General features: G+C 41.1%; 4 protein-coding genes and 1 long non-coding RNA gene across 8 annotated transcripts in view; 2 read left to right on the forward strand and 3 right to left on the reverse strand.

Annotated features, from left to right (window-relative positions):
* AFG3L2 (AFG3 like matrix AAA peptidase subunit 2) overlaps positions 1-14,629 on the forward strand; it is a 26,536-nt gene extending 11,907 nt beyond the window's left edge. Inside the window, exons 7-17 of one of the 3 annotated variants that reach the window (XM_033512205.1) lie at positions 1,374-1,498; positions 3,796-4,069; positions 4,621-4,758; positions 6,539-6,692; positions 7,277-7,384; positions 7,534-7,659; positions 8,713-8,823; positions 9,389-9,504; positions 10,473-10,673; positions 12,300-12,494; positions 13,624-13,873. In XM_033512205.1, the coding sequence (XP_033368096.1) occupies positions 1,374-1,498; positions 3,796-4,069; positions 4,621-4,758; positions 6,539-6,692; positions 7,277-7,384; positions 7,534-7,659; positions 8,713-8,823; positions 9,389-9,504; positions 10,473-10,673; positions 12,300-12,494; positions 13,624-13,866 (1,791 nt within the window). In that variant the 3' untranslated portion in view covers positions 13,867-13,873. Of the gene's footprint in view, positions 1-1,373; positions 1,499-3,795; positions 4,070-4,620; positions 4,759-6,538; positions 6,693-7,276; positions 7,385-7,533; positions 7,660-8,712; positions 8,824-9,388; positions 9,505-10,472; positions 10,674-12,299; positions 12,495-13,623 lie in introns of all 3 variants that reach the window. The other 2 variants (XM_015618385.3, XM_015618386.1) reach the window with 2 other exon arrangements.
* Positions 14,630-19,064: 4,435 nt separating this feature from the next.
* Positions 19,065-27,093, reverse strand: TUBB6 (tubulin beta 6 class V). The gene is made up of 4 exons (XM_015618387.3): positions 26,964-27,093; positions 26,276-26,384; positions 25,010-25,120; positions 19,065-20,672 (listed from the first exon to the last, which is right to left on the reverse strand). The coding sequence occupies exons 1-4, from the start codon at positions 27,018-27,020 to the stop codon at positions 19,609-19,611; spliced, it is 1,341 nt and encodes a 446-aa protein (XP_015473873.1). The 5' UTR covers positions 27,021-27,093; the 3' UTR covers positions 19,065-19,608.
* Positions 27,094-39,997: 12,904 nt separating this feature from the next.
* Positions 39,998-54,348, reverse strand: CIDEA (cell death inducing DFFA like effector a). 2 transcript variants are annotated; one of them, XM_015617211.3, is made up of 6 exons: positions 54,242-54,348; positions 50,087-50,243; positions 49,749-49,895; positions 47,423-47,604; positions 44,144-44,301; positions 39,998-43,642 (listed from the first exon to the last, which is right to left on the reverse strand). In XM_015617211.3, exons 1-5 carry the CDS (start codon positions 54,277-54,279, stop codon positions 44,169-44,171), a joined length of 657 nt encoding a protein of 218 aa, XP_015472697.1. In that variant the 5' UTR covers positions 54,280-54,348; the 3' UTR covers positions 39,998-43,642; positions 44,144-44,168. The 2 variants fall into 2 exon arrangements, with proteins under 2 accessions (XP_015472697.1, XP_015472698.1); XM_015617212.2 differs by having other exon boundaries at positions 39,998-43,645.
* Positions 54,349-65,006: 10,658 nt separating this feature from the next.
* On the forward strand, positions 65,007-68,694 carry LOC117243934. Its single transcript, XR_004496054.1, has 3 exons — positions 65,007-65,829; positions 67,069-67,164; positions 67,802-68,694. It is a non-coding gene; the product is annotated as an uncharacterized LOC117243934 (long non-coding RNA).
* A 59-nt stretch (positions 68,695-68,753) lies between these two features.
* Positions 68,754-70,712, reverse strand: part of IMPA2 (inositol monophosphatase 2) — a 21,401-nt gene continuing 19,442 nt past the window's right edge. Inside the window, exon 8 of the mRNA XM_015617210.3 lies at positions 68,754-70,712. This exon is cut by the window's right edge and continues 43 nt beyond it. Coding sequence (XP_015472696.1) covers positions 70,640-70,712 — 73 coding nt within the window. The 3' untranslated portion in view covers positions 68,754-70,639.

Genomic DNA, 70,712 nt, shown 5'->3' on the forward strand with positions numbered 1-70,712 from the left:
GAGATATTAGAAGAAGCAAAACAGTCTTTATATATAAAGTTTGAGGCAGAAACTTTATATATCATTAGTATCATTAGAAATCATTAGTAATTTCTTAATCTAAAACATATTTTCTTGTTACATTATCTTACATTGTGTGTTTTTCATTTTACTGTACTGGTTGTTTTGCCATGGATACTTTTAAACTATGACAAGTAGTTCCTTTCCAGCACTATGCTTTTTCATACATATACTTAAACAGGAAGAGCAAGAAATTGCTGAAGGTTCTGTATTTTTAACTGCTGTTTTCCATCTGCTTAAGAAAATCCCAGACTTAAGTCCTTTTACTTAGGAATCTTTCCGGTTCCAGGCTGCTTTTAGCCAGTTACTTGAGAAAACAAAGAGAAGTGTTTGTTTCCAAAGTATTTATTTAATGGTGTTGCTCTTCTAGTAGCACAGTGATGAATAGACTGATGCAGGTGAAAATTTTCCAAAGAATGATGCCCAGTGGCAGGGACCTATTAAAAAATAAATAAAATATTAATGGAAAATTCAAAGAAGCATTAGAAAAGCTTTATCAGTCTGGTTCTTTTTATGTGGTGGAGCCTTTCTTAACTGTCTTTCTGAAACAAGGTCTGCAAGTCCCTCCTGGGTAAAGGGAAATCTGCAGTAATTACTTAATCAGTGGGTTTCAGTGTGGCTTATTTATACACCTACTCTTTAGCCCACATACAACCAGTTGCCTTCGTTTCCCAATCAGTTAACTGCTCTGTTTTTTCTTTTTCAATGTTATGGTAAGGAGGGACAAGTCAGGCAGGTCATGGTGCAAAAGGGGAGATTTTCTTGAAAGACCACATCTCAAGACATCTTGAAAGTAATGTCTGGATTTTTCTGGTCTGTGATAAATTTTATGCTAGTGGTTTTTTGTTTTGTTTTTTGTGAAGACAGCCGACTTTCAAGCTAGTATAAACCTCTAAAGTTTTTCTTAAGCAAAAACCTTTCTTAATCAGAAGGGCTGAGACCTTCAAATGAAACAGTAAGTTGTGTTACTTCTTTGTTTCTGGGTTCAGTGCTCTGACTATATAGCTCCCCTGTAAAGATCTGTTTATTACTCCCTTCTGCTTTTTTCTGGAGGAAATTCCAGGATTTCCATCTTTTTAAAGTGCCCTAAAACTATTGGGATTTATCATCCCTTCAGAAGCAGTGACTGTGTATTCAGGCTGGGAGGCTCCAGATTAGTTGTGTGCCTCTTGCACCAGTTACACACTTGACAAGGCAACTTGAACTTGGTGCAAATCTAGCACTTGCACAAGGAATTACCAGACTAGAAGAAGCTGGCTTGTAGTGAATGTGAAGTAAGACAGGGCACTTTGTGATCTCTGCTTTTTTCCCAGCAGTACGTCTGGTTTAATATCGGTAGTGTGGACACTTTTGAACGGAATCTTGAGACTGTGCAGCAAGATCTGGGAATAGAAGTGGAGAACAGATTGCCTGTAGTCTACTCAACAGAGAGTGATGGGTAAGAAGTTGCTTTAAAAAGCCTCTGGTAAAAAAAATGGTTGTGTTTACAGTAGAGAAGTAGGTTTGTAATACACATACCTTATGCTTCACTAGGTGGCAGTATTATCAGAATAAAAATCAGCTTGGGTATATTTTTGAGTGTTAAGTGTAAGAGAAGCTGTTCAGTACTTTGTCTATGAAGAAATCCATATCCTCTTACTCTAAACATAGCTGCTTATTATATAAATGTTTTACTATAACTCCTTTCTTCATATAAGCCCTTCCTCCCAGTGACTTTTACTAGAGCAAGAGTTAGCCAGGCACAGCAGCAGAGCTCCAGGGATAACACTCACGTAGATTTTTGAACAGACAGATTATATCATAGAACCTCAGTATATTGGCTGAGATATTCTGGGCATCAATTTTTGGCCAAAAACTAAGCATAAAAATTCTGAGGCCTACAAAAAAGCAAGAAATGGGTGATGAAGTAGATTAAGAAATGGGTGATCGCACTAACCTGCCTGTTAGCAGAAACTGGAAGATGCATCATGCTCTTAGTTGTTAAGAAAAATAGTACTGATGTTAGATTTACAGCATTGTTGCTTCCAATTAGGGAATAGTGGCTCTGATAGTAAGTTTGTTTTCTTTGTGTTAGCCTTATGTAGCTGAATTTTATTGACCTTATTTAGAAGACAATAAATGTGCTTCTCTGATGTATTTTTCCAAATGGCTTAGAATACAAATGTAATCTTGTTTCTTTTTGGTTCTAAGTGAGCAGTTTAAAAATTACTCCTGCTGATGTCTAAATAGGTTTTGTATCATCAGGAATTTTAACTTTGGGTGTAGTAGTTCATATGACTTACAAAAATGGCTCATTTACCAGCTCTCTTGTGTTTACATTCTTGGTACTTGGGGATATTTGTTTTGATTTGGGGGAATGGAGGGGAATGTCTTGGTTTTTCTTCAGTGTGTTTTACCAAGCTGCTGCTGCGTGTTGGTCTTGGTGGCAGCAGGAAAAATGGTGGCCTTAACTCTGGGCAATTGTGCAGCTTCAGACAGAGGTTTTTGTTTCCCTGTTCTACATACTGCTGCCCTCATTTCTCTGTTTCTTTATAATGGAGCATGCTCTTAAGGATGATCCATAAATAAACCTGTTGAGCCTTTGTTTAAACAGACCTGGGGAAAAGTTATAGTCAGAGCAATGCAGCACTTGTGCAAAAAGACTGCATGTCAGCCTGAGGCTTCTCACAACAGACTGGGAAAAGTGGGTCAGTTCCTATGCCTTCTTCAGCCTTGTGCAGACCTTGACATACTGAATCCTTCTTTCGGACCACAGCTCTGGTCCTTTCTTCCTCAGTGTCTGTTCTTCCTATAGATATTTATGTATATTGCTCTGCCCCAGGAATGCCACAGTAAACAGGAGAGAGCAGCAGCTATATATAATCAAAGTACTGCTGTTCTGTTGGAACAGAATCTGCTGAGTACCACAGCAGAGGGAAAAATCCTTCTTTTCCTCTTTATCCGAGGAGTGTGGGTTATCTGTAAAGTTTGGAAATCCTGTGATCATTTATGATTGTGCTTCTTTACTGCATTTTTGTTTTTGCCAAGTGTGGATAGAATGTCATGTGAGTTGTTTGTTGAAGCCGTTCCTTTTCACAGGAAAATCTGTACAGTGCTCAGATACTATGATGAAGAGGACTGTGTTAGGGTTTTTGGCTTTTACAGAGCTGTGCTAGAAAGCTGGAGGACAATGGACAATGAATAATAAATTAAAAAAAACCCCCACAAAACAGAAACAAAAGACCCCACTGCAAGAAACCACCCCCTCTCCCCTGTAAGTCTGTAGCCTTGAAAATGTAAATGGAAACATTGAAAGAAGAAAAAAAAATGTAAGAAGCTGAAAGACCTGAGGGAAGAAGAGAGTGTATTTTGGAGAGAAATTTCTGCTTGAAGTAGTAGGATACACTGTCTGTATGCTATGTAATACAATTTACTTTGAGAATATAATCATTTGCATAACATAGATACTTTGGAAAAAACAAGCTATTTGTGTTTATTAGGTAATGCAATTTTTCCTCTGTAAAACTCAGCAATGTTGCTTGATTTAAAAACAAGCAAGTATCAATATAACAATTTGTTATTGAATTTATTTTGATGGTTCCTCAGTGTGAACAACCTACAGAAATACAAACATTACAAATTATAGAGTATTAGTCCTGAATTAGCTGATGATGGAACTAATATCTTATATGTGTTATTTGCGGTAATGCATTTTTGTGATATGTTTCTCTTTTTTTTATTTGTTTTTCTCCATAGATCATTTCTCCTCAGTTTGCTGCCAACAATTCTGATTATTGGGTCATTGCTGTACACATTAAGAAGAGGTCCTGCAGGCTTGGGTCGGGCAGGGCGTGGAATGGGTGGACTTTTCAGTGTTGGCGAAACTACAGCCAAAGTCCTTAAGGATGAAATAGATGTTAAATTCAAAGATGTAGCTGGCTGTGAGGAGGCCAAATTAGAGATAATGGAGTTTGTTAACTTCCTGAAAAATCCCAAACAATATGAGGATCTGGGAGCAAAAATTCCGAAGGTAAGGGAATGATGACTTAGACTTTATTCTTCTAATAGTCCTCAGTATTCTAAACTGTTGTAGGGTTGTTTACATATGCAAGGATTTCCAGCGTCTCTCTTCCTCCAATCAGAAAAAAAATAAGTAAGCATTAAGTGACAGCAGTGTAATTGTGGTGCCAGAAGACTTGCCTTGTGGAATAGGTTATCTGTTCATGTGGACCAGAAATGATACACATACAGCATCAATCTTGCTGATAGTTATTACAGAATTGCCTTTTGGCTGTGCTGGCAGGGGAGTCCACTGATGACATATCTTTCTTTTTCTTTGTTAGTATGTCAGTCAAAGAAAATACTATTCCTTCCTGTAACTCTAGGACAGCATGGTAGTATTGTATCTAATTTCGTTTTCCTTTTTGCTCATTTAAAGGAGGGATTGATCCTCAATTATTTCCTTGCATGATTCTGACTGTGGTGAAAGAAAAAACAGCAGACTCAATATCATAACATATTATTTTATAGGCTTAATATTATGTTTTCATCATGAGGAAAATATACCTGTTTCTCTTGCAGGGGGCAATTCTGACAGGTCCTCCAGGTACTGGGAAAACACTTTTGGCTAAAGCTACAGCTGGAGAAGCCAATGTGCCATTTATCACCGTCAATGGCTCAGAGTTCTTAGAGATGTTTGTTGGTGTGGGTCCAGCACGAGTAAGTGTTTGGCCTTGCTCTTTTCTTTCATTATTGGCTGTTGAAAGGACATTGTCAGGTTTGGGAGACAAACAGTTTGATTAAAGCTGAAGTTCTTTCTTCTATGCAGATTTCTCACAAGTGTTGCCAGATGCACGTCTTAACAAAAAAATCATCAGTGTATCTTTAATAATAAAAATAACTATATATAATTATACTAATAATAAAAGTAATAAAAGGCAGTTCACTATCTGATTTCAGGCCATTAGGGATGTGCCTCTTTTCAGGTGCTTGAGGACACAGAACAGCACTCTTTAAGCTCTGATCTGAAGTAAATATACTAGCTGGATCAAAAATCTGTAGCTCATTTGACTACTGCTATGGGAATGCCTCCTCCTTCTCTAAATCCTGTTTCTTCGAAGAACTTTCTTCTCTTTGTAGTTTTAAACTCTTAGCTGTAAAGAGTTCTCTAGAACACACAGATAAGCTTCTGATTGAAATATTACTCAAATGACATGTTTCTGGAGATCAGGTGTCTTAAATAACCAGATATATGTCTAATTTTTTTTTTTTTGTGCTTTTCTGCCTTAACTGTATCAAGAAATTTTATTAAAAACATGTAAAGTGGTATAAACAAGTTACTGATGGTAATTAATTGTTATGGTAATTACAATTTGGGAAAATATTAGGTATCCTAAAATAATAGTGATAGTCAGACTTGTGTTGTCCATAGATACCTGAAATGCCCCAAAGCAAAGTGACTTAACTTTTCTGTACTGGACTATGAAAGTGCTTTTACTATCCAGTGAAATCTGTCGACACAACTTTGGCTGGGAATCAAGGTTTCAACACAGTTGATAATCTCTGATGCCTATAGAAAACAACATGAAAGAGTACTTTACTTTCAGTTCCTGTTAATTTATTTAATAAGGCAGTTGTTAGTGATTCTAAATTTATCATTTGTAAATTGGAATGTGCTAGAACAAAACTGCTTCCACAGCCTTGGTTTCCTTGGTGATTTTTTAGTGTATATGCATATGGAAACTTTCAGTTTCCTTAATGTATATACACTAAAAATAGTTGTATGATTCTGGGTTTCTGCTTATTCCAATGAAAAGACAGTTCATTTTAAGCATCTGACACTTTATCTTGTTCCTTCATTGTACCTTTTTCAAAAAATCTGTGTGACTTTCTGTAGTGCAGCCTACTGTCCAAAATCTGCATCTATTCATGTCTGCTGTACAATTTTTGTCATCAGAGAAGCCTTCTGTAATTACATCACTAATGTATAGAATAGTAAAGCTCTGAGCTGCATCTAATTCTCACTCAGGTCAAAATTCTTCCATTAATTTTTCATTTCCTGTTTGCTCCAGTTTGATTCCTCAGTTGTAGATATGTTAACTGACTGAACTGGTTTTAATGAGGTCCTTCTGATATGTTTGGAAGCAGGGCAACATTGCAGTGCTGCATCTAAAATTCAAGTCAGATTGTGCTGCAACTACTGTAATAGTTAGTATCTTGCTTAAAATATGGAAGTCTAAAAAAAAATTAATCTATCTACTCATGTCCTGGATGTTTTTTCCAGACTTCTTGAAGTTAATTTAACTTCCAAATGAATATTTGGAGGGGAGTTGAGTAACTTATCATTGCCTTGAGGGCTGCCTGAATGCTTTGGAATGCTTTTTCAGAGCCATACCCAGTTATAGTGATCCTGTTTCTGATGTGCGTCTTCCTCCCTCCCCACCCCCCAACTCAAAAGAGTTACAAACCAGTCTGATACATTGTCTTTTCTTTTGTTAAGGTTAGAGACTTATTTGCTCTGGCTCGTAAAAATGCCCCATGCATTCTCTTCATTGATGAAATAGATGCAGTAGGGAGGAAGAGAGGAAGGGGCAACTTTGGAGGACAAAGTGAGCAAGAGAACACACTCAATCAGCTCTTAGTAGAAATGGATGGTGAGTATTTAATGTCTAATATTATGTTACAATAACAAGGATATTGGAAAGAACTAATATGCTTGTGCAGACCTGCTAACCAAGATTTGGATTTTAGCTTAAATTCAAATTGTCTCAGTTTCCTAAAATAAAGCATGGTGACTCACTTTGCTGCAGCCTGATATTTTACTTAAATTCATTCAGAAGAAAAGAACCCTTATTCTGTATCTCCTAACTCTTTGTCATAGTTGAATAGGCAGAAAAATTCTTCACAATGAGACCTGTCTGTCTGTAAAAAAATACAGCTAGCCATGCTGGTTCTGCAATTTTCTGAGCAGTTAATCTGTTATTGTATTTTGAAGATAAAGCAGGATTTGATATAGTACTTCACAAAGCAGAGCCCAAGGCCATTTTCCTGCTTGTTGTGAAAAGCTGGACAATGCAGCAATAAATAGAAATATTTTCAGTTTTAAGATCATTTGTTTAAACTGTCAGTTCTTACATGATCCTGTAAAGTGGACAGTCTTTTTATTTCTGTTTTTGGGGTTTTTTTCACGGAAAACTATATTTACATAGCTTTTCTCTTTATCATTCTTCTTTAACAGGATTTAATACAACCACAAATGTAGTCATTTTGGCAGGTACTAACAGGCCAGATATATTAGACCCTGCTCTGATGAGACCAGGACGCTTTGACAGGCAGATTTACATTGGTAAGTTTTATCTGGTGCCTGTATCATTCTGTGTTTGTAGAACACTGCTGAAAGTCCCTGCAACTATTTATAGTCTGGCTTCCTTGCTCACACTCAATTTGAATGTACATGTGTGAGAAAACTAAAACCATGTGTCTTCTGTTTTAAAGGACCCCCAGATATAAAAGGAAGAGCATCCATTTTCAAAGTTCACCTTAGACCTCTGAAATTAGACACTGTCTTAAATAAAGATAACCTAGCAAGAAAGCTTGCATCGCTAACACCTGGGTTTTCTGGTAAGTGACTCCTAATGCCACTATTATTCTCCATTTACTATTTAAGCTGTAGATATTTGATTTCCCTACTAATTCTGGTTTTCTTGCACCTGATCTTCTGGATGGCATTTGATTTAATTGCATTTACTGGCACAGCCTGAAATTCTCTATGCCTGTTTGAACAAGTAGATTTCTAAGGGTTTCAAGTTTTGTCTGCTTCAGTCAGGTGACATGAAAAGGGAATTTCTTCTGTCTTCAGTACAAGCAATTCAAAGGGTTTTGATTGTTATCATTCGTGTATGTGTGTGTGTGTTCTTCCTTCGTTTGTCCTTTCCTTTGTTTGTTGCATTCTTGAACATTTTTGGAGAAGACCTGGATTTTGTGGAGTTTGTGTACATATTCTGTAGGGGAATTTGTTTCTGGATATAAAAGCCAAAAACCAGTGCAGAATTCAACTACCGGTCAATACAGATTTAAAATTAATTTGATTATAAGCCAGTGGTGAGACTTCTCACATCTATTCCTAATTCAACACTTGTGAATTCTTCACTGGTTTTTGGTCTATATAGAACTGGTTTTCTGAGATTTCACTGTCAATATTTCTGGCAGCTACAGTGATGATGTTTAAACTAAGTTATCTCAGTAGCACTACTGCAAATATTTTTAACAAAACATGGATGACTTGAAATCAGTAACGTGAAATGATACCTTTTAAAGCTATTTGAGCTATACAGAATTCACATGTAGGAAATGTATGCAGCTAAATATATACTAGTTTAAGTATAATCTGTCAAAGACAGAAAAGGAAGGCAAGATGTATCAAACAAGTACTTCAGTGGTAATAAACTTTATTTTGTGGCTGTCTACCTATAATAAGAAAAATCCTAAAGCCTATAACTGTAGTACATTTATTTACATATATCTTAAATAATTAAGCTATTTTGGAGCACATTACCTTTAATTTTCAAGCTCAGTGAGAATTTATAGCAAACTAGTTATAGATAAGGTTATCTTTATGCTAAACTCAGAAAAATGTTGAAAAGGATCAGTAATTCTTGGCTTCTCTGCTTTTAGGTGCTGATATTGCTAATGTTTGTAATGAAGCTGCTTTAATTGCTGCGAGGCATCTCTCAGATGCTATAAACCAAAAGCATTTTGAGCAAGCAATTGAAAGAGTTATTGGAGGTAGGTGAATTACATCAATTGTTTCTCAAAAATTGTAATAGGCAACTTCCTTTTTTATTTGTATAGGAAGCCACGCTTTTGAATCTTTGTCCTGCTCTTCAAGGTTGTTTTTTTTTTCTCTCCTAAACACACCTGAGATTTAGAAAGGAAGTATCTTTTCTATGTTGCTAACTTCTGTAATAGAGGAAGGGGTACAGAGAGAAGTTTCATCAGGACACTTCTCTAATTTCTTCAAAATGGCAAAAGGAAAAACTTTGGATTTAGGGATGCTTTTAACTGCTGCTAGCCTGAAATAGTCTAGAAAATGTTTTAAAGTGCAAATGTTTTATTTAAACAATTAAATATTCTCAAGAACTTTGAAACTAGAAAGTCTAAATAAGAGCAAGGTTACAGTGAAACCTAGAAGATGCAAATTTCTAAAACTTGCAAGTTTATGGGGGTGTTTAAACTTTTTCAATAGATCTTATGCATGGCCTCTAAGTATTTCTCACCATCTTTCCAATGAGATAAAGGATTTCAGAGGAGAAAGATGTCTGAAACTATTAATTAATTTTATTTTACAAAGGTTTGGAGAAGAAAACTCAAGTACTCCAGCCAGAGGAGAAAAAGACAGTAGCATATCATGAGGCAGGGCATGCAGTTGCAGGGTGGTTTTTGGAACATGCTGACCCACTGTTAAAGGTAAGAAGGCTAATTTGAACTTGTAACAGTAGTATGGACAACATCTTTTTCTTTGTGGTGCTTTTCCCCTTAATGTTAAGAAGATATATATATAAAAATATATCTAATATATAAAAATATATATATATATATAATGTCGGTAGTGTAATTTAAAAAGCAGTGTGTGTCAATTTTAGAGTACATTTTGGTTTATTTCTTGTAACTTTCTTACTGTTTCCTGACTTAGCTATTACATTGTTTGTAGTATAAATGTCCTTTGAAAGTGAGAGACCTTTTCTTCCCATGAGTCTGCCTTCCTTGATGGCTGCTTTTTCTCTGAGGCTTTCAGTATTCATCAGTGGTTTAAGTTACTCTTACCAGGTTACACAGGTATACTTCAGGGATATGTAAAGCTACATTTTAGTTTGTTTGCTTTCTGTTTGGTTCACAGTGTGACAAGTTGAACGCAGAGGAAAAAGCACCCCAATCTCCCAAAGTTGCTTTAACATTCATACTTTTACATAGCTGTGTTTTTAATCTCATCTCAGGCTTAAAAATAATGTACAGTTTACTGCTGGAAGAAAGGTCATTAGTGAATGTGGAGATTCCTTAAATTGTTCAGAATGCTAAAGATGGAAAAACGTTATGTCTGTTGCAGAGTACATAGTGCCCAATACATCACATTCAAAGAGTTGTGGATTTTAATTAAAATGGTATTTTTAAAATATCATACAGTTTTTAGAGAAGATATGACAGTGGTCTTACCTTTCTTTTCCAGATATTCTAGTAGTTGTTATTCCAGTTTAGAGCTAGCCAGGGCTTTTAAGGATAAAACACAATGGGGGCAAAACTGTAAACGGAAATAATGTCTGAAATAAACCTCAAGGGTGAGTATGGTGTAGATTGTGGTATTAAAAAGTAGGTCGACCTGAAGAATGCTTATGGTTTTTAATACTGTTTAGTTGTAGCACTGTTAATTTGGTTTATAGGTATCTATTATTCCACGTGGTAAAGGACTGGGTTACGCTCAGTATTTGCCCAAAGAACAGTATCTTTATACCAAAGAGCAGCTACTGGACAGAATGTGCATGACTCTGGGAGGACGTGTGTCTGAACAAATATTCTTTGGAAGAATTACAACTGGTGCCCAAGATGACTTGAAGAAAGTTACTCAGAGTGCATATGCTCAGGTATGGGCTTCAGTGACACTTCTTTGTTTACTTTACTGTTTTCTGTATCTCTGACCTAACTAAATATTTTGATATCATGCAGTTTCATCAGATGTGTCCCTCAAAAGCCTTGTTTCAGATAACACTGCACGAATAAACATCATGATGTAGTTTAGAGATGCTGGTGACTCAAATATTTTATTTCAGTCTCACAACAGCTGTCTGTGCATTAGGCTTCAATTACTGCCCTGCATCTGCCCACAGCTGGGCATACATGTTGCAGTTTGATCCAATTGGATTCAATTACATGTGGAAATTGTTCTACTTATTTTAAAATGGAATTTAGTGGTTAGATTTGATCATATCATCCTACATTTGCAATTGCCCAGTGTCAAGATTCAATTTGGATTGACACTTGAAATCCAGACAGCCTTTTATGAAAGCACTATTTGATGTCAGTTAAGGCTATGGGAATTAAGACATCGGTTTGTGTTTGTATCATATTAACTAATGTAGATGAGTAGTTTAAAATCTTATCAATGCAGTGACTCACCTAAGTGTGACTGTGGGCTACATATGGGTGTGTTACTACATTTCCTGCATCAGCACAAAACGTGTCATCTCATAAGGTGCTCACAAGGAGCAAGAGACATTTTGGAGTACGCTTATCTTCCCCTACAGCTTATCCCCAAACCCCACCTACTTCTGGTCTCGGGCATGCTTCTTGTTGCCTCAGTTCTGGAAGTAAATGTGTGATAATATCCTGTTAATTCCATGAAATCTTCAATGACTCTTGTTCAGTTTTAAATTTAAAAAAATAAGTTTACTTATTGACTTAACCAAAAAAAAAAGTATCAAACTTTTCTTAAGAAAACAGATTGAGATGCTTGGTTCTAATGGTGAGATCTCTTTGAATTCTGAACATTCATTGTCATACCTATGTGGATCCTGCTAGACTGAGAAGTGCTGCTTTAGTAACCATCAAATTGATAGTAGCCATGGAGTGAATAAATAAATAGCTGTTTGAACTTGCTTCTGCCTCTGCTGGAGCAAAATGCAACTTAAAACATCCACATTTGGCAACCGGACAAGTCAGTATTCAATACCAAGTCAAGCAAGATAAGAATTGTTTTCACATTTGCAGAGGAGTGTCTTGGGATCAGGAATAGCATATGATTTTTGGACTTGGTAGAAAAAAATCTTCAAGACCCTCTACTTTAGTACTTAAGTCAGCTTATCTTTATGGGTGAGTAGAATACATTAAACTTTAGAAATATTTTGAATTGGCAAAATACTTCTATTTCTGGTAAAGGAGAAGGGTTTTGCTGTTTAAGGAAGGCTGAAGTGTTTTTTTGTGTAGTATCTTAGAATTTAAACAGCAAAGCACTATGCATACCATTAGTAACCACTTTAAAATGGTGTTAGTGTCCTTCACTCAAATCAGTAAAAAGGAAGAAGTGAAAGTCAATACATGTGTGTTAACTTCAGTAGACTTTGAGTTTTCAGGGAAGAGTTCACGTTACAGGAAAAGATTAGATGACCGCAAAATTATTTCTTCCTTTCCTTTTTGTTGGCCATATTTTACATCAACATACCCTAAAATCTTGCTGTCTCTGTTTATTTGATTTAATTTTTTTTTTTTTTCAGATTGTTCAGTTTGGTATGAATGAAAAAGTGGGGCAGATTTCCTTTGATCTCCCTCGTCAAGGAGACATGGTCTTAGAGAAACCTTACAGTGAGGCCACTGCTAGGTTGATAGACGAAGAAGTGCGGTCGCTAATTAACATTGCCTATGAAAGGACATTAAATCTGCTGACTGAGAAGAAAGCAGATGTGGAAAAGGTGAGCATTACAGTATTTTTAGCCACTGAGTCCCAGCTGATAAGCCAAAATCTGAACTGAATTAGTTTTAAGATAGGGGCTGTATAAGTATATGAGGAAGTTTGCTCAAAATGCATTTGATGTAATCTTGAGGATGTGTCACAAGACTTAACAGAAATCTTCTTTTGTGTTGGAACACCTTTGAGCATCTCACAAGCGTGATTTAAGTTCCCTCCCTGCTTATGTGGTCAATATTCATTTGGAAAGTTGGAGGGAAGAGTCTGCCTACTGACAAAGGGTTTAGTAGATGTGATAGGCAAACTTAAAAACCCAAAGATGAAATACCAGGATCCTAAACTTTTTGGCTAAAAGAAGCTCTTTTAAGCAGGGAAGTTCATATAACTTCCTTTCTCTGAATTCCTTTTGAGCATTAATAAAAATATCTTTTTCCATTCCTGTCCCTTGGCTGCTTGTGATCTACCTCACTGCAGCTGAGATTCAGCTTGTGCATATTCTTTCTTCATGCCACAGACCCTGATACAGCAAAAGGATAATTTTCTAGGATAGACATACAGTGGGCTTACTGACAAGGAGACAAGTTTGTATGAGCTCCATAAATCCTGTTGTAGCAGGTCAGCATCCCAAAAGAGATCACCAGATGTGGTTTTTGCTGAACAATGAGCTCACTGACCCAAGGCTGCAAACTACTCTGGTGCAGTGTTCACACATTGGTATTTTATGGTGCTCTTGAGCTTGTAGCACAACAGCAGCCTGACTGAACCATCCCCACTGAAGGGAACACTTGTTTTAATCTGTCGCTTAATGTCTTGCATCAGGAAGGAGCCTTTTGGCAGAAGCAAAAAGCTGCTGTTCTGAAGCAGCAATAAAATCAACAGTGACCCACAGTGAGGGCACTTTTCTCAATCTTAAAAGCAGGATTAAAAATAAAATTGTATTTGTGCTCCCTAAATGCTCAAGGAGGAGAAAAGTCTTGTATCTGGTGAACGCTGAAAAACAGCTTTTTCTATCAAAATTAATTAATGCCAAATTAACTGCCTTAACAAACTCTTCCAAATAGGACAGCCATCTTAGGTATTTTAGTTATTAATTAATATTTATATGTATGACATAACTTGTTGTGCTATTCCAGGTTGCCCTGCGGCTACTGGAGAAGGAAGTACTTGATAAAAGCGACATGCTAGACTTGCTTGGCCCAAGACCATTTGCAGAAAAGTCTACTTATGAAGAATTTGTGGAAGGTACAGGAAGTTTGGATGAGGATACTTCACTGCCAGAAGGCCTTAAAGACTGGAACAAAGAGCGTGAAAAAGAAAAAGAGGAGACCACAGATGAACAGGTCGCTAGGCAGATCAGAGGTGGGATGCCATTTTAACTGTGAAGTGTGTGCCCACAGTGACTTGGACTCTGGAAGAGAAACAAACTCACCTAGTTTGTACTTCTAAACAAAAAATATTTATTCAACCAAACTGTATTAGGAATGGGTGGAAATGTGATCTCTTGGGATGAAATAAGGATGTTCTGCTGCCGATGTAAATGTGTGAAATCATCAGTTCACTGGTAAAAGGTCATCATCTTGCATTTACCAGCTGGAGAAGCATACAAGGAATTTGAGCTTCAGTGGAACGCTAGAACCGAGCCTCTCAAGCGTTGAAACAGTTCAGATTCATGCACAAACTTTGTGGCACTGGTTTTTTTTTTTTTCCTTTTTTCCAAATGTCTGTAAGCTTAAAAAATCAAAGGGTTTTTCGATTATTTATCTAAACTATACCTGTATGTGACCTGTTTCCAAAAAGAAGAATCATACAAAATGCATTGTCAAATGTGAAAGTCTGGTTGTACAAAGTACTAGCTTTGCAAAACTATCAGCTCATTCATCTGGCCCTTTCCCCTTCACCTCATTTTGATTTTAGAGTTTGTCTACAGAGAACTGCCATGTAAGTTGACAGTGAAACTGGACACTTGCTTAAATATCTTTAAATATACTCATGGTTCAGTGTCTTAAATTAAGTCTGAAACTGTTTGGCTCTTGCAGTTCTACCAGTCAGTTTTTTACAGAGTTCTGTAAAATATTGAACATATGAATGTGTCGTGTAAATACAGTTTGAGTCAATAAAAACAGTACTTTTCTGAACAAAGCTTGCCTGATTTTTATTTTTTTTTTTATTGCTGGTTTCTGGGTATGGAATTCAAAACAATACAAAACTCTCTGTTAAAATAGGGTAACAGGGTTGTGCTCACAAATACAAAAAGCAGCAGCCAGAACCAAAGATGATAAATCAGATTTGTCAGAGTTTCTTACTCATTTGCTTAACCTAAAGCTATGGGGCTTTTCCCCTGCTTAGTTGAATACAGTTGTCTTAGTAATCTGCTTCTCGTTGTTTGCTACATGCTAAGGATTCATTAGGTGGAGAATTCAGCTGTTCAAAAATTAATGGCCTGTCTCCCCATCCCAGCAGAGAAAAGGGAAGCTTGGTTGGAGGGTGGAGGTGGTGGTTAAGGGGGCAAAGGAAAATGAACCAATCTGCTGGACCAAAAATCCTTTAAGGGTGATGAGTCAGAGGGAAGGTTAAATGGATAACTAGTGACTGATTCCATCTGTATATTGCAACATACTGGAAACCAATAGGATGAAAAAAAGGAAAAAGATAATCTGAAAGTTTAGACCCTTGGTTCTTAAAGGTATTTGAGTTAAGTTATTTATGAAAATTATTCTTTTGAATTTTATTTTTCTTCATGATAGAACTTTATCCATCTGTGATCTTACCTGGCTTTACAGTGAAGAGGAATAAGGGAAATCGAGCAAATGCAGCTATTTTGGGTGTATTTACTGGGCCTTCTTCGTTGTTAAGCACTTCAATTTTATCCCTATTGTGTTTGTGAAGAATGAATGATAAACAGGAAAGCAGCTTGAAAAAAATGTATTTCATTTCCTTAATTACTGTGAGTCAAAGTTTAGAATGCAAAGTTTAGAATTGCAATAGCAAAATTCTTCTATGAAACTCAAATGGTGCATACATGATAAAGCAGCAACTGAAATTTGTGCTTATGCTCTAGTGTTACATCTTACATATATTCTGCATTAATGCCTTGTTTGTTTTCTCATCCTCTAATTTAGCTGAACACTTCTTGTCTGAGGTATTGTTTGTAGCCAGTGCTGAGGACTAGCTGTGCTTATAAAGATCAGAGTTCTGCATTTCTTCATTCCTTGCTAAATAAAACCAACAGAAAACTCAGCAATCAACCACCCAACCCCCAAAATCCTTAACCTGACTCTTCACAATGGCACTACCAGACTCTAAAAAAATCATCTCCAGATGATTTCTCTGACTCCCTGTTTGTATTTACTAATAACTTCCATTCTTGTTCAGTTGCAGCATGCAATTAATAACTATATGAAAATGGCCTTACCTCTCCTTTACTTTTGCCTCTGTTTTAGAGGAAATTAACTTGCTTTCTTAGCCTTACGTTACCAGGTCTTAATATTTTGTGCCAAAAATGGCAGAATTTGATGGATTTTGAAATCAAAATATGGAAAAGCAACCAAAAAATAGCTATTTACCTAAGCTGCTTCTTTGAAGAGGATTGCTAGCCTCCTTCAACTCCTAGATTTAGGATGTCAGGTGGTTGAACATAAATCAAGAAAATCAAGTTTAGTCTGTGCCATGGCTGCCAATAATGCCGGATTAATTTTTGTTGCAAGCACACTGAGCAGTGCTGCTTCAGCTACCAGGGACTTGAGCAGCACCAAGAGAGCTGTTGAGTTTCCTGCTCCTCCCAAGGCAGGGAGGAGCAGGTCTAGACCCTCTTTCCCAGTCTGACTGTTCCCAAGGGGTGACCACATTTTCCTAAGGAATACCAAGTGCAAGAGAAGGAATGGAGAGTGTGATCTGAGCAGTGATGGTGGGATGCAGAGAAAGCAAGAACCTGAGGTGGCTCGGTTAAGGCAGCATTTACAAGGACTCTTCTGACTGTGAGCTGAGAGCCTGCCCCATCCCTTGCTGTCTTTGACCAGAGTGGCTTTGCAAAGGAGCTGACCTATAGAGTTAAATTCCAATTTCTGTCCTGATGACACACCCTCTTCCCAGGCAACACCTTTCCCAGTCCCAGTTTCCAAGTGGTGCCAGTGATGTAGGCTGCCGTATTTTCTCCAGCCTAGCGCTGACACGTTTGTGTCTGAGCAGTGGGAGATGATGCACTCTTAGTTCTCCTGGGGGTCTGGCTTGTCCTGCAGCCCACTGCTAGATACTACTCTGTGGCCAGGTGCAAAGCATTTAAAAAAGAGAAAAAGATGACGGGCCAGGCACAGAAATAAAAGGTGCCAAAGACTAGGCTGAAAAACTAGAAGGGAAATGAAAAACACACAGGTGAGGAATTTGCGAAGAGTAACAAAGCTAGGTGGGACTCACCTGGAGATTGCCAAATAAGAGAGAAGCTTCCAAGGAAAAGGCAGGAAGTTATTTGAAAGGAACTGCAACTGAAGGAATTTCTCACTAAACTTGCTACTAAAACAATTTTCAGTTGTATCTCAGGAAAGGAAGATGATTAGATTTGTTTGACTGAAGAGAAACAGGAAGTGTTTGTGCTTCCCCTGGCTCTGTTACTGCTTACGCACAAGCTGATCCTCTGATGATCCTCCTACTACGGGTTCCTGGGTTCGTTCTCCCTTCCTGGGAGGGGTCTTTTCCTCCTAGGATGAGATGGAAGAGGTTTCTCTTTTTTCTAAAGAGAACACTAGTTTGCCTCTTCCACCTCCACACATTCTAGAAATTCACATCAAACAGTTGCAAGTAAACACATGTGCAAGTATGAGTGAATCGAAGCAGGATCAATGTGAGGTCTGAATTCCACAGCCTCAGAGTCTCCACATTCTGCAGTTTGAGTCAAGTGTATGAAATGCAATAAGGAGCAGGCAGGTTCACCAAGTTAATAACACTATTATTTAGCTATGCCAAGATTTCTGGCATTTTTAAAGTATTATCTTTTTTTTTTTTTCCTCTTTTTCACAGTAATACCAGAATTTATGACTTGGACCTAGTTACGAAATCTGTGTTACAACAAAATGCAGTTTCACACACAACTAGATGGTTGATTCTATTTCATTCAGGAGAAACTATGCTAGTGCTTTAACTGGAAAGCCTGTGCCATAGCGGTGTGATGGCAGGCTCTGAGCCTCTAAGGCATCCTCCTCCCCTTCAAAGCAAATAGTCAACCATTTACAAAGAATCAACTTCACTTTGAAGTTTAATGGCTTTACTCCCAATGGATTTTGCTTTGTATGGTCCTGCACAGTAATTTCTCTTCAATGTATATTGTGTTACAACTTTATCTAGTGCTGTAATTAATACACAGCCACATCTCACACTTATAAAATGTGTATTTAGGGGTGCTCTATGGCTATTCATAAATCCTTCAGGGATCACCAGACATAGCAAAGAATTTGGCCTCTGTGAATTTGCTGACTCCTCTGTGATCCTTCTAAAGGCAGTCAGCCAGGCCCATCCAAGCTCTGCCTCTGTGCCAAAGCCAGTCTGGTTGGCATATTCCAGCAACTGTCTCAACCCCTGAAGTCACCTTCTGCAAAAAACCTTGTACTCAATTAAAACTAGTTTAGTTCCATTTCTGTGTAGAGGTTATGTGATTAACAGTTGCCTGGTTTATGTACTTCCTAAAGTACTGTCCTGTTACCTTGAATCCCAAAATAGCAAAGCATCATCTTGTCAGGGGCAGCAGACCTTTGGAAATTTCACTATGTTTGTAAAGTGCCTTTTTAAATACTGAGTAACACTTTTGCTTGGAAAGTGCTTCTGAAAGCAACAAGAAAAAGCAAGAGTTCTTGAAACATTCAAAGTTTGGATTTCCAGAGGTTTTCTCCTTTGTTTGCTTGTTTTGTTGCCTAGGAACTGGCCTAAATAAAAGACTCCAAGTAGACAGAGTGTTCTCTGGTAGAAGCTCTCTAATGGAGAAGGGCTGTTTAATTGATATGAGCAGAAACATAAAGCATGCACATAGAGCAAATGCCCAGAAGTCACTTTGTCAGCTGGCTTAGGCAGAGACCTTTCTCTTTACTTTAGAGGGGGCAGATAAACCTGCTGTTCATCTTTCATTTTGCCAGATGTTTTGAGTATCCTGTATAAATGCTCTTGTACTTTAACCTTTACCTGTTCAGTTGTTTTAACCTATCTTAGTAGCAAGACATGCACAGCATCTGAAGGTATGATGAATTTACAAACCCGGGTAGAAAGATCTGTTGGCACATAGCCTATGTTCCCTGTCCCACCGTGATCTATGGAATATCTGGACTTCAGCTACATGGGCTAGCTGAAAGAGACTTAGGAATAGCATCAGCAGCTGGTGATAGCCAGGAAGACCAGTCAGATATTGGGGTGCCACTTTAAACTCCAGGGATTCAGGATGAACACATCACAAATGGAGAGATTTCATACGTTTCATCTGTGATTATTCAGCAGCAGGCAAGTGATGAAGTCATATCACATAAATCCAGCCTCTAGCCTGCAGCTCACTGAGTATTTATGTAGAATTGACTGCCCAGAACACTTTTGCTTGAGAGGATACTATTAATTTTTATTTTATTTTTAGGGGACTGGAATCAAATATCACTGTTAACAATTACTGTACAGAATATCTAAAAATTTTTTCTTTTATTGTGAATAAATTTTGTTTCTGGCAGTTCAGTATTGTACATTTGGTACAGAATACTTCAAGCTCACAAGATTTTACTACTCATAACTGGATGAAAATAGTGCAGCTCTAATTTGTAGATTTTCATGCCTATTTTACATCTTCTCTTCTATAGCTTTAGGGATGACAACCCTAAAGAAAAAATATCCCAAACTAGCAATCTCCATGTTCAGACTCTTAGGCCAAAGTCTTAACTGAATGCATTACACATTTGTCTCACGAATACAAATGGCCCAATTTCCAGAAATGCTGAATATTCCCAGTGATCCAAATGGACTCTGAAGACCACTTCTAACATCTGAAATTCATGCACCCTTTTTTATTATTTTTTCAAACTAAGTATGGATTTACAAGCCTAATTATCAGAAATCCAGATTTGAGAGTTTGGCCTGGAAAAATCTTGCACTAAATCTTTTTATTCATTGATCTCTTCTTCATCGTCTTCAAACGCTTCCTCTCCATCATTTGCTGTTGCTTCTTGGTATTGCTGATACTCTGAAACCAGGTCATTCATGTTGCTTTCTGCTTCTGTAAATTCCATTTCATCCATTCCCTCTCCTGTGAACCAGTGGAGGAAGGCCTTTCTCCTGAACATGGCGGAAAACTGCTCCGAGATCCTTTTGAAGAGCTCCTGGATCGCAGTGCTGTTGCCAATGAAGGTGGAGGCCATCTTGAGGCCTCGGGGAGGTATGTCACACACTGCCACCTTGACATTGTTCGGGATCCACTCCACGAAGTAGCTGCTGTTCTTGTTCTGGATGGCCAGCATCTGCTCGTCAACCTCCTTCATGGACATGGGCCCGCGGAAGACGGTGGCCACTGTCAAATACCGGCCGTGCCTCGGGTCGCAGGCTGCCATCATGTTCTTGGCATCAAACATCTGCTGGGTGAGCTCTGGGACCGTGAGTGCTCGGTACTGTTGGCTGCCTCGTGCCGTCAAAGGAGCAAAGCCTGGCATGAAAAAGTGAAGGCGCGGGAAGGGGACCATGTTTACCGCCAGCTTCCGGAGGTCAGCATTGAGCTGGCCTGGAAAACGCAGGGATGTGGTCACCCCGCTCATGGTGGCGGAGACCAAGTGGTTTAAATCACCGTAAGTGGGAGTGGTGAGCTTCAGGGTGCGGAAGCAAATGTCGTACAGAGCCTCATTGTCGATGCAGTAGGTTTCATCCGTGTTTTCAACCAGCTGGTGGACCGAAAGCGTAGCGTTGTACGGCTCCACCACTGTGTCAGAAACCTTGGGAGAAGGCATGACACTAAAGGTATTCATTATCCTGTCTGGATATTCCTCTCGGATCTTGCTGATGAGTAGGGTTCCCATGCCAGACCCTGTCCCTCCTCCCAGGGAGTGAGTGAGCTGAAATCCTTGCAAGCAATCGCAGTGTTCACTCTCTTTTCTTACTACGTCAAGCACAGAGTCAACCAGCTCTGCCCCTTCTGTATAGTGTCCTTTAGCCCAGTTGTTTCCTGCACCAGTTTGTCCTAAAATAAGGTACAACAGGGAAAGAAAATATAAACAATTATTCGTAAGGTTTGACATTTGCACGATGAATGGACTCACATCTGTAACAAAAGTTGCTAGAAATCTGTCAGGTAGATAACTGTGCTCTTCAGTTTTGCCTACAAATATCTCTTGGAAGTATCAACATAAACTTTCTATATAGCCTCTGGCAGTTTTCATTTATGCCCCTGAGCGGTTTGGGGTTCTTTTTTGGGTTGTTTGGTTTTTTGGGGGGGTTGTTTTAATTTTTTTTCTTTTGTTGTTTTACCTTCCATAAATGCAAAGAGGCCTTAACTCCTTGTTTTGAAATCTTTCACACTCCCAATCCTGATGATTCTGTAAACACAAGATGACTGCTTAATATTTAAATGCTTTCTGTTTGCAAGGACCATGATGCATGCAAAGCGAAATCACAGATATCTCAATGAAAATGAGAGGTTCTTGGACTCTTCTTACAAGTCAAAGAGAAAATACGGTCATTCAAGAAAAAAAGCTGGGCTTCAAAATCCTATTTAACTTGTTATATCAGGAACTATAGCTTTTTAAATTCATGGTCAGCTAGCCTGAAAGAAAATAGTGATCAACTGAAGCTTCAGGGACATTATCTCAAAAACTTACAAGTGCCTTTTAGGTTTTACTGATTTCCTTACAAACTCACTACTCTTTAGGATATGCAAAATGACTTGCAAAATTGGATGACTGATATTTCAGAAAAGTGATGAATCCATTCTTTTCTTCCCAAGGCTTCCCTTCTTGTTTTATGTGCCACTCAGTTTAATAAGATAAACAGTGTGGATCATTTGCTATTGTCTCTATTTTGTTATTGATAATGAGGAGGATTAATTTGGGAAATCTGTTTTTTAGTATTCTTGTTCCTCACAGTGACTACTATACACATATATTGTGCCCCTGAACTCACTCCTGGGAGTGGTATTCAGACAGAGCAATAGCTTCAGAATTAAGTATAGAGCTGGCAAATTTTGTGCTATTCCCCAGGACTTTCCCCTCCTTTCCTATTACCATGTCTCATTTCAATTCCCACAGCACCATGTTGGTGCCAAACATATGAACCAGGGAAGCTGCTGGCTGGGACACTTCTGAAATCCTATGCACTTGTTTTCCACTGCATACATGCTTGGTTTCCTCATGGTGTATTTGGTTAGTTCATGCATTGTTCTGGATGTTGCTATATTTTTCTTTCTTTGAGCCTAGGGAGCTGAGCACTTCCTGTCCAGCTGGGCAAAGCACAACGTAATATCCTTCCAGAATTAAATATCTTTGTAAGCACCTGCAGCCTGCTTGAGCAGATCCCCTGCTACGGGTAGGGCAGCACATCAGGATGCACAGAAATAAGCAAAAATCACTCCAAAACACAGGAGGCATTTATCTCTTAATGGAGGTAAATTCTGACTTAAGGACAACTATCAGCTACTCCTGTGGAAAAACTACACTCCATCCACTAGTCAACCATGTGCCTAGGGTGTCCAGCATTTTCAATGGAGATTTCCTGCTTCTACACACAGTTATATTTCCAGAAGCACTGGCTCTACAGCACTGTAAGACTACCACAGCACAGGGTATGTAGACATGCCCTGGAAGCTCCAGACTTCTTACCCCATGACAATACAGTCTGGAGGCGCCATGGCCCTGACAAGGCTGCCACAAATGTGGAAATCATGATCATGATCCTGTGAAACTCTACTGGATGCCCTCCACCTATCAGGTACCTATCTACCTGACCTCTGAAAATCTAAGTAAAACACACAAATTATCAAATTTTACCATGACTAAACTATCTAGGTGGAAAATGAGCCTGGTCCCACAGAACTCAGGATCTGGCAAATCTTTTGCCAATCCTAGAAGTCCATCTCCACCATCCTGTGTCTGCCATTTGCCAGGATCTAAAGAAGCCTACATGAAGCAATCCCACAACTTATCTGCACTCCTGGCACCTCTAGATCCTTCTGCCACTATTTCTTTCACCAACATGCTGTAGGGTATCACACATGTTCAGGTTGCGCTGCACATGCAGAGAAGCCATTTGTCTAACAGTCAATTGATTTTTTAATCCCTAAAATGGAACTTGTTTCCTACAATCTTCTTTCACTCTTCTACTCTCAACTGCTCAAAATATAAGATAAACCTGGTGAAATAGCTCAGTAGCTTGCACATTAACATGTAGAAGCCTGGTGTGAACAGCCCTGCTACAGAACTTGCCTTTGACTGCCAGACAGCTATTTTTATATTTGGAGTGGTATCTCTGTAGAAAATCTAGCAGTGGTGTGCACAAGAAAAGAACGAGAAATGCAAAAATGTGGAAGTGAAAACTGGTTAACAGGAGGAGACACATCAAAGTTCACAGCAGCTCTTGGTGGGCAATTGTCCTGGCGTGCTCAGAAGACCAGGAGGCCTGCTGCTCTCACACAGCAAGGTCTTTCCACCTGCAGTTCTTCACCTTTTAAATGACTACCTTGTCAACACAGGCATTAAAGTACAAGGATTATTTTGCATGCATCTTGAAACTCTTGCTGGTTTGATATAAAAATTCCTGTATCTGGAGTGTGTGACCATGTATTCAATATACCTGGAAGAAATCCTGATTGGTGGTCCATGGTTACTTGATGTGGAGACGTGGGCACGTGCAGGTTTATACAAGCGGAGGTGAAAAACATCCCCATCAGAATGAGCCCATACAGCCTGGGGTTCAGCAAGTATGGGACTGCCAGCTTCTGCCACAAAATCCTTTGTAGGCCCAGGCCAGATTTTTAGAAGAGAAAACAAAATGCTTTGCTGGCTTTTGACACAGAAGATCATTACTTCAGCGCTCAGTTATTCTACATTATTCAGCAGGTTGGGAGGACAGTGCCTGATACTGGCAGAGGCCTCTATCAGATACGAGTTGATCACATGCTGTGGGTTCATTGTTATCTTGGCAGGAAGGGAGTACAGCAAACTGGACTATTGTTGAAGACATTCTGAATTGATTTTGCTCTGGTTTTACTGGTGTTGTGCCAAACTGTAAAGCTCCAGTTCAGGTATTTCCATAGGTCAGGTGAATTCACTTTCAGAGGGCTTGTGTGGTTCGTGCAGGTGAAAGGGAATGAAAGGAAAAACCTGAATACAGAAACAGACTTCATAAAGCTACCTATGTCTATGGCTTTTCTCCCTAAGATTACTTCTTAACTTACATGTTTTAACTTACAGCTCCTTTGGAAGAGACCCTTAACATCACTGCCATGGAGTTGACAGGAGAACAATATGGATAGCATAAAAGATTTAAGTCAAAGCCTTAAAGGAGCTCTGCATGGCTTTTTTACTCCCCTCTCCAACCCAAACAACCCAGACTTAAGTTTGTTTTATACCATCCAAACTGTGTTTATCTTTCCTCTCTCTGTCCCTGGCATTGTTCCTTCCTTATGTTAACACAAGATACCAAACTAAGTTCCAACCTAAGCTTGCCTCTTCAGGAGGAAATGTGTTTGTGGCAAGTGCAGACTTGGAAACTAAAAGGACATGAAAGTTCTCGTGGTAGCTTTCATTCAGATTTCCTGTTTCAGAAAGTGGCTCACTTAACTTCCACATGCTGTTTCTCCTTCAGTGCAAATGGACTGATAATGCTTCAGTACTTTGTAAGGATACTCTCAAAGGGTAACATGCATTTTTAAGCTTAGATGGAAAGTACTACAGAAGTCCAAAGTTAAGCAGTAAAATTAGAAACAATCCTCTGAAGGAACACTGTGAAACCAGATCATCTCCACATACTCTCAGATTGTTCCTCATTGTGCTAGAAATTAACCCAGTAACTGGCTACATATGTGTTTTCCATATTACAGCTGATCTTCCACTGTTACTATACTGCAAGGATCTCCTGAAAAAAAGTTTAATTACACAGCCTAAAAAAAATTCCATACTCAAGCATTTAATGTGAATTTAAGTGAAGAGTAGTCTAGTTGGTTTGTGGTTGAGGTTTTCCCTCCCCCCCTCCATTTTCTGAAGAACTTCTATGCATTTTTTTTGTGAAGAAGAGGTCTCAGGATTTCTCTGGAGCTCATGTGTGGAAAGCAAATGTACCATATCTGAATACCATAGGAAACTTCCAGTGGTTTGCTAACTGAAGGAACAAACAACAGAAGAACAACTTTTTCAGTTAACAGGACGTTTTGAGTGGCTTTCAGATAATTGCAATTCCATTGATAGCTATCAGGGTTTCTCAGTAGGATCACTTTGCAACAAGGAGATAGAATGCTTTTTGGCCATTCACTTGGTAATCAAACAGCTGTTAAAGAGGTCTGTCTTTAAAAAAGAAACATCCACATACCAAAGATGAAATTATCGGGCCGAAAGAGCTGACCAAAAAGACCAGACCGCACACTATCCATGGTTCCCGGCTCCAAGTCCAGTAAGACTGCTCTTGGTACAAATTTGTGGGCTACAATAAAAAGTAAGCACGCCCTTAATGTTCAGATATAAACTAACACAGTTATAGCTTTTAATACACAAATATATTATGTCTCACGTTGTTAGTCTAATATATAGTTCATACATATATAAGTACTTCCTATACAGAAAGTCATGGTGGTGAAAAACCCACCTCCACAGGAACAAATAATAAAAAAGGAAAAATAAATAAATCAATTCAGCTTGGAAAACAGAGCTGATATAATTTGGGCTCTACAGATTTTACATTTTTTTTAGCTCTTTATTAACAAGAGATATTAGGGACTTTCTCATTAGAAAAGCTGTTTTTGTTGGTCTTTGTAAGAAAGTAGGTAATCTTTTCTGTGACTATCAGGCTGAGTGAAGTGCTTATGTTCAAGTTACCCTAACACATCTCCACAAGCTTTTAAGCTTGAAGGATTCTTCTTCACTGAAAGAGCTACTTGGTGTACATGGCAAACAGTAGTAGTCAGCACATCCACCACAAAGCACAAAAGAAACAATCTGTGTCAAGTTGAAATTGTTCAAGAAAACTCAGGTAAATATGAAGTAACCCCAGCTGGACAAAAGATGAAACATTCCCACTTGCAGGTTCACATCCACAGACCACAGGACTCCAGATCCCCATTTACACTCTTAACACCTTTCAACAGCAGAGGACTCTGAAGACTTGGATGCCTTTCGGCATCTTATTAATGAAACAGTTCTCTATTACCTGTAGCCCAACCCTCTCATTCATGAAAATTAAAGAGAGAGTACTACAGATGCGGGCTCATATAACCAACAGTTTAATTTGGAGTAATTGAAGAAATGCATTTGGTGAAGTAATTACACATTTGAAGAGCAAACGCCTACCTTAATGTTAAGCAAGAAACAAACTTCCACCTCCAGACCCTAAAGACAGCCCCTTGTGCCACTTCTCTGTGTCGGGGGAGATAGCACCCAGCCATCTTAATTTACTTTGTACAAAAGTAGATAATATTTTCTGTTGAGCAGAAACAACAGCTGGGGGGCTGGAGGCATGTGAGGAGTGTGGCCAGATGTTATGCTCGTAAAGCAACATGGCTTTACGAGCCCGTCGTCTTCTGATTCCTGTGCCCCTTCCCACGGAGCCCCCTGTCCCACACCCTCCCCGTCCCACACTTACAAGATGATTCATTATAGTAGACATTGATCCTTTCCAGCTGCAGCGCTGAGTCACCGACATAGTCTCCGGCTGGGTCAATGCCATGCTCATCACTTATCACTTCCCAAAACTAAGGGAGGAAAAGCGAGAAGTGGGTTGGGAACTTCCCTGCGGAGCCCCGGGGGCCCTGCCCAGCGCTCAGGCCGGGGGCGGCGGTCCCGCGGCAGCTGCCGGATTCCAGGCGCTCCCGCCGCCCCTCCCTGCCCGCGCCGCAGCGGGAGCCGGGCGGGCACCAGCATCCAAACCCGCCCGGAGGGGCCGCCCAGACTCCGCCGCCCTCCCCCGCTCTCAGCCACAGCCCGGCCGGCTCAAACATAAAAGCAGTTTTTAAAACTTCTTTTTTCTAAAAAAAAAAAAAAAGCCGTCCCGTTTGGTTTCGGTACTTCCCGAAGCCTTTTATGGTCACGGGGAGCGGAGCGACGCGCGGTGCCCCGGGCGCGCCCGGCGCCGCTCGGCAGCGGCTCCTCGGGGCACGGGCGGCGGGGAGCGGGGGCGGCTGGCACAGCCCAGCCCCGGGTGAGCAGCAGCCCCGGAGGGATTCAGCAGCCCCGAAGGGGCCCAGCAGCCCCGGGGAACCATCGGGCTCGTCCCCCGGTCACTCAGAGGCTCCGCAAGCGGCGGGCAGGCGGCGGCTCCCCTTCAGGCTCACCTTGGTCCCGATCTGGTTTCCACACTGTCCCGCCTGGATGTGCACGATCTCCCTCATGGCTGCGCCCCGCTCGCCCCGCCGTACGCCCGCTGTCCCGCCGCCCAGCCCGGCTGTGCGCGGCGCCGGCCCAGCGGGCGGTGCTTTATGGGCTCCCCGCACCCCCCGCCGCTCGCCCAGCGGCCGCCCCCGCCCGGCACCGCCCTCGGCACGGGCGCCACACCGGCCCTCGCATTGTCCCCGACGCTTCTCGGGGTCCCTGGGACTCGTGCCCCAGCGGCAGCTCCCGTGATGATTCGCTGCTCACCCCAAACCCAGTTCAGCAGACGTGGCTCCGGAGTCTTCACCCCCGTGCGGCGGCCGGACATCGTCGCCTGCTCCGTCTCCTGTTCCGTGTCCCCCTGCCCCGGTGGGCGAGCACATCGCAGCCTTCGCTGCAGAATTCTTCTTAGGTAGAATTTCTGGACAGAAAAGGTGATGAGACATTGGAACAGGCTGCCCAGAGAGGTGTTTAAGGGAAGACTGGATGTGGCACACTTAGTGCCATGGTCTAGGTGACATGGTAGTGTTTAGTCATGGGTTAGATTCAATGATCTCAGAGGTCTTTTCCAACCTATCTGATCCTGTGGTTCTGTGATTCTGTGACGGGACAGCATTCAAAAGAATGGGTAGCCCTTCTGTGCCTTGCCATCTTTTTCACACAGCTCTTTCGTGATGCATTTTTTGGTTTTGTATTTTTGGAGTGGTTTTATTTTTGTGTGTGTGTGGTTTTTTTGGTTGGTTGGTTGGTTTTGGTATTTGGTTTTTTTTGTTTTGGGCTTTTTTTTTTGTTTTTGTTTTTTTTGGGGGGGGGAGGGGTTTCTTTTGTCAATAAGACAATCTTCTGCCTGACAATTTTAATTGGGATGTCAAGCAGTCTGTGGAGCAACTTTCCCGAGAGCTCATGTCACCACAATACAGAGCATGCCCTGGCATATGTATGGTTTGAAATGGCTTGGTTTTTAATGGAAAAGGAGATTTTCTTTCCCCTCCAGAGAGAAAGCCACTTCCCACAGCTGCTGAATCTGCTTTATGATCCCTTAGGGTAACTGCTGTACAGTGGAGGATGCCTGCTGTTATGCCAGTATGACTCCTCCATGGGATGCCATGGTCTATGTACCCTATTCCAGTATTTAACCATGGTGGGAGACATTCATCTGTCCATCCACACCTGTGCTGCCCAACCCAGCCTCTGATTGTTGTGAAAGAGCAGCCCTGAGGCCGGAGTTAAAGAAACTCCTTAGCCACTTGTTGAAAGGTGGTCAAGCTGGGGCTCTTCTGGAGAACAATCTTGGGTGCTCTCTGAAGCTTGAACACAGTCAAGGTACCCCTCCAATCAATAAATAACCTCCAAAAAAACCAAAATCTGTGTATTGGGAGGCCACCTGTTGCCTGAGTGCCCTGAAGTTGCTGTGATGGGACTGATGTCAGCTCGACCCTGCGCTCTCAGCTCCAGCTTTGCTTTTCCGTACACATTTTTCGGCAGGGCTTGTAGCATCTTGCAAATGACCTCCAAGTAGCCCACATGCATCATGTTAGGCTGAGTCAAATGTCTTTCTGACATCAGGGAAGTAGCTGGAAGATCAGGATCAGCATGTTTGCCTTGCAAGCAGCCATTAATGGAGGACTGGATATTATGTGCATTTTTCTCTGCTGCAGGACTCAAAATAAGTGTCCTTCTGTGTGTGATCTGCATTTTTGGAAGAGATCCACAAACAAGTCATTATTCAGCAGCCTGATTAGCCTTGGACATTGCCTGAATCTATATGTCCTTGGCTATGCCTTCTGGGACTGACTTTCCCCATGCTTTGCAAATCCTCCTGTTTACTGTTCATACTTGCCATCCTCTTGCCTGTTGCTGGTATGCCAGTTTTTAAAATTCAGTAGGCTCCCAGATCCAGGTAGTGGTAAGGCTGGGTGTGTGCATACATATATGGCTGGCCACACTGACTAACCCAGGCAGAAAACATAGCACTCACACAAAAACTAACAGCATTAATGGCCTCATCCTGTTCCTCTCTCTGGCTTATCAGGACAGAAACCCATTAATGGAAAATAAGTATGTATTTGTATGCATCTATACAGTATGGATCCCTCTATAGCTGGTCTGAGACACTAATCTTACTCTGTTGTTAGCACCTGAACTCCAATTTTTTCCAGTTGCTGGCAAGTGCAGATGTTATCCCAGAGGCCTACAGTTCCACTTTAGTTGCTGGTAATCAGATCTTCAACAATGAACTATGGCTCCCTTGTCCAGTTTGGCTTTAGGACACTCAGCCTGTTAGAAGCTGACCTCTGGATCCCCAGTAGCCTCACACAGAGATACAAACAGGCAAACGTTTCTCTGGTAGCTAGTCCAGAGTAGTGGCCTTACCAGTAGCTGACCACCACAGCCGGTGACTTAGAACCCCTTGTCTCTCCAGCAGGCAGTTAAAAGATCCTCTTCACTTCCTTTCCTGAACTCATGGCTGCTCCAAAATTTGACTTCCACCTGCTCTGGCTTGTTATTTGTTAGTGACCACACATGGACATGCAGATTCACATAAAGTGTGTGCTCTCGTCTCTCCACTTGCTGCATTAGACCCTGTGACTTGTGGCCACCCCCAACTTGTGGCCCCCACCTCTAACTGGTGCCACTCAGGCCACCATACACACAAATGCACATCGAATATAGGTGCCACTCTCACCCAAAAACATAATTAAAATATAGTTTATTAAGACAAGACAGACTGAGATGATCTCTCATCAGATGATCTCATCTGGCAAGGTGTAGCCAGAGAAGCATACTCACCAACAAGTTGTTTACACCCAGTCAGGTCATTTTAGCTCCATATCTTTTTTATTTTTCTATATCAAAATCTTTATCCCACCTTACCCCCACCTTTGATTCCTCCTCTAAACATCCCAAAAGTTATCTTGTACAATCCCAAAGGTGTTCTTCCCTTCCATCCCCTAGAGATTCCCAATCCCTGCAGACAGTAACTCCTGTCTGTACAGTGATCCATGGAGCCTCTCCCACTGACTTGTGCTGACTGATGGGTGTCACACCAGACCCCAGACTGAACCCTCACTAAGAGGAGCCAGGTCAGAACCTCTTTGTCTCTGGGTATTGATTTCTCCACCTGCCTCTACTCCTTTGTGCTCCCTTCCATTTGAGGAGGTAAGCCTTGAATCACATAACCCAGCAGTAGGTCAAACCCATATGATCATCAGAATCAAATTGCACTGTAAGAATAAAAGTAAGAAGGAACAAATGGACATAGGTAGGCAGTAAGGGGAAAAAAGAAGCAATGAGAGTGGACTGTAGTAGAACCCTTAGTCCACATGCCTTCTGAAGAGATGTATAGGTTGCATTGCCATTGTCTGTAATCTTTGAAATGTTTGTCTACTGTTGGTGAGCAGCAGGCTGTCAAACAATATTTAGAGGCCAAAACTTCAGCCAGTTTCCCACACATAGAAAGTAACCCACTGAGGTATGTAGAAGACTGTAGGGCTGTGTGCCTGCTGGAGGTGAGCAACAGCTTACCCAACAAATTTGCATGTACAAATTCTATAGTTACGTAAATAACTTCTAATTTTCAGTCAGACCTGAATCAACTTGCAGCTTCTCCATGTTTTACTGCTGGTATATCTGAAAGAAAACACTTTCCTTGGTCACTGAATGTAGATGTACCTTCAAATCCTTTCCATCCAGGCTTGTGTTTACTTAATAGTTCAGCTGATTTAGGAGGTGAAGGTGCCATTATAACCTGTGTCTATAGTAGCCCACATATCCTTCTTAAGCCTCCACAGACTTGGTCTGGGATTTTAAAGGTACTTCAGAGTTCCAAAACCCTCCTACGTACTTAACTGTTATGGATTCCTTATGGATGTATTTTAAAACCCCACTAAACAAGTCTTGGAAATTTAAGGCATCTAAATTTCTCCCTGGGTGCTTCATCTGACTGAGCCCACGAGATTCATTCTATATTTAGATTAATATAGAAACACATTGTAAATTCTGTACAATGGATTCTCACTTGTTATATTTGGCTCTCTCAGATATCTCTTTCTCACATACATATATTGACCTCTAACCTTCATAACTCATAGTGATTTTTTTTTTATTTCCTATTCACTCCATAGGTTAATTTAATACTTAGAGTATGGCGCTTTTTTTCCACCATGCAAAAAATAGGAGAAGAACTTTCTTAAGATTTCCTTTGCAGATTTACTCCCTTCGTTGTTATTCCTTATTTATTTCCTTTTGCAATTTTAACTTCATTTCTGCTGTTAAAAAGAATTAATTAATATATGTAGCCTGAAAAATTAATAAAATGTTACAATGGCTACAAACCACCAGCTCAAGTTTGCAGATTAATGCTCCAGGCAGCCTTTTGAACAATCAGTTCACATGACTTACATTCTCAAGGTATCTCTTGCTCCCAAGTGTGAAAACAAAAACCTAAATACCAGAAGAGGTCCAAACTTGCATTTTAGGGAGTGACGTGGCCATTTATGATAGAGAGGATATGGATTAAGGAAGACCTGACTTCTAGGCAATATCTGGATTAGTCTGACATTTCTAGCTGGTAAAAACCCAAGACAGTTTACTTCCACTGGACAACTCTTTGGTGCTCCAATGTGGTGGGCTTCAATGTGATGTGATTCTTTGTTCCTGTTGGTCAGAACTGACAAGGTATCAGACAGCAGCAGCAAATTAAATACTCACACTGATCTTGTGTGAGATCCAGCTGCTTTGAAACAGCTGCACACATTCACAGGATGGGGTCATGGGGAGTTGTAGAGCATTCAGTGCTCTGTCTTCAGGTTTTCTCATGTTCTCATTGGTCGTGCACAGGCTCAATAGAAATGAATTCCTACAAGATGATGAATTTCACAAGGTGGGACAAAATGTGTAAAGTGCCCATGCTGCAGAGTAAAAGGATTTTCCAGTAATAGCAGCTCAAGCAACAGTCATGTCCCACAAAGTCACATGGAAATTTGCTTTAATGCCCTGGAAAAAAACCAGCAAAGTTCTTCTGTATTTAGCTAGTCATATGATATGATTGTTAAGCTGCTTCCTGCTTTTCAGGAAACACATTTGTGTTTATATCAGGTTTGTTGCTAAGACTATTTCAATTTACTGAAGTTTTTAAGGACTAGCGAGAAATTCATGCCGTAAGAGAACATTTAACAAATTAGCCACTCTTTTCTTTTTTCAGAATGATAAATTTGTTGCATTTTGCTATTTAAGAATATCAGCAAGTGTCTATCCAGTATTAAAAAGCTTGTTAGCACTTACATTAAATACCAAAGCAATAAATATAATCCACGTGGTGGATTTACTCTGACAGCTTTTAACAGGCTAGTAAATGCTACTAAGTACATGGTGACCTTTAGGAGGAGGGTCCAAAGATCACTGTAGTTCCTATCTTTCTTCTTTAGTCTGAAGAGTTTCATGCAAGTTAAGAAAGGGGAAACAATCTTAAAAGAATTTGTTTTGTGTGGTGGTTTTCTTGTTTGTTTGGGGGTTTTTTTGTTGTTGGGTTTAATTTTTGGTTTTGGTTTTTGTTTTGTTTTTTTGCCTGGCTTCCTGAGAAAACCAAGCATGGGGAGCCCTGCTCCTATTCAAGTGTGTACCTGTGTATCTCCACCACTACCTGTTTTTCCATCAGCCTCTTGTGACAAAATCTACAAGAGGTACATGAGTTACACAGACACTGCAGCTACAGATGAATCTAGAAACAGCTCAAAAACCCAGCAAAAACATTGAAAAGGGGAAGTGGGACAGCAAGACACACACAGAGAAGTGTATGGTCTATTAAGACAAACACCACACTACACATTTAGCTCAGGTGTGCTGGAGCTTATATTCTGCCCAGAAAAAGCCATTATATTTCATATGGTTCTCAAACAGCTTCTTGTTTTGTCACCCCCCTGCCCCATTAAACTTGTTGCTGTGGCAGCTGTGGTGTCACAAATTGCCACCCATGCTCAAACACAGTACCCAGGGGGCTGTTTTAATGCCACTCATCTGGCTGCTATCTGCAGCTGTCAGTGGAGATACTGCTGTTTGTTTTAGTCCACAAGATGCGGTCTGAACTTCGTAATGTTGAAGCAAAGGTCACTAAGTCAAGTCAGGGCAAAATATGTTAAGGTGAAACATCCAAGGGACTGCTCTGACACTGGAGGAATTCCACCATCTTGTCCAAAGGAGTTTCCAGCTGCATTTTCACACACTTTCACCACTATTTGACAAAATGGATGGAAAACTTTAACTCCTACCACATGAATATTCATGTGTTTGAGTACAGGTGCTTTTGCACTTTCCAGCACTTAATGTCTTTTGATTTGTGAAATATTTTCTGTCCTTTGGAAATGAATGTTTTCTTTCAGCCCTTTGTTTCTCCCCATGCTTAGCCTCAATGCTAACAATTACCCACCCAGGACTTTTTGCACAGTTGGTCACAGTGATTTTTATGCAGTAGCTGTAGCACCTGGAGCAGAGGGAAGCATGTACCTGCCTGTTTTGTCAGGCAGAAATGTGTGTTTGGTGTGGCTGTGTTTTTAACCTCCGTTCTAATCGGTCACTTAGCTACACAAACAAACAGAGGCAGAGAATGGGCTGCACTCTGTGTTCAACAGAGTCAGTGAAGGAGCCAGGCTAGTGTTTCCTTACAGCCACAACCAAGACTGTAGGAATACAAATTTAAGGCAGGCATTTATCTATGTTCGACTCTCCAGCCTCTCTACACATTAAAGATTTTGGGGAAGCAATCTGTTCGGAGGACAGAGTGAAAACATAATTTAGCTGGAATGTATATCACCCATTATCTGTATCATGTGGCGAGTGAGTGGTACAGCTGTAAGAGGAAAATGAATATGAGATATTGACAGCTTGCCTTTGGAGTTTAGTCAGCTCTGAATAGATGCCAGTACAATGCAGAGCTTATCGATGAAGTCTTGGTCTTTCAAGTGTGGGAGACATCAGAACAAGGACAAAAAGGTCTCTTAACCAGAAGTTGTGCTAAAGACTATCAGGAAAAAACCCATTATTTTGACCAAATGAGTGCATTGATGACATCTGGTCTTGATTAGATGGAAGATCTGTCTAGTCTAGAATTCCATCTCTCACAGTAGTCAGTGATGGATGCTAGGGAAAGAATATGGTAATACTCCCCAAAAAATGCCCTTCTACATCTGGCAGTCAGTGATTAAGCCTTTGTTGAACCACAGGAAGGATCTGGACCACATATTTAATACTTTTCAAGTATCCTTAAAGTTATATAATTGCTTTTTGAGGCATTACACTTTCAGCCTCCAGAGTCTCCTATGGCATTGCTTTCCATGCACAACTGAATTCCATTTTGTGAGGAAGTAGCTCTTTCTGTTGTAAAACTGACACCTGAAATTGGTGGCCCATAACTCTTCTGTTCTGAGAAACAGTGACTACCAGTTCCTAATGGCCATTGTTGCTGAGTGTAAGGTGAAGGTTTTAGTGGGGTTTTTTTCTTCATTTTGCCTATCTGTCCAAAATTTTCTGAGCTGAAAGTATTACACTAATTAATCTTGCCATGTTTGAATGTGGCCCTGCACTCCTACGATAGTCCTTACTTATAAGCCTTCTTTACTAGCTCTACTGCAGTGTCTGTGAAATGGGAGTGTTTAAATCATGGCCATTGTTTTATGCAGTGTTATAGGATGCTTCCTGCTCCTGTTCTTATTTTCTAATATGCCTTGTGTTTGCCCTCTTGGTTGCTGCTCTGCTTCTTCCTTCATTGAACTGTTCACACTACCTTCAAGATGTCTTTTGACAGTGGTGACAGCTAAATTAAATCCTGTCACTGGAAGCACAGGGGTGGTTTTTCCTATGTAATGCAGTTATGGACATTAAATTTCATCAGGTGTTGTTTATTCAAATTAGTATCATGAAATACTTCTGAAACTCAGTCCACCTGATAGCCTGATTAACTGTCCTGAAGATTTTTGTACAATCACAGAGATTTACTGGTTCAGTACTTTTTTTTCCCCTAGATAATTTAGAATTGAGGAGATCAGGTCCAAGCACAATCTATGGATTTCATCTAGAGTTTTCTAGTCTTTTGTTGCTAAAGCATCTTATCCCATCCAGCTCAGTCTCCTTAACACTCTTGAATAAAACCCCTTGCAGCAGAGATCTGTACTGCAACCTGGGGGAGGGAAAGATAGATTTAGGTTTTATTGCACAAACTTAACTTTCCATGGTTTTATTCTCTGAGAAAAAAGAAACAAAACCAATAGATCTCTAAGATGAAGGGCTGGAATCCTGTTTAGACTGTCAGTTATTCAACACTTACCAAGCAAAACATGTATTTGAGATTAAATGTGTAGCTCTCCAGGTTAAAGTGATTCATCTCACTGTGGAAAGCACTTCTTCTGTAAGAGCAGGTTTGCAGCTAAAATCGACTATAAATTGCTCCAGTCAGGTCTTAGGTTTCTCAGGTGAGTCACAGTTTTCCTCCTTGCCTATTTTCTCAAGTGGTGAGTGGCTCCTGGCTGCCACCCTTCCCTCACCAGCACAGATCCCACTCATCTGTCACACATGTCCAACCCAGAGCAGCATACCACTCCTAGTAGGCTCCACAAATGATTCTCTCAGATTACATTTGTGAGGAGAGGAGCACCATTCCTCCTCACAGGCCCACCAGCCCCAGGACAAACAACACAGCACAAGCTATGACTGGGGAAAGCCTGGCTTATTTTTAACAGCACAGTCCTCAACACTGTCAGGGTTGGATGGGTGCAGCCACTGAAGGGAGGTATTCTAAAACTGAATCCACAAAAGCAGCTGAACCATCCCCCTCTGAGCAGGATACTCCAAGAGTTACCTACTGGGAATTAGGAGAGTGAGCCAGCATTCACACACACAGAGAACTGAACACTATTTTTCTTGGAAAGGCACTCTGCAGCAGCGGTACCGAGGGTGTTCACCCCTCGCCTGGGACCGTGGCCCGTGAGCAGCACTACCATACTTGTGATCTAAAGGCTTATGAATGCTGAGAATGTAAGAGGTCAGTGTGGCCCAGGGCCAGGACTCAGCCCACTGCTGGCCTGGTGAATAATTCGCTTCACAGTCTGTTTGTTGAAGAGAGAACCAGAATGGGGGAGGACATGGGGCTGCAGTATGCACTGGCTGCATAGCTCAAGGCCACTGCTTTGAGGGAAGGGTGTGGAGACACATTTGTTGCCTGTGCATGGAAGATTTGCAGAGAGATACATCTCTGTCATGTAAATTTCACCGTGGTGTCCTGCCTCTGTCACTGAACTGGGATTTTATGTTACATGTGGCTGGTATGATCTGTCAGGAATAGAGCACAGCTCCAGGTAATCAGAAGTATTTTAGGAGCTTGGTTAGCATGGGAGACAGTTATGCTAAAAGTGATACAGAAACAAGGTGGCTGATCATTTCTGTGTGAAAAGAATTAACATGAGCAGCTAGAGCAAGAGAGATATAAATGTCTTTTTTTCTTAATTTATATTTTCTTAAACACCTGCCCACCCCCTCATGCCCACCCCACCCCCTTCTCCCCTCAGTTGTGAAGTATTTTTAGTTTGAATGTGGCCAGAGGAGATCTGGAACAGGTGATGGAAGGCCACAAGAGAAACAACACAACGGGACTCGTGTGTAAAGGGGTCACCAGAGCAAGGTATAGAAAAACAGTTGAAGGAACTGGGTGCTTGAAGCTGGTGGCATCAGGCACAGAGAAAAAGAAGAACTGAATGTAGCAGCTGGAATTTTTCCGGTGAAAGAAAACCAAAAACCAAAATGTCAAAACCAACCAACCAACCAACCTCCCCCTCCCCTAAACTCAACAACCTTTGGAGAGTGAGAAGTTAGAGAAAGAAAAGTGACTTTTATCTGTTAGATTGTTGCTGTCTTTAGCCATAGCTGATGCTGCTAGTGACAAAACCTGCTTTGTTTTCACTGATCACAACTCTTGTGAAAATTGAACATGGTACCATGTCAGGGCTGGCTAACACTAGGAGGAATTGAGAGGACTACTAAATTCAGTGGTCACAAAGGTGGAACTATTAGAGACAGTACTTTTCTTATCAAGATGAACTATTGAACCTAATGTAGTATGCAGGAAGTGCTTATAATAATGAGGAAAAACAGCTTGATCCTCCCATGCAAAGATGAAATGGCTTTTTCTGGGAGACTGGAATATTTGCAGCAGCTATCTAATACTTTATGATTTCTGGTAAAATGGATTCGTTCTTGAATAATCAATAATTTCTGAAAACACATCAGTTATTCTGGAAGATACTGACTTTTATTTGCAAAGCATGACCACTTGGGTGGACATTAGAACAATATTCTGCAACTATTCAAGGCAGCTCTTCCAGACAACTTCCCTAAGCAGGCAAGAAAACATGAAAGCTGCAGCTGGGAGAGCACCTACCTTAAGCACATTTTGTATAGGAATCACTGAAATGATGGCATTTTCAATTTAGCTTCTCAAGAATAAAATAGAGTTTACCATAGACTTTAGTTTGTCTAGCTCAGTAATAAATCAGTAGTTCTTCTACTTAAATAAGTTTATTTATAGTTTTCCTGTACATTCTCTTCTGATTTTTGAGTTGGGAGAAGAGCATTTTAAAACACTTCTTAATAAAGAGCATTAGCAAACGTACCTATGCAAGGGAAGACATTTTGTAATTAGAAGTGTTTTTACCATAAAAGATTATGGACTTCATGATGTAATTAAAAATGTGTCATAAGAAATTACCTTTAGGACTTTAAAGAACTTCTTAGATGTCTGATGTTTCTCTGGTTCTATAATAGACTGACTACACACATCATTAAAGTACTGTTTTCTTAAATAGAGTTTTTGTCTGAGGAGCTAAGCTTTTCATTTTTTCCCCTAATACATGACAGAATCACAAACAACCTGTTACAATAATTATATTACTTAAACCCCCACAGCCAAATCTATACATAATGTATGCTAATTATTGAAGCAGACTCTTTAGAAAACAGTTGGCCAATTTTTTTTATTTTTTTTTTTTATGTTGGTACTGCATAAAATGCATTATCCTGATTCTGGAGGCCATAAACACAGACTGTATTTCTAGTGTTACATTTCATTAGTTGTTTAGTTCCATGAAATTACTAACAGTACTATTTCAAAGTTCTTTTTCAAATGATAATTGGTATTTATTTATAAATATTTCTAGTCAAGAGCACATTAGGAGTGGGGCCTACTACAAGTGATTCAGATTGATTGGTGACCTTAGAAAAACCTTGCCTGAGACTGAGCTTAGTAAAGTGAAAATATTATCTTGGTCTTGCACATGACTGTATTTTATACCTCTGAACACAACTGTGAAAAGGCATTCAGAAATCACTTTAAAAGATTTGTTTCCAATTTTATTAGCCACCATTAGCACAAACCTTGGGGTTTTTGCTTATTTTTACTTCCAGTGTTTTGTGCTTGTGGTATGCTAAATTTTGCTGCCTGCCAGGCACCCACCAGCTGACCTCTCACTTCACCCCCTCAACACACACGGGGAGAAAATAATATGAAATAGTCTGTGGGTCAAGATAAAGACAGGGGGATCATGCACCAATTATTGACATCAGCAAAACAGACAGAACTCAGGAAAGATCAGTTTAATTTCAACAAAAAAATAGAATGAGATGGTGAGAAACCAAACAAAAACACCTTCCCCAAACTCTTCTTTCTTCTGAAGCTGAACTTCACTCCTTCATTCCCAGCTCTTCTACCTCCTCTCCCTGTCCCTAAGCAGTGCAGAGGAATGGGGCTCATGATCATTCCACATCCATTCTTTTTCATGTGCCTTCCTTCTCCCCCTTTTCCCTGCTCCACCATGAGCCCTTCCCACGGGACGAGTCCTTCACAATCTGCTCCAGCATGGCTCCCTTCCACAGTGTGTGGGTTTGGGTCCCTCACTGACCACGGCTCCTGCCAGAAAAATTGCTCATTCCTGGAGCAATGGGAATTGCTCCCCATGGCTGCAGCTTCCCCCAAGGCATTTCCACCTGCTGTGGGAGCAGGGCTCCATGGGTGGATGTTTTCTCCTGCACAGGCTGCAGAGAAAGCTCTGTCTGGCACGTGGAGCACTTCCTCCCACTTCTTTTCTGACCTTGATGACTGCAGGTTATCTCCCACATTTTTTTTCAGTTGTTTCCTCACAGCAGCTGCACAGCATTTTTTACCCTTTCTTAAACATGTTTCCACAGAGACAGTCCCAGCTTGTCTGAAGGTCTCAGCTTTGGGCAATGGTGGGTTTGTTTCAGAGCCAGATGGAAGGAGTTCTGTACGACACACAGGCCACCCCTGCAGCACCTCTCTAATTCCCACTGCCAAAGCCTTGCCATTGAACCAAATACAGTTTTATTTTGTGCTTTCCCACAGCAAGAAGCCAGACCGTGGTTCCCCCACAAGAGGGGAACTGCTCCATCAGTCAAGCATCAGTCAAAACTGTCCCTTAAGCTAAACACAAGATGTACTTATTAGATAGAGGAGCAACAGACAAACCACACTTGCATGCTTAAGTTAATCCTGAACTAGGTAAATACGATATTTCACTAAACTAAATTAATTTATTCCCTGCAGTCAAATGCCTACTACTCTATCTTTAGGTAAATGACCGCAGGGAGGTTTTGTGAGGCAAAACAAAGAAGTCCTTGATCTTAACAGTGTTTAGTGAACATCAGAGATCACTGAACCCTTCTATCTTCTGTACTCAGTGCTTTGTAGTCTTTTGCAACTTCTGTAAGAGATGGAGGAAAGCAAACCTTTTGTATGAAAGGAAACACAGTTTGCACAGTTTCTCTGAGGCCAGAAAGTGACTCAGCAGTAGCAAGTTAAGAGTTCAGTGCCACAAAATACTATCCAGCAACTTCACTGCCACAGTCCAGCATTTTTTTTGTTTGTGCCAGACCAGAGAGTCATTAATATTCATGCTTGTTTCAGGAATAAGTAATTTTGGAAATGAATAGAGACAACATACAAAGCCACTACTTGATTTTATTTATTCATGAACAGTGTTCCTTAAAATTGGCACCACACAGAAGAAAATATTGTCATCACCGAACACAATTTTCACCCATCTCAATTTTCACAGTGAGTTAAACTTACTGGGTTTGAAAATTGTGAAGTGGGAAAACACTGTAATTTCCCTTGGCAAAACAATCCTTACACTTAAAAATATCTTAGCTACATATATGACAATGTAAGGTAGAGAAAGCAGTGATAAACTCTAAGCCCCCCAAGGATACTTGCTGATACATAAATGAAGTGGTACATTCATCACATAAGGACCTCTAATAAGCCTTGAAGCATCAAGTCAAAAATACACTTTGTACTTTGGTTTTAAACTTTTTTTTTTTTACTTTTAATTAAGTAGCTTGTGCCTTTTGTTCAAGTATGATTTCAGGGAAGAAGCACACTGAAATGATATAGAGTTATATTTCTACCAGTTATTAATTATCATATGAGGTTATCCTCACAGTTAAAATTCAGAATTAACAACATTTCCAAAATTGTGTATACCTACCTCTCTGCACACTTCACTGAAAAAAAAAAAAAAATCCAGCTCAAAGTCCAATTCTCCTGCTTTTATCCTCCTTCCTCTGAAGGGAAGGGATTCATAATGTTTCCTACAGCATATTTCAATGATCTAAGGAATTTAGACCCTGCTTCTTCCTCTCTCCCTGGACAGAAGGGCTTGTAATCCCATTTCTCCTGAAAGAATCGGAAGGTGCAAGAAAACTTCCACGGGTTTATGAAAGGAAGGAAATGAAGTAATGATAAACTGTGCACACACAGCCACTAGATTCTTCATTCTGGTCATGAAGAAAGCAACTTTGCTCTGTCTGCAGAACATGAGCAGTGCCTGAGTCAACAAGGTCTCTTACTTCAGTGAAAATTCCTTTTTTGGTAACCAGAGAGTAGGACTTGGTGCATTGTTAGTAAGTGATGCAAAGCAACAGGCAAAAAGGGTCAGGGCAAGCAAGGAGGCAGCAAACACGTTTCACACCTTGTGCATGTCACTGCTCCCAGCCCTGTCTGCAACAGCAACAAGTGCAGGTAACTGAGTTCATGGGAATTAAAGCTAAAAATGCCAAGTGGAAAAATCTAACTGCTTCTCTACATACCTGCAGCTAAGAGCCTGTGCTTTCAGTTTTTCTGTGTCTTGTTAGATATTGTACAGCACTTGTATATAGTTTTCTGAAAGGTAGATAACTCTGAAGTTTTCTTTGCTGCATACCATCTATAGCTGAAGTAAAAGCTGTACTTCCTAAGCAGCCTGTAGAAGAAAAAAACAAAAAGAAACCCAAACTGGTTCCAACTTGGAGAACAACAAACTCCTCCAGTTTGACTCAAAGCCAAAACTTTATTTCCAGAAAGAAGTTAGTACAGTAATAAATACCAACTCTAAATACTAAGCCTGTGAAAGAGACAGATTCAGAAGTAATGAAACAATTTTACACACAGCTTCCAGGACGCTTCTCCCATTTTGAGAAAATATCAAAGCTGAGCTCCTTTAATTCAAAATTCAAACAGCTGAACAGAGGGAATTGCTCCAAGATGGAGACTTGCTGCACCCAGGAACTTGAGCAGCTCAAGCTTTAAGTGTTAAGCTGTTGAAGGAGCGGCTGCTTAAAAACATTGCACATTTATAGCAGGTTAGCTTTTCAGATCACTGCTAGATTCCCAGATGGTGCCACTGTAAACTGTGGACTATTAGTCCAATTGCCTCTGGCTAGAGAAGGCTGGAATTTGGGATCTGCACAGTTCAGATGCAAAAGCTTTTGTACTACAGATGTTGAAGGGGCAACTCATACAAAACAACAATGAGCTATTCCAGTTGTTTTACACTTTTATAATGCTGGTGTTCCCACCTTAGGCAACATAAATAGTTTTAGAAGCATTTAAGAGAATTTGCTTTCAAGAGGTGTGAATTTGGTGCTAGTTTTAATAGAATAAGTGGTTCTTAAAAACTGGAAAAATTAATTACCATGTCCTTGTAGAGTCAGTTAAATGCAATTCCTTGACAGGGAAAGAAGAAAGACTTTGGCCAATGATTAACATGGCAACAATCATTTATGCAGGGGGTATCAAGAAAAATACAGATAAAACAAAGAGGTTATATAAAAATGGAAGCTTTCTCACTACTCCCAGAATAGTTTATTGTTTTCTTCTGAAGGACACCTGACAGTGCTGCAAGCTCCAGACATTCTTCACTGTGAGAAATTAGGAAAGAACAAGTTCTCCCCTTATCTGGAGCAGTATGCCCTCTGCTCAGAAGTAGGTGGGAAATAGTAGGAATTAGGAAAAGACAGCAAGGTTTTTCTTAGCTGTCTATTTGTTTGTAATACCATTACTAAAGGGACGGGCAGAGACTGACCAAAACTTGTGTCCATCAGTCCCTTTAGCACTTGGGTTTAGGCTTCCTTTCCTCTCAAAGGCGATTTGAAAGATGCAGCTCCAGCTAGCATAGCCACACTCATAGTAGGAAGGCAAAAATAAGCACATGAAGATCAGATTTGCAGCTAAAACCAAGAGCAATTTTCCCATGTATCAGTGACCTTTGAAGTGAACACATCCAGCTAAGAGGTCAGAATAGACACCAGAAACCACAATACTTTATCTTTTCCACCTTTCTGCTTCTCTTTTAGATCAGGTCAGTGTAGTTGATGCACACAGTTAATGGATTCCTGTCTCAGAGGCATGCCAAGCACTGTGGGGTCCATAGTGGTCTTTTCCCTTTCACTGATTTCCTCCCCTGCCCCACTTGTTCTCTTGGCACTAGAGCTGCTCTTAAGAGGACAGATATATTCCCTGCATCTGACATCCCCCTTAACAGCTTTCAGCCTTCCTAAAGTTCTTCATGTGCAAGCAAACAAAAAACTCAAAAGCTACATCTGTGAACAATCAAAACTGGGCTTTTTTTCCTTCACCAAGGTGAGTTTGCATTTTGACATGAGATGCCTAAGGCTACTTTTTCTCCAATTTTTTCACACTGTTGAGGAAAAGCTCACTGAAAGTTGGGCATAGCAACAGGAAAACACTACTTTGTCCTTTAATACAGCTTATCTTGGGAGACTATAACACTAAAAATATTGACTTTAGAGCATACATGTATGTTAGGCAGACTAGATAGAGTCCTGATGCTCTTCCCTGAACCCAGGGATAACAAAATATCCAGCATCTCTTACATGTACCTCAAGCCCATCTTGACACCTAGTGTCATCTTGTAACAGTAAAAACTGTGGTGGCTTAACCCCTGAAAAAATCTTCAACAAGTTGCTTATAGGCCATATTAATGAAACCATGGCAGATTATTGAATGGTCAGAACTGGACATCAAATTCATTAAAAAAAATATATCAGGTTCTTCAACTGTGTGAGCTGTAATAACCTGAACATCCTGAAGAACTGAAAAAAAAAATTATAAAGAATGATAATGAAAAGGTTTTATTTGTTTTAAGGGAAGTAAGGCTAAATCTTAACCTTCTGCTTAGTGGTTGCACAATCTCCAATTAGACCTCATGAGAAGAGACAGCCACTGAAGTAGGACTGAGGTTACACTCTGTAGTTCCGTTGTCAGCAGGAGTAAATAGGTACACTTCACCTCAATGTCAGCTTCACACTAATGCCAGCACTGTTAAGGATTAAAACAAATAAACAAACCTCTCCCCACCCCACTCCTCTCACCCTCATCTTACAGCACAAGTCTGTTCAGAATGCAAGTAGATAGACATGAAAAACAAACTAAAAACAATCAACCCCCCCCCAAAACAACAACAACAAAAATACCACCCCCCCCCAAAAAAAAAAAAAAAAAATTCCAAAAGTATCTTGATTGGTGTAAAAAATATTCCACTGGTTACAAAACATGCAAGTTTCCAAGTATACTTATTCACCACTTTGAATTGCTGAGGCAAAAGCCCTCTCTTTTTGCCAGATTCTCAGACATTAGGCACCCATTTTTTGTGGTGTTAAGAGCCTGTGAACATCCAGCACTTCATGCCTAAGGCCTACAAGCACTCCCGAACAGGAAAATTGTTAGTTCACATTAGTGCACATCCCCCCTACAATAGCATCCTTACAATCAGAACTGAGCAAGAAATGTCTTTAAGCAAAAGGATTCGACATCAGAAGCACAGCTGTGGTCACTACTCCCGCCTGGATCTTGTGCACATGTCATCTTCATCATATTCACCCATCAACTGCAACATATACGTTCCAGTATAGAGGAGAAACTGTCCAGTTATTTGTGCTGCATGGGATATTAGCTGAAGCACTTTCCTGGAAGAAAAGTCACTTGTTTAAGAAAAAAACACCAGCAAGATTACATTACCCATTTCCACCCACAACATTATGATGAGTTAAGTCAATATATTTAAAAAACCCTCTCATTCCTTCTCACTTCTAAGATGGTAATTTTTGTACCTTCTTTAGAGAAAACACTTGATTGACAGGAAACTATTGACATGTTGGCAGAACCAGAAATCACGTTCAACAAAGCAGGCTGACATCCTGCTAGACCCTTACAGGTCTCCTGCAAAGCCATCACTCAAACCATCACAGTACCACAGAAAACAACTTTGCCTGGAAGCAGCATTCCTGCAGCATAAACTCATCTCATGTCTCACCTTTGTCATTCACTAACTCAACCCTGGATGTATGTATCTTCAAGCCACAGATCAAACCTGATTAGATCTGAAGCTGAACAATCACATTGCAGTGGGTACTCAAAGGCAAAACAGGTGAAGCAGGAAAATTACTGCTGGCCACCTGCAAGACTTAAGAAGTCTCAGTTTGCAACTGTTTTATTTTCTAAAAATGTGATAAAAATCAGCACTCAAGAATATAGTGCTGTGTAAAAATCAATACAAATCCATAGAAAAAGTCAGATAAGCATCAGAGGTTGACTATATAAACTGTGGATCTTCACAGGGGAAGAGATAGTTATATTTGAATGGTCATTTATTTAACTTAGTTGTCACTGCATCTTCCATTCTGCAAGAAACAACAGGGACACGATTACTGAGAGCTACATTTGACTCTCATCTCCCAGAAGTTAGGAGGGCCCTCACAAGTATGAAGCTGAGACATTGGGAAGCAGTATAAAAAAACTGGAACCATTCCAAAGCTGGAATGGGCTCAGTATCTGAAGATACAGAAATCAGATCAGTCTCTCTTCAGCAAAAATAAGTGGGAAGATTTTCTGAATTCCTGCCTAAGAAAACATGCAGCTGTGAACCCTCTGCTTCTATTCACTTGTCCTTTGAGCTTAAGCAGAGAAGAAAAAATCTTCTTCCTACAAATTCATTTTTAACCCCACTGTCACGAAAGGTTTGCAGTTGAAATCCAATGCCTCAACACAGTAGAATACCCTGGACTTAGAGCCTGTGAAGCTTTTAAAGAACACCGTACCCTTACTCATGCTTCCCACACGTGCCATTTCAGCATGTTCTTCCTCTGCCACACAGACCAGGCCAAGGAGCTCTCCAGTTGTAAAGAAAGCTGCACCTGGTGCTGAGCTTGGAGCAGCTGCAGTGTGTCACTTGCACACAAGAGCAGTTGCCACTTAAGCCACAGAACAAGTTATTTGTTGAACCAGACATTTGATCCTTCAGTCGGATGCTACAGGGAAACACCACGAGGGGAAATGCACTAATCACACCTGGCAGGCTTCCAGCCTTTCCCATCATGAACAGCTGCAGCATTTTTCAGTTCTTTCTCTCCTCATGGGGAGAGGGCATTAGAGTTAGCAACCTGGAACTCATTAGCAGAGGGACTACACCAGGATCCTGACATTCTCTTTCTGATTTCAGCAGCAAGGTGAGGCAGGCCATGTCACTGTTGTGTTCAAGGGTACCCAAGGTTATCTCTTCTGTCACCCTGTTCTTTGCTAGCAGACTGTCATCCCACCCTGACAATGACACTTCCCTTCCAGCTCAGCTCTGTAACACAACAGAGCTTCCAGAAGAACTCCACAGCTACTTCAGCTGTTTGCCAGCACTGCTCCTTTCTCACCAGCTGCCCTGTCTTGGCAGGGAGGCAGAATTGTCACTTCAAACTCTCCTTAGCACACAGGTTTCAGTGCAGATATTCAGTTCCATAGCAGGCAGTCAGAGATCAGAGTTTGTTTTGGCTCAAGAGAGTCTGACAAACGTAACAACTGGAGGAGTGCAGCTGTCCAAGGGCAAGCCTCTGCTTTGAAGAAACACTAATGAAGTCAGTGTTACAGGTGGGTGTAAGCGTGCAGCTGGATAATCACTTCATCCAGACCAGAGAGGAGTCCTGTCTACAGCCACACCAGCTGTAGCCTGAAAGATTAAGGAAGGGACCACCCAAATAGAGTGGGAGAGGTCAGTGAGACTGAAGGACAGGGAACAAGATCAGCATTATAGTACTAATCCTCATACCTGCATCAGGAAGGACTGCTTAAAGACTTCATCTAAAGGCCACCTGTCACTCAGGACAAGCCAAAACTTCACTGATGACATATACATCTGTCTCTGTTGGATCTGGTCCTCAAGTAATAAAATGCAGCACACCACTGTTTCTCAACCAGAATTCTAAAAGTCAGAAACTTGGGGTTGCAGCTTAAACAACTGTCAAAGTACAGCACCTCTGGGAAGGGGTCTGAACTCAGGAGTCTTCTTAAACCAGGGCAGAACACGGCTGATCTTGACAAGGCACCAACTTTCAACTTGTTGCTGAAAACAGTGGGCTGGACAGGTGTTATTTTAAGACAGCATTTCTCAACAGCCAGTTCTACCAAACTCACAGCCCACAGCAGATCAGTCCTGCAGGAGACAGTGGTCCTTGACAGGCCCCCTTAGCCGGCCTAGAGACCACGCCAGCTGGCTTAAGAACAGTGATATCACAGAGTCTTGGTACAGGTGACAAATCCACATTGAAAGAGGAGAGTGTCATCTCTCCTCCATTATCCTCTGCCTCCACGTAGCTCCAGTGGTGAAACTGGAATGGCAATGTCTGAGCAAGCTTTAAGACCCCTGACATTAGACCTTAAATTCCTCTTATTTCATCCCCTTGAAGTCTCCTCTTCAAAGAGCTTCTTTCCCCAGCCCTCTGCATTCTGCAAACAAACAAGTCAAGGAAACGTGTGGAAATTCTCTCGGCAGAACAAAGAAACCCGTACTAAAACCCTTTCAATAAATACCAGCTGATAAAGAGTTTTGCTTTGGTAGAAACTTAAGATTCTAACATAAAAAGTAACAGGAAGTTTTTCACTGGTCAGCTATCCACCTTATGAAGAAAGAGTCAGCATATTGGCCAGTAGGTAAGAAATAACAAAAGTATTGATGCTATAAACACACCTGCTTCACAGAACCAATAGCAAACACAGATTTTTGCATTAGCACATACACCTGACCACCAGCAGAAACACACTCACCGCAATACACTTTTTGCTCCCATGCACTTGATGTCATATGAGATAGAGTAGATCTCATAGAAGGTTGCCTTGATGTTTAAGCAGCCAATAAAATCCTTAGGGTTCAGTTTGTACAGGTCAAATGTGATGTTAGCTACTCCCATTTTCTTCTTTTTTCTCACAGCAACAACTCCATTTTTTGTCTGATTTAAAGAGAGAGAAAGACAGTTTGTACCAAAACACAGGAAACTACAGCAAGACAATTATTAACAGTGCAGATCTTCAGAAGCAGCTTTGCTTATTCCAGCCTTGGTGCTAGTTCTTGGTCAATTCTAAACTAGAATTGAAGGCATTAGCACACAGAAAAGGAGGTCTGTAGCTGATGTATAGTTTTTCAAGTCCTGAACAGACTTCTGAATTTTTCCAAACAGACACTAAAATTCTACAGTGACAGAGCACCTCCTGAATATTTATTTTCTGTAGTAGAGCTCCTTCAGAGTACACTGAAGCCACTGGACAGTGTTCCTGACATTTTTATTTATCCTGGTACATTCTGGCTGCTCTCTGAGGCCACCAAATATCCAGGGTGACATCAGGTCCTTCTGTTTAGTCAGGAACACAATACTGATGAGCACTCTTGGAGACAGCTACAGACATGACATCTGTGTAAAGTCAGGGACCCGTTTCAAAACCTGTCTCACAACATCCCTTTCTTCCTACTAAAAAGAAACACAGGGAGGGAATCACTGCTGATTAGGCCAAGGGTTTAGTAACATTTTAAGAGGAAAAGCAAAGGAGAGGGAGCACAGAAATTCATCTTCCACCTTAAATGCGCCCTCCTTTATTGAAAGTAGCCCTTGTCTGCTGCAGGGTGTGTGCTCCAAGAAAGGAAAAACAAAAAGAAAATAGTAAAGAGAACCCATATCCACAGAGACATCTAGTGGATACACGGGATCCTCTGCTCAGCACATTCTGCTCAAGGTTAATGACCTGGCAGCTGCCAGGCTGTTTTCTGCATGCAAGTGAAGCAATAAAATTGTGTAAGACTGGGCCTTTTTGTACTTGACACCCCAGCCCTCAGACAGTGTCACGATAAGTCAGACAAAGCTAAACACAGCAGTATATCATTAGCCAGCAATTTTATGCCTGTTGTACTTTGATAACCTCCAAGCTCCAGCAACAGGGTCCCCTATCAACAACAGCTTTGGACATGTACAAGCAGTTGGTGTGCTTGGAAGCATCTCCCCACACCCCTCCCCATTAGCACCCAGGATATTTGGATAAAGCAGGACAGAGCTGGTGCTGCATTCCAGGTGCTTGGCGAAGCTGTGACAATCCCTCTGCTCTCACTCAGCACCTTCTGAGGAGGGGCTGCATCCAAACTTGTGCTGCTGCAATGCCAGACAGGAGACAGGGGGAAGGAGCAAGCTGGAGTCACATCCTGGCTGCAGCTCCTTTTCTACCCTTGGAGCTCATGACCCAGAGGCAGAACTTGATAAGCCAAGGAGGTATTTTGGGGAAAAATGTTTAGGCTGCCCATACTGCAACAGGAGACTGGGAAAACAGGGCCACATGATCGAGCTGTAAGTGTGAAGGCACAAAAATTGTGTCCCTGCTTACAGCTCCACAGCCAGCTCCACACCTGGCAGAAAAAATCCCAGTGTTAGCTTTTTAGCATCAACCATCTCATGGAAAAACAGTTACCAGTGTGACTCCATGTTATTAATGCACAGATGATCATTTCCCTGTAAGATAACTGTTTGAATACTGAATTTATATTATTAGAACCAAGCCAGTTTTAATAGTTCTAAAGTATCTTGAAGCACGCAGGTTAACATTAAGTTCTGATGCCAACTTCTGGCTATTTGCAAAATCAAACACAGGCATTTTAATAACTGCCATTAACTATTACTGCCTTAAGAAGTCAGAACTTGCTTTATATTACTTTATTTGAGCATTTTTACAGTCTAAATGTGATCTTAAAGACATTGTATTTTTTAACTTCATAGAGTCAAAGTCCTAATTTCCTTTATGTTACAAAAAGGCTCAAGAACAAATATTTCTGAGCTTCTCCAAAAGCAGGGTATTTTCCCTGTAAATCTTTTCAGTTGTAACATTTTATTTCATTTCCTGGTGGATTTTGCCAACAGATCTATGTCCAAACAAGGGACAATAAGAAATAAGAACTTGATTTTTCATCCAGGAAGGCTCAACAAGGAGTTTACACCTTGCCTCTTCAGAGGCATTTTTCTTCCTCTTCTCCCCCTCTTCCCAACATTTTTAGCAGACACAAAAAAATTCCCCCATCCACTTCTACTCAAATGAGAAAGAAGCAGTCAACACTTACTGGTGTCCATTTCTGTCCATTTTCTAGAACCATGAAGTGTGTGTTATCATCCAGGGACTTGAAGAACTCTTCTGTGTCCACAACTGTGCCATCCTCCTCCAAAACCAGAGTTACTATCCCAGCAGTTATAACAAAGGCATCTAAAGTCTGAAAAAAACCCAGGAGATTTTAGCATTCTAAAAAGAGCCCACCATTTCATATTGAGACTTGCTTAGCTGAAATATTCTCCTGAACCTCTGCAGTAATGGATTTTTAGAAGACCAAGAGCCAGTGGGTGGTCTCTGTGGGATACTGTATTTCCCTGTAGTTTTCAATCAGAGTGGGACTGTTTGCTATACCTTGCTGAGGAGCTCTTGCAGGCTGCTTGCAACAATTCCTTTCCGGCTGCTTCGGGAGGCATTGGACACACGGAAAGGGCGCCCTGCAGGCATGAGAGGAGGGAACAGGGTCTGTTTTGTTACTGCTCCTACAGATGCTCCCACGGATAGGAAAGATCTAAGAAATAAAAATTCAACATAGTTACAAAAACAGCCATGTCAAGTACTGCAAGAAGGAGGAAGACTGTTGACATAATCACATTATACAAGTAATTCACAGATCACATTAAGACTCTTGGAGCTTAATTTCAAAACTAAATACTACACAGCCCTACAGATATGTTATCTCTGAACTCCCTCTTGCCCATGACATTTGGAAGGACTTTTATAATTAATACAATTTCAAGCAGATGTGAGACACCCTTAGCTCGGCTGACATCAAGGTCACAATCACAGTGAAGCTGATGGGCTGTAAAACTGAATTTAAAAGGCAGCATCTCTTACTGCATTCAATTACTTAGATGATTCTCTTTATTTCCAAGGTAAACACTCTGTGAGATACATAATCAGTTGAAAGCAATGTTGTGTGTTAAGATATGAGTTTGTTTTAGGAAGACTGAACATGCTACCCATATTCAAAAAACCCAGTGGCAGAATGCAAGCTGAGCTTTGCAATATGGTTACACTTGACTTTGAAGAGTCAAGGCATTTGTTTGTAAATTACATCTGCGGCCTGTAAAAGTCCATCTGGTTTTGAAGAACAAAATAAATGGCTTGTATCAGAAGTAGTTAAATGCAATCAAAGTTAAGATCCAAGTACATAAATACATACTGTTGGAACAGGATGCCAGCGAAGCTGGAAGAATTGAATCACTCTTTTAGAAAGAAATTTTCAATTTTTCTGGGCAATTGTACATTTACCTTTGGTAAACCAAGCACATAACACCAGTAACAGCCTACTGCCACACCAACATACTGACCTGCTCTCATCTACACCTGGTGACACTTTTTTCTGCCAAATGAAAATGGCTAAGTCAATAGTCAGCTTGCCGAAAATGGCTAAGTCAATAGTCAGCTTGCCAAAAATGGCACTCTGCCTGACACCTGGGAAGGATTGATTTCTAAGTCTTTTAAAAGGAGGCAATATTTTGTTTCCCACACTCCTGGACTTTACCCTCTGTATTTACCTTTGGCTCCTTAATACTGAATTGCTCAGGGGTGGGAAAGGGATGGATCCCCATTTTGTTCTGCCACATAGGTGTAAAAAGTCAACTTTAAGTAGGAAAATCTATTCTCAGACAATTTCACTGAGGGTAGAGTAAACTGGCAGCTTTTATCTGCAGACAGAGAGTGAATACAGGACTTTCTAGAATAATGAGATTGTATAAAGTTACCCAACTAATGAAACAATCCACACCAAATATGGAGAATAAGAAGTATCTTCTCCATACCTCTTATCTGGTCTATAAGCATATTTTTGGAATGCACAGAATGTCATGTTTGTGCCTGAACAGATTCAGATTTCAGCAAATAATTTGTTTACTGATCTCGTTCTGAACCACTCTTCCAGGCTATCACCTTTCCTCTAAAAAACAAATCCACCTTCCTCAAAAACTCTTTGGCATTACTGGGGCTTTAATTTTTTAAAGGGGAGAACAGTCCAGCAGTTTTGTTCCAGCTCATGCTATTACTTTGTTATTAGTCCTGGTCATACAGTAGGTCCCCATCTTTAAACATTTGGCATGTATACACACGTGGCTGATGGAAACCTCTGCTGTTCCTGTGCCAAAGTTGGTGAGAATAAGCAGCCAGTGTGGCTTTCAGGGAACAAGCACCGTTTCATATTAAAGAGCTAATAAGCACTATTCCTCCTGGAAAAGGGTGAGGACCAGGGAGGAGGACAAGGAGACAGTAGCACTGACAAGGGCATTGAAGCTCCACAGAAGGGAAGCCTGCTAAGACAGGCTGTGTTTGTCAGTCTCTCTGCTGACTAAGTTAATGGGCCCCCAATTATGTGATTTGGAATGTGAGCTGCTTGTGGGCAGCTCACATTCCAAATCCCTGAGTCTCTCCCTCAGGAAGGAAGCCTGCTCACCTGCCTTGGGGTTGGTGACACCACAGGGCACCCACATATTCCAAAGTGCAGCACGGGGGTTTCAAGAGCTTTCACAGCTGATTACACCCCATTGCCTCACACAAATTTGAAAACTTGCATGTAGAATAGTAACCTGAGCGATATATATGTGAGTGCTGCCAATTCTTTTCTTTTCTCCCAAGGACAGTCAATATCAGTCCCACTGAAAAGTTTTCTTTCCCATTACTTAATCCAAGCTGTCATTCACAAAAGACAAAGCAAAAGGGTAACAGCCAAAACATACATGCTGACAAAGAAATGAAAATCTGTGTAAGGGACACAGATCATGGGCAGGACTTGAACTAACAGGGTTCACCCCAGCCAACTCTACAAGCTGTGCTTCGAAGCTTTGAGCAGAAGATTCTCAAGGAATCAGAATCAATCACCTCACACTGCTGCCTAGGTCTAGCCAAAGTCAGAGCAATAAAACAAACAGATTGATAAACCAGGGCTTACATTATTGCCACCTGACAGTCACTGAACAGGAAAGATCTTAAGAAGTTATTTAACAGTGGTGAAATTTCACCTACATTTTGATAAAACCTGTCAATATCATCTTTAAACAAAGTCTGCTTATGAACAAATGAGTCTGGGCTCCAGGGCAGGCTGAGGTTTCAGCTAATGAGGAAACAAAAGGCAGGATGATGAAAAGCAGCCAGATAAACAGTGTGAACCCTTTCATTTCTGGGCCTATTGCTAAAAGCTTGCTTTTCTTCTGTGTGCCACTCTCCTTCCTAGATCACAGGCTCAAACAGGCCAGCCTACATTCACAGCTCTTAGAAAGATCTGTTCTTTTTATAGCTGGCCTTAAAACATAGACAAACCAATTCCTGATAGAGGGAATTCCTCTGTAAGACTGGAGTCAACAAAAATAATTTTCTATTAAAAGCTCATCAAGGTAAGTCACGAAACAAGTGGTGGAAAGGAACAAAGGTGTAGTTGGTTTTATTAGAAAGTTGAGTGACAGGTTAAATACAGACAAATCCACTATTGTTTTATTACTCTTTAAAGCCAAAAGGATCAAGTCCTAGCTCTTCTCTAAAGGAGGAAGGAATCCCACATCTGTGGAAAATAAAAAAAATGTTTTATTTTTAAAAGTTCTAATACCTTCAAACTCTAGCATCTTATCCAGTTTGTTTTGGATAACTACAACCTGCTAGAGAGGGCTTAACAAATGCTGCCACAAGCATTCACTCTAAGGTCAAAGCTGGTAGGAAAGATGAATTAATTTTTTAGGAGGACATAGGGATTAAAAGCTTGTCTTGAGTCCTGCACACATATTTCACTCTTTATCTTTGTTTGCAACATGCCCCATATGTTTGTCTAAGAATGTGGTGCAATGGTCTTCAGCCTCACTCAGAAAAATCAACGTTGCACAACACACTCCAGGATACGGCACGGGTTGATTTTTAGGTTAGGGTTCACTAGCAAACGACAGCAGCAGTAACAGCAAGGAAAACAAGAGGTAAAAAATATACATATATATATTTATATATAATATACAGGAAAACGTCTGAAATTAGTCAGGAGACTTAGGTTCCAACCAGATCGCAGCACGGTTCTCCTGCTCAAACACGAGCTGTAGAGCCACCACAAGCGCAGCTGGCAGCAGCTGGATTTCCGAGCAGGGTTCGGAGCTTTACCTCCACGGACGCGGCTGGCCCGGTGACAACAACACGACCGGGCTGGTGGTCAGGCTGTCCCCGAGCCCCAGCGGCCCCGGGCTGCTGCGGGGCTCCGCTCCCGGCGGCAGCCCCGGGTGCCGAGAGCCACCACACCTCCACGGCAGCTTCGGCTGCAGGGCTCCCAGCTGTGCCTCCCCTCAGCCAGGCGGGCAGGGCTGCCGCAGCGTCCCGACCTGCTTGTCCCGGGCAGCGTCCATCGGGGTTAATCCCCCGCCCTCCCTCACACCGCGCCCTGGGGCCGGCCCGGGCTGCCCGGCCTCGGGCATCCCCAGCAGCCGGACCCTGCTGTGGCCGGCACGGAGAAAGGGATGGAGAGGGGGATGGAGAAGAAAAGGGAGGGAGTGTCCCCACACTCACCGCAGCAGCGATCCCACGCAATCCCGCGCCACCTCCATGGCCCGGCCGGCCGGGGCAGCGCCGGTCACGGCGCTTAAGAGCAGCGGGCGGGGCTCCTCCTCCGGCCCCGGCCCCTCCCTGGCCGCCTTCCCCGCGGTGACACCGGGAGCTGAGCCCCGGGACAGGGAGCACGGCCAGGACAGCCCCGCCGGGGCTCAGCAGACGCTTGTCCGCAGCGCCAGGGATGCAGCAACAGGCGCCAGGTAGCGCGCTTTGGGAAGGGATGTTTCTTCAGGAGGTGCCGTATGGTTTACCTGGGAAAGGAGCAGGAAAGGTTTTGCTCGGCGTGTGCGGGGGATGTAACTCTCTGCACTTTAGCTAGTTACAGCCAATAGAGTAACAGTGGAAGCCAAGCTCATTTTCGGCTCCCGGCATTAGAGCAAATCAACAGATTAAGTGTCTCAGCTTCTGATTTTAGGGCCTGTGAATAAGCTTATAGCTCGGATTAATGTGTGTTGTAGTGGAGGTATTTACTGTTACTCCTGCGGGCAGGGGAGCAGTGGCTTCTGATTATTACACAGGAATAAAGGCAGTGTTTCCTGTTCACAAATCCTTCACAGTTCTTTTGGGCTCTGGAACCACGTTCTGTTGCTTACAGCTGTCCAGCAACTAGTGGACAGGAAAAACAGAGCCAAGAGCATCAGAACCTGCCTCAGGCAACAGCCTGACCTAGGGCCAGGATTTGCACCAGATCTTGCCACTGCTGATCGGGGAATGACCCCAGAATGACCCTTGCCACAGCACTCAGGTTACCCCCAGGGTCAGGAATAATCAGTTTCTTGGCTGCCGAAATTGCTTTTCCTGTTTAGGGTAGAAAGGACCACTCAAGGTACCTCTCACTGTCCAGGTTTCTTTAGCAGGCAGTTTGACACCTGCTAGATGTCTTCAGTCCTCAGCGTTTGGGGCCCTTACCAGCTATTAAGAATTCAACATTTTTTGGTCCAGGGCAAATTGCTTTCTTGGATGGCATCTGCTCTCCAGCCTGATAAAACAAATATCTCCTTTCCTCAGAGCAAGCTCTAGACCAAGAAACTTGCCCCTGGGAAGCCAAGCCCAGACTTTTATCTCTTCCTCCTCAAGATACTTAGGTCTTACAGGTGTATAGGGATCCTTCTCATATGTTAAGCCCTTTTCCCCCTGTTGTCTGTGGCATTTTATTTTGTTACTCTTTTGCAATTAATCCCTGTCAATGTGTCATAGAGAGGAGGAAGTGAGGGGCAGTAAATAACTCTTGAGCACCGGACTCCAAACAGCAAGTTTCCTCCTGGATTTGTATCTTGTGGTTGATTGTGGGGCACAGCTGATGTTGAGTCTGAAAAGTGGTGCAGTTTTAAGGAGTTCTTATCTACTGTAAAAAAAATCTCATGTGTATACTGCAGCTTTTCCTGCTGTGGAGGGAGAAAATGAAGAAGGCATTTCGTCAGATGGTCTGTCTCCTCCTCTGTGCGTGGAAGGGAAGGGAGAGTGCCCCTTAGAAATCATATGGAAATTGCAGTAACTTCAGAGATTTTTCTGAACAGGGATACAAATGTCTGGAGGAGGTGGAAATTTTGGTCTTGCAGGAGCTTTTTCTCCGGTCACGTGGCTCTCCCCAAAGTTCTCTGCAGAGATTTCCAACCAGGGCAGCCACTGCTCAGCAGCCCCCCAGGGGACATGCAAGGCCTGCCACAGCTCTGAGGCAGGGACTGTGGGTTTTGCAAGGACAAGCTCCTCAGCAGCATTAGTGCTTCAATTTGCATGGCAGTTGTTGTAACTAATGCAAACACAGATGCCTAACTAATGCAAACACAGATGTACAAGAGTAACAGGAAAAACATGTCCTTTTAAAGACTGTCCTCATCTGAAAAGGAGAGAAGGGTGCTACCTGTAGTTTTACAAGCTGCACAAATATTCCTTACCTTTTTCTTTTTTTTCTTTTTTTTTTTTTTTTTCTTTTTCCTTTTTCTGGGCAAGCAGCAGTAAAGCCATCAGATGGGTAAAATCACTGAACTAGGAGCTGGCCTCCTCAGAAAGAACTGTCTTTGAACAGTAACAAGACAGGATACAGATGGGACTTCCACAAAACCTACCGAGGAAGAGTACAAACCAGTAGCAGGTGCCAAAACTGGCAGGCCAGGGCAATCAAATGTGATGTCATTAAAAACTGATGTGACAAGACAACACCCAGTATAAAGACTATAGCTGTAAGAGGCAGGATCGTTCCACTCTTTTACAGGGAGAGAAAACAAACTGTAGGCTGAAGTGAGGCCAGAAAACTTAGCAACATTTGCTTCAGTCGTCACTGAACATATTAACCATGCAGGGGACAAAGTACATGGCTGATACTGAGGGGACTGAATACTAGAGGTGGAGTTAAGTAAAGGTGCTAATCCTTCTTGCTAAATTACTCTCTTACTGTCCCCTTGCTGAGTGCAGTGACTGCTTCCACAGGTGTTACTTTTCCACTGCAGTTCAAGTTAAACAAGTTTGATTAAGTCACTCCTCACAGGGGTCATATTGCTATGGAAAAAGGTTTGCATCTGGCATGTTTAACAAACGAGGAGGAGGCACCTGAAACAGTTTTGTGCACAACTTCACATTGATGAGCATGCCAGGTTTTCCTCATCACCCTTTGAAGAAAAAAAGTGTCAGATTGGAACAAACTCAGAGGGAAATGGGAATGATCTGACATACAGAAAAACATGGTATATGGACTATGTAGTTTGGGAATTGGGAAGATTGGGTGGAGATATCAATTATGGACTTCAATGGTTTTAGAGAACTCTCAGGAGAGGAATAGAATAACATTTTCTTTGTGCCTACAGGGGCTTAACCTGTAGGAAAGGAGAACTAGGTTGTCCATTAAGAAACCTTTCACCTCTAAGGTGGCTGCTAGGTGCTGTGCTCAATTGCTGACTGAAGATGTGAAGTCGATTAGACACTGACATTGCTTGGGCCAGTGGTCAAATGACACAGAGGACAAGTCCAGACACTAAGGATCAATTTGGTCATTCCTTCTGTTTCTCGAGGCTCTGACAAAAACATGAATGAGATTAACACAGAATAAAGTGCACCTCTACCTCACCTTCCTTGGGCCAAGAGGGGAGTGTAAGAAGTGAACAGATGCCTTTACAGCAGTGTGAGCAAGGTAGCAAGATTAGAAGGGTTGGCTTAAATCTGTAAAAGCTGACCTTCTATTCAGCTTTCTGCCTTTACCTTTAAGTCTGGTCCTGATTTCTGTTAGAAGCACTCTTGTGATCACCCCTAAGCAAATTTGTTTCTTCTCCCTTTCATAGAGGACCAACTTTCTATTCTTCATGGTGTCCTCAAAATAGCAGTATTTGTTTCTAAACTGCTATTACTACTCCACTGCCTCTGGTTCTGTTTGATTTCTGTCAGGCTCTTCAACATAAAGATTTGCTTGTTCATTCTTAATAATTGTGGTAACCAATCCTGTACCATCCTTTGAAGTTTTAAAGAACAAATTAGACAAGCATCCATCACAAGAGGTTAATATACAGCAGATTATTTTGAAAAATATTATGGAATAGATTTCATGAGGTTGGTGTTTGTTGTTTTCCATCTTTTTCAGAATCTTTGCTAGTGAAACCATCTTTTGTAATGTAAAGTTCTAACAGCTTTGCAGAAGCCACCAGGAATTTTTGTTAGCTGTACAGGAGGGGATGAGGCTCCTCCTAAAGGTGATCTCGCTGCTCTGCATGGCTATGCAGAAGAAGAGGGGAACATGCCTTGGTACCTATTAAAATCCTCTGAAATTTGCCTGAAACAGTTCTGTGGCCTGCAAAGATTCCAATGTTGAAAGCTCTGTTTGAACTAAAAACTAACCTTTCACTGCAGTGAATTTTCTGGACCAGAAAAAAAAAGCTCTCTTTTTCTGAGATTTCATGGGTGGGTATTTTGTTTTATTTTGTTCTTTTTGGTTTCTAATGATTTTAACAATAGGATCAAGAGAGTCTTGATGGGTGGGCACATGCTGCAAGCTTAGGAAAAACTACCCTGTTAAGAGTGTCTCAGTGGTGCGAAATACTTAGGCACACAAATTTAAATTTAGATGCATTATAGCTAGATGGGATATTAAAATTCCAAGGTGAGGCTTTGCCCTTCTTTACCCCCTTTGCCATACTGCACATGTGAATGAATTACACATATTCATTGGGCAAGCATTTACCTGGAAGCTGACTTATGGAGAGCATCAGTGTGACAGCAGTAATGAAAACCAGAAATATTGCCCAGGAGATTTTTTAAGATAATGAACTGGAAACTTAATATTTGTTTATTCTGATCGTGCCAAGGATAATCTTAAATGTTTTATTTTATATTTCAAAAGTTGGAACTCCAAAGATGTATAAGTTCTAAATAAAACTAAATTACTTTTTTGTTCATTCATTCCTAATATCTCTACAATTTATTGTTGTTTCGTGATACTCCCCACAGAAAGAAAAAAAAATTCAAGAAAAAAAATTAATTTTTATTTTACAAGCATTGAAATTTTCTTTTATGAGGCTTTTCATCACAAAAAGAGAGGCTATCAGCTGCGGAATTGTCCCATAGCTGCAAAACCATGTTATGATTTTTATAGCAGGGTTTGAAGAGCTTCAGACTCCAGACAACATTCCAGAACTACTGGGTCTCAGATTGAACTGTGAGGTCATGTTTCCTTGGTATCTGCACCAATTAATAAAAAAATAGATTTAAAAAATCTTCTTGGACAAGGAGCATCTTTATGTCTTACATGGCATCTTTTCAAAGTTTAAAAAATATCAATTATTGTACTTGGGTTTTGTCCAAAACAAAGACTAAGGCAATAATAGTCAGACAGGTTAATGGGTTTCCTGAGGGTCCTGCTGCATTTGAGTCCAGGTGTTTCTGCCTATTATGGGTTCACCTGTGAGCTTGCACAGTCATTTTTAAGGCATGCAAGAACAGGAACTAGATTCATAGATTCTACACAGTAATCTATGTGCATGTGAAATTTCCAAAGCAGCTCCACTAGGAAATTTTTAAGATTGAAACGAGAAAAATATTGCTATGACTTACTTTAGATTCTGAGCAGGTACTTTGCTCTCTAGACAAAAATATTCTTGGTAAGCTGCAAGCCCAAAGTCAAGTGCCTGTCAGACCTAATTTGGAGTCTTAGCCTGACCTAGGATCTAAAGGCTTTCTGACAAGAGCTGGCCTGCCTCTGTACCCATCCCTGTTAGATATGCAGTCAGGCCTCAGACTCCAGCAGGTCTTTGCACTGCCTTTGAGTGGGTCAGCCTACAGGAGGAGAATGGGTTTGTGCTGTGAGCCAGTAGCTCCCAGATCTGAATAGTCTCACTCTTCACTCCTTATTTCTACCACCTTAGCTCCAACGTCCTTGTCACCTCACACCCTCAGGTCTGGTTGTGCCTTCCCCACCGGCCCCAGCCCACACAGATGTGGCTCTGTTGGGTTTGATTCTGGCCATTGGATGATCTGTCAAACAAATCCAATTAGTGTGGCTCACAACACTTTGGAGCACGAAGTTATTACACCCTTTCACTTATAGTGAAGAAAGAGTATTGATAGTAAGCCTGGATGATTCCTGAGAAATTAAGCTGTTGGTCACTTTGGAATACATTGAGGAGGTAGCAGGGCTGCCAGCCTTATCTCATGGTCACAGCTGAACCATTCCTCCTAACAGATACAACAGGAATCTTACAGCAGCTCTTTGAGATCAAAGAAATCTACTTATTTTTATAACTTGAATGACACACACATGTATGTGACAGCCGTAGGCTCAGTGCCTGGTGGTTTGCTGTAATCATGCAGGGAAATCTCCCACATGGTCAGCGGGGATAGATCTTGCAGAAGGTGAGAAGTGCAAAGGGATCATTCTTTCAACAATTAATTCTCTATTCAGCTGACGGGTTTTCTGTTTAGGCCCAGCTGAGTGGGTTAGCAAAACAAGGACAGATGGCAGCTGATTATTTCAAACATGTCTTTGTCAGTGGGTAATCAGCAGAGATTCCATCACCTTCCAACTCCCCTTCAATCAGAGCTCAGTCAAAGCCCATTAAGTAAATGGAGAGTCTCCTATTGATTTTGGTGGGCACCCAGCCAAGGCCTCTGTCTCAACAGTTTTCTCAGCTAAACTTTGGCCTAATCATAATGTTTGAATGTTTTGAGGTTGGTTTTGTTTGTTTGTTTGTTTAGAAAGAAAGAAGAAAGTAATGCTGATGTAGTCACTCTTGGGAACTACTGGGGGAGAGATCAGGCTATGGTTTTACATGCACAATATGCTGCCATAAGCATATCCAAGGTAAAAGTTCAACCTGTTTCCACTCAGAGTTTTATGCCAGTTAAGATCAATTTTTAGGGAGAGTGTAGACGTGAGGTATAGAGATGAAATACGTGCTCTGTCTTCCAAGCTGCATCCCCTGGAACAGGTCCTGTGTTTGGGCTGACTACAGACCTGGGAGCTTGGATCTGCTCGGAGTGGATTCTAAAGGCTCTTGGCTGCAGGTGTCTTGTGAAGACTTTGTCCCTTTCTGCTAAGATCTGCCAGACGCTGCCTACTTGCTTCTCCTTTGAGAAACATTTTATCAGGCCAATCTGACATTTTGTTCTAAAACTTGCTGCTGCCCCTGGGACAACCTTGTAGAGATTGGTTGCATTTCATGTTGTTTCCACAAGTATAACTGATATACTGATTTATCAGTTATATGATACATCTGACATATTATTATATATCAGTTATAATATAACTGATATATTTCCACAAATATAACTGAAGCACTTTACCCTGTTGCCACACATTAACTATATTCGTACCTAACTGGCTTTTGTGCATGGCACATGCCTTTCTGTGGTACTGGCCTTTTCTGTCAGTGCCAAATGTGCATTTTGCTTCTTACAGTGGGTACGTGTAGACCCACGATCCCTTATAATGGTCCATCTGTGTCTCAGGGGCTGTGTTTAGTCTTTCCCTCCTGACACACGGTCTCTTAAAAGAGCAGAGGCATTAAGCGTGCAGTGACCGTGTGTTGCGTGACAAGCCTTAACCAAAGAGATCAGACATTCATTCCTCTCCCAGAGCTCGAGGAGAGATGTAGGGCAAGGCTTTAAAGTGCTCCTCTTGTGCACTTGTGTATTGCAGCCCATCAGCAAAGCCAGAGGAGCAGGGTCGGCCTCTCTCTCTGGCTGGCTGGCTGGGACTGGTGGGGGAACTCCGGTGAGGCAGCTGTGCATCCAGGAGATGTCACAGATGAGAGCATCCGTGTGCCTGGCAACAGAAACCTATCCCAGTCTAGAGCTGCCCTCTGTTGGCAAGCCAGGCTGGCCAGGCAGCCTCCAGGAAAGCGTTTTGTGTATGGGAAGGACCCGATTTAGGGCAAGTGATCGCTCCACAGTCCCTGAGCTGCAAGGTGGTGAGGGATGGCAAGAGAGCCTGATGCAGCCGTGGGAGACGTCTCAGGATGACTGGGACAGAAAGGGATCAAGTACTGCTGGATCAATAATTGCATCAGGTTTTGGCAGACTGCTTCCCTACAGCTCTGAGAGGGAAGTAAACAGACATAGAACTGTCTTGTGTATGCACCTCACTCACTTCTTCATACAGCCCCGAGCAGAAATAAACACCTCTCTCAAATCTGTGCAGATTTACAAATGTTTAAAAACTCAACAGGGCTTCTGCATAGTTATGTTTGTTTTTAATGACCTTCTTTTTAACTTCTGTCCCTCAAAGCCCTTTGATACTGATAAATAGAAAAAAAAAAAGACAAGAACAGTTTTCTCCCAGAAACAAAAATACTTCACACTTAATGTGTGAATATACTTGGCTGTCAGCAGGTGGCTCTGTGTTAAGAGCGAGCTCTTGTTCTTGATGGAGGCACAAACTAAAATTGAATTTAAAACAAATTATTTGATTTTTTCAAGCCGACAGGAAGATAATAAAAGCCTATAATTTGTCAGTAGGAATTATACTGTTCAGAGGAAAGATAATAAGTGAGAAGCTCTTGCTTGAAGGAAACTGTGGCAAGGATAACAGTCTGCTGCTAGAGGAAATGTCTGGTCTTCTCAACAAAAGCCGTGTCAGCTTTGCTAGATATGCAGGTTTTCACGTATGGCATCAAGCATTTTATTTCTGTTTGAGGGTTTGGATTTTTGTTTTCTTTTTAAAGTTCCTATATTCAAGGTATGATGTCACTGAATGGAAGCACTGGAACATAGGATCTTGCCTATTTTATTGCAGTATGTGGAATCTTTCCATTTTATTCAGTGGAATGGCTGAATTCCAGTGGCTCCTCATTGCCTCATAGTATCAGGCTGAGGATTGTCACCGTGGCTCTCTAGCAGGGCTGCAGATCAGATGGTGTCTCAAAATGCTACAGCGGAAGCTTCATGAATATATAAAAATATATCCTTATTTGAAATGATAGTTTAATTAGACGAACAATATAATGTGCTTTAAACAAGAGGAATGTGCTTTCACAGTATTTCAGCTGCCTTCTTGTTTTAATGTCGGGGAGCAGTTGTCTGTCATAAGCAGGTGAGAGGATCTTGTATGGCAGTATATTTAAGAGCCTTTATGAGAATGGTGAATTTGAGTAAGGTTTTGAGAAAGAAAGCTGGTTTGCACTAGATGAGTGGGCTGTCGAGAGATTTCAGTATGTAAGGAAGGAGAAAAAAGGAACAATATGTTTGCCACAGTTCAGGAGTACTGGCCATTTCCATAGCTTAGGATCAAGATAGATTAAACGTACTTACAGCACTTATATTGAAGATGCCTCAATGTTTTAATGAGATTCAGAAAGAAATTACATCTTTTTATCAAAATTCAGTCCTGGACTTTCAGTCTTGCCTATCCTGTGCTGTGACATTCTGCTTAGCAATGAATTATTTCTCTGCAAGGTTCTGCATGCAGCTAGGGCAACCCCAAGCACAGATCACACCACAGAAGGCTATTGGATCAGTCAAGAATGATTTTCCTTTCATAAATCCATGCTGACTATTCCCAGCCACCTCCTTGTCCTTAATGTGTTTCCAGCAGTATTTACTCCATCATCTTCCCAGGGACTGAGGTGAAGTGGGCTGACCTGTTGTTCCCATCGCCCTTCTTCTTGTCCTCCTTGAAGACAGGAGTTACATTTGCCTTTTCCCAATGCTAAGAACATCCCCAGATCACAGCATTTCAAAGACAATCAAAAGTGGTATCAGACTGCTATCAGCCAGCTCCCACTGCACTTGTAGGTGCACTCCATCAGGTTCTGTGGACTTGTACGTGTCTGGTTCAAGAGGGAGCTTCAGCTTTAAAGCAGCTCCCCTGGGGAGAAGCCTCATTGTAGCCTTTTCCAGACCTTTCTTTGAAACAGATCAAATCACCTTGCCTTGCATGTGGCCATCTAAACTCCTGGGAGTGTACTCAAAGTCCTGACACCGAATTTGTGAGGCTGGCTATTAGGATAAACTGCCTGACTTACAGGAATAAAGGGGAAGTGGAATTCAAAGGAGGCATAATGAAACTCTGGGTTTTGCACTTGTGTCAGTGAGGAGAAGGGAGGAACTGTGCACAATTGGCAGGTTTTAATGAAATTCTACTCTTCTATGGCTAGCATGAGTCATTTTGTGTTTATATCATCTGAGCATCCTTTTTGGGTGTGAAGTTTGACTACACTGCCTCCTGATTAGATTTACTCCCCCTCAGTCTCTTCAGGAACTAACTAAGCCTTCAGAGCAGAAATAGCTTCATTTGAGCCCATGTGCTCACAGAACTTGTTTAGACTGAGAGGTGAGTCCAGTGTGAAAGTTATTTACACATGAAACAACACAGATTTTCATTTTTTTCTTTTGCTACTACTATAGTAATATTGCTAATGTACATTTCTTCCTAAAAATGAAAGCTTCAGTTGAGAATGTTTCTAACATACACACTGGTCTAATGTTTCTGTGATCATTGATTTGTAGCATTCATTAAAAAATAACAAGAAACTCTTTAAGTTGTATAAGGTACAGGATGAAATGCTAGTTTCTGAAGGACAAAGCATAACACTGCAAAAGATAGACAGGAATGCAGTGTGGATATTTTTGCATTTTTAAATTATGTTTTCATGACAAAATCTCTTTATGATGGAGAAGAGCTTAAGTTCAACTCATATCAGTGGGAGGAGGGCATTCTCTGAAATTGCACATGCTTATATGATGAGTTAATAAGGTCTTTGATTTCTTGATTTAGAGTAGGTTAATAGTTGTAAAATCCATCTTTCCCTTGCCTGTATAAAACATTTAAAAGCAATTATTCTTAACTTCCTATATAATAATTACAGAAGGATGTCTAAGATAAGAAAATTTTATATGAATTATTAGAATGTCTACATGAATTACAATGACTTTTATGGTTTCTTGTCAGTTTCCAGACGCACACTTAAGTTCAGATTTACTACAGACTTAGCAAATCAGTGGGGATATGCTGGTGTAATTAAGTAGCCTTAATCTCTTTTGAAGTCCAGTTGCATCTTCTAAGACTAATTCTTCCTCCCACCGCTCTTATATGTATAGATTAAATAGTGCATCTGAAACAAAACTCCAGTGAACTATAAATGCTATAAATCATCTGGTTGTTGTGCTCAACATGACACACAACTCCAGACAAGAGAGAATATATGAGTTTCTCAGGGGAACAAAGAGGTGCTTATTGCAATGCACAAACAAAAGTGATGGAATTCCGATTTTAGTTCCAGTAGCCTGGATAATAATGCTTGAATTCATTTCATAATAGAATAAACCAGTATCTCCACCATGAATATATCCAATTCAGGGTCCTGTAAGTGACCACCAATGTCACAGTATTTCCAACTCTTGCTGCATCATTCATATAGCAACAGTGCACTTGCATATACAGTTTTGCTGTCTCAAATAGATATAAATTCAAATACCACCATGGCATATTTTTGGATAAAAGAAAAGCACTGCTAAAGGACACAGACCTTTCACACTTTAAGAGGTTTCCAGCTTAATGTGATAAAGTTTATCCCTTCCCTACTGACCTCTTTAATACCTACCATAATCTTTCTGTGCAAAGAATGTGTCTGCAAAATTTTTTATCTTAGAAAACATCTCTGAATAAATGCTTTTCTTTCCACAGATGAACACTTTGAATTTGATTGTGACAGGTGACTGGAGACACAAACATGAGAAATTTTAAGATGGTTTTTGTGAGCCTTTGTATTACTAATTTGTATATAAAAACTTATTCCATACTCAATTTTTATCTATCATATTTCTCTCTATATATATGCATATAAAAATATAATAATATTTTCCAAGCATTAAATTAATATTGAAATATAAGACTGTATGAAGTTTAGGAGTAATATTTTTTTTTCCAGATTGTATTGTCACATATCCATCTGCACTGATTCTGCTAGTAAGTGCTTGAAGGAGAAGAATACTCCTGTTTGGAGCTGATTAATGCTCCATGTTGCAAACCAGACATTGCTGAATGACAGAAGGCTTTCCCTCCCTGTGACCAGACAGAAAATTCTGCCTGCATGAGAAAATGTTGGCTATTTTATTTCTCCTGAAAACAGGTACAACTCTCACCAATTTATCCAATTCATCTTGGTAATGGTTGACAGGAAGACTCAGGCCTCAATTTTTAATCAGTTTGTTTCAATGAATTGTAAAACAATACTTTAAATTATTATAAAATCTAATATTTTAATATTATTATTACTTTAAATATATTTTTATTACAATAATTACAGGATGTATTATAAAGACCCTGAGCATCCACTAAAAAACACTAGCTTTTAGTAGAACTAAAAGTCAGTAGCTAACTGAAGAAGCATAGTGCGGTAGGGAGAATGTAGTAGCAGTGTGCACAAAAGGGTGCAGAGGATGATAAATGTTTAAGTGATGTTTGTAAGGGTATGTACTGAAGTATTCAGTATGATATAATGGATTTCAGTAACTGGTATAATGGAATTCAGTAATAAAAGTGACTGCAATTGGAAAGCCTTTTGACCACAATTCCCACATCACCTGTATGAAGTGGGTCTCTTTGGCTGCCTTGTTACCAGGCTGAACTGTGGTACTTTTGTTGATATGCACAGCCTTCACAGCTGTACACAAGGGAAATTGCACAGGATTTTTTTTTTTTTGTCATTGAAATAGTTACATTCAGTATGCTGAGATACAGAATTCAGCTTCTTCATGTTGTGAAACATGCATCTTCCTGTCCTGTGATGAGAAAGGTCACACTCTTGTCCATTTTACTCTAAAATTCACTGTACAGATATAATGGGATGAAAAGGACAGAAGTACAAACCCACCATTGTAGTGCATTTTAAAATTAAAACTTCAGGAGCAGACCCCATGGAAATCCAGAGTTAGTGTCAACAGTTATTTCTCTTTGGAATAGAATTAGCTCTTCTGCTATGTGAACACAGCATGCATATTAAATGCAGCATCCTATAGTGCTATTGTCATGCCTGCTGGATGGATTAAAAGAAAATGAAAATTCCTCCTTCCGCTGCTGGTGACTGATTTGTTGCACTCCTTAGTGTTGGGGAGATGTTTTATGTGAGACTTAACTTTGACGTGCTGTAAAATGGAAACTGCTGCAGGAACAATAATTTCAACTTCTGTACATTTTCAGTCTTGGTAATACAGTCCTGAAGCAGAGCACATTTTTCTACATGGCTTCCCTACTAACATAAAGGAAAAAAATAATTTAAACAGTCTTGGCAGCTCTAGGAAGGTACCAGGAAAAAGGTGTGGTCTATGTTAATTTAATATAGTGGCTTAAGTCTTATTTCATTATTCAGAGATCCCCCTTGCACATCTCCTGTGCAGACATTGAACAGATCCAACCCTGCTGAGGGAACAGCATAACTCTAATTCCAACACCGGAATGGCTACTGGTAAGTGATATTTTTATTCTTTTAATCGAAGCTGTGGCCAACAGGAACCAAATTATAGATGAAGCATGGAAAATGCTGCCTGTGGGCCCCTAGGTAAGTGCTCCAATACATGCATATTCACTTCAGTACTGGGAGATTATCTTGTATAATCAAGGCAAAAACATCAGTCCTTCAGCACACCTGAAACATGCAGGGACTTGTTCTGCAGAATCTGACAAGCTCAACAAGACATACACTGCAGAGCCACTGACCATTTCCCTGGAGTTTACAGCTATTTCCACTGTTTATTCTACCAGAAAGCACCCTTTGAGACCAGACCAGCAGACTGGAAGCTGTTCTCCGCCAGTGAGCTGGTGAGGGATGCAGATGTGAGCTGGAATAGCTCTGGGAAGCTGAGCACCATTTGCTTACAGAGGAAGCACTCACTTTTCAGAGCACAGGCATCTTTGCTGTGCTAGTGTTCAGGGAGGAAATCTTCTTCCATCCTGGATACATTATATACTCCATAACGTATGCAGTGGAAAACAGTTGAAGCATTTTACTACAGCTGGCAGGAAAAAGAGTCCACATGTTTGAGCATTTTGGGGGATTTAAGTTTTTGGCTAATGTGCTGCACTATGAATGCTTGCACTCACAGGACGAGCTGCTGGGCACATGCTGAGCGAAGTTTCACTTGGCTACCAAGAAAAAAGGAAGAGAGGACAAACTCCAGTACGGTTTATTGCAGTCAAATAACTTTAAGGCTGCATTTTGATGCAAACTCTGAACTGGGACGCTGTGACACCATCTGTGAAGGGAGCTGTCCTGCTTGCCCCCTGCTACCCACTTTGGTGCCTGAAGTCAGCCGCTCATGGTGGTCGGGGACAGAACTGGCTTGGGAAAACGGTGTGCCTGGAAAACAATCCCTTTGTTGTTTACTGGGGTACTTTGCAGGCAGATCACTTTACTCATCTGCTCCCCTGGAAGGGTTCAGAAATGTTTGTCCTGGCACACAGGCAGCAGAGGAGGTGGGGGAGACAGGGTTGTTGCTCCCCACACGCACGGCCAGTTTAACATACTTGCACCACAGTCCAAATAAAAACCCAAACCGCATGCTGGGCACAAATGAGAACTTGGGATTGTGTTTCTGCACTTTTCCCTTCCTGCCTTGCTTGGCTCCCAGTGTTGCAAATCGCTGGCGTGTGCCATTGAAGTGGATGCACAGATTTCCCCGCTTTGCCGAGCTCCGGGAACGCCAGGGCACACCAGCCCTAACTGGGTCAGAGACTTTCTTTGTACAAGTGAGCTGAGCTGCTGGGAAACCTCGCAGAGCCATGAAGCAGCTTCTCACACATGCAGTGGGGGGGACGGGGTGAGGAGGGGGAGTGGATGAAGTGGGGCTCAGCTTCCACCACACTTGATTCCCTGCCAGCATAAGCTTCCTTCCAGGGCTTACAGGCACGGCACAAGCCCGAGTAAAGCCCCAGCTGCTCCCACGGCTGCCAGGGCTAAGCACCCTGGAATCAGAGCACGGCCACCAAGCCCAGCATCTGTCACTCCGATCTCCTCTGTGCTCAGGAAGTGGGGGGAGAGTGAACAAGAGACAAGTGAGCCTATTAGCATTTATTATTTCTATTATTATAGCATCTCAGTGCCTAGTTGTGGGCCAAAATCTCATTCTATTAGCACTGTGAAAACCAGAGCCAAACTACCGTAGTCCCTGCCCCAGAGAGCTTACAATCTCCTTTTCCAAACAGGGGTACAAAGAGATGGAGGGGGTAAAAGGGAGCAGTGACAAAATGTTGATCACTGTGATGGAAAGTGTTGATTTTCTGCTAAGAACCATCAGCTTTTAAATGCTTAGTTTGATTTAGATATCCCCCACACAGTCAATATTTTGTAGTTCTCATGAAAAACAATCAAGAAATCGCACAGAACTTCATGTTATATTCAGTGAAAAACATTTTGCAAGAAACACACACAGGGTTATTTTAAAAAAATACTGTTTAGTTTGTATCTTCTAAGCAGGTATCTGAACATGTTTAAAAGTCTACACATGCAGTGTACAAAAAAAAAAGTTAATTTTTAACCAAATCTTTTGGCTCATTCCTTTATTCAATTTGCACTCTTGCAAAGAAGAGATACCCTTTAATTAAATTTTTGATGAAAAAATAGAAGTGATTTCATAGCAACTGCTTTTCTTGACACACTTGTGTTTTCCCTGTGCTCATGATTTAAAACACAATCTAAATAGAAATTGTGGTTTACATACAGGGATAGACACCAACTGTGTATTTAGGAAATCTATGTAACTGATTTTACAGGCTTTTCTGATCAAAGAGTGTGATTACAGCATTGTACAAGAAGGGCATGTGATTTACAATTTTTTGCAAGCATATCTTATGTCCATATTTTTAATAACTTGCCTGTAAGGGACCAAATCCTTCTGTTCTGCTTGAAGTTTCCTTAAAATCAGCTCTTTGACACTGTGCTCTATTCTGCTGGCCTCCTACTGCTGTGTGTCATAGTTAATACTGTGAATAACTCAGCTTGAGTTCAATATTCCTGGTTTTAACTATAAGTACTCTATGGTAGTAATTGTTTACAGGTTTGAGTATCTTACAGAGGCCTACAGGACAGTATGATTTATGCCCATGCAGAGGGACGAAGGGAAACAAAACCAGCTGGACAGTTTGTAAAACAAACACTTTCCATGGTCAGCTCTGCTATTTTCCATTTGGATAGCCCCGACTGGAATCACCTAAGAAACCTAAGAAAAACCATTACCTGAAAACAGCTTCCAATATTAGCTTTCTTCTCTCTATGCATTCTCTAAGTTGCTGTAAACATCCAGGACATCCGTATATATACATACACCCCTGGGGATGTGTGTGTATACATGCATGGACACCCATAGGTGTATATATACACCTATTATATATATGTATTACATATAGGCGTATATATACATGTATATACACACACAGAGATGTGTATATATATGGATACAGAGCTATGATGTCATCAGGAAACAACAATGCCATTTTTATTTCATTCTTAAGTATCGTGGAACAAGGGTATTATTATAGGCACACATCTCAACTACTCCTCCTTTACTACAGTCCTAAAGCTCATTTACCTGAGATCTGCATCTGTAAAAATAAAGTTCCATTTTTTAGCTGCGTGTTACAAAAGACTAAATATCAGCCCCACAGATATGAAATTACCACTTAATTTTGAGACTAATTTGCTACAAGTAAAATATTCTATCTTATAAAAAAGATACTGCTGAAAGAGATACATATTAAAAAGGAAACACGATTCTTAGAGGTCTAAAAATCTCCCTATGCCTTCCCATGTGGTAATAAATTTATAAAAAATATTTGACACAGAAAATCTCCACAGAAATCATCCTGCTGAAATCACGTACCCTTCCAAGACACTCATCTTGCAAACGTTACACGGTTCAGGAGGGCAAGCTCCGCACAATGAGTATTTAATTCTCGTCGTCCCGTCGGTACTGAATAGTTTGTATTTCCTGAGCTATGAACATGGCCATCTCTCTCGTG

This window comes from Parus major, chromosome 2, assembly GCF_001522545.3.
Source record: "Parus major isolate Abel chromosome 2, Parus_major1.1, whole genome shotgun sequence".
Classification (NCBI taxonomy): Eukaryota; Metazoa; Chordata; class Aves; order Passeriformes; family Paridae; genus Parus; species Parus major.

Coding starts and splice junctions, on each gene's coding strand:
- TUBB6 (XM_015618387.3), bottom strand. CDS start 27,020: ATGAGGGAGATCGTGCACATCCAGGCGGGACAGTGTGGAAACCAGATC. Junction 26,385..26,963: donor GAAACCAGATCGGGACCAAG/GTGAGCCTGAAG, acceptor TTCCTCCCTTAG/TTTTGGGAAGTGATAAGTGA. Junction 20,673..25,009: donor GCCCGATAATTTCATCTTTG/GTATGTGGATGT, acceptor ACCTTATTTTAG/GACAAACTGGTGCAGGAAAC.
- CIDEA (XM_015617211.3), bottom strand. CDS start 54,279: ATGGAGGTGGCGCGGGATTGCGTGGGATCGCTGCTGCG. Junction 50,244..54,241: donor TGCGTGGGATCGCTGCTGCG/GTGAGTGTGGGG, acceptor TTTATTTCTTAG/ATCTTTCCTATCCGTGGGAG. Junction 49,896..50,086: donor TGCAAGAGCTCCTCAGCAAG/GTATAGCAAACA, acceptor GGTTTTTTTCAG/ACTTTAGATGCCTTTGTTAT.